This window comes from Periplaneta americana, chromosome 9 (genome assembly GCF_040183065.1).
Source record: "Periplaneta americana isolate PAMFEO1 chromosome 9, P.americana_PAMFEO1_priV1, whole genome shotgun sequence".
NCBI lineage: Eukaryota > Metazoa > Arthropoda > Insecta > Blattodea > Blattidae > Periplaneta > Periplaneta americana.
Genome location: NC_091125.1, coordinates 35,077,375 through 35,149,463, shown reverse-complemented (window position 1 = coordinate 35,149,463; position 72,089 = coordinate 35,077,375). Strand labels below are relative to the sequence as shown.

The window sequence follows — 72,089 nt, the reverse complement described above, 5'->3', positions numbered from 1 at the left end:
AGTATCTCTAGTGTATCTTTTATGGGTATGTTTGTGTGTAGGTTACTTATGTCTAAATTTCCTAATGTTGTGCTGTGTGGGATGTGTTTGTCTTTTATTTTATTCACTGGGTCTATCTCTGTTTTGCTTTCCTTTCCCTCACTTTCCTTCTATTCATTGTTTGCAGTTGTTATTTTCCTTTATTCCTCTTTTAAGTCTCTTTCTTCTTTTATTCTCCTTTCCTTATCTTCACGTTGTTCCCTTTTTCTTCCTTCCTAATTTATGTTCTTCCCAATTTCTCCTTTTAATTTCTGCAGTGTCCTTCTTTCAATTTATTTTTTATATCCTTTCCTTTGCATTCATTTAACCACTTAAATTTCCTTCTTATTTTTTTATTTCCTGGTATTTCTTCCTTTTTCTTTCACTTCTTTTTATTTTCTTTTCTATTATCCTGTTCGTTTCTTCTTATTTAATTTTATATACATTTTCTTTATTTCCATTTATTACTTTCTCTTCCTTGTCATTATTTTTTTATATTATATCTTTCCATCCTTGCCCTTTCTGCTGGCTACAAAACAATCGAAGTGTGTTGCTAGGTATTCCTCTGCATTTCGCTATATTTTAAGACTAGCCATTATTCAGTCCTTGACGTTCAATAACATCCATACCAATAATAAATTTACAGTACTATTATTATTTTTATTATTATTATTATTATTATTATTATTATTATTATTATTAGGCTATTTTTATTATCACGTTATCACCATTACCACATTGAGTTCGAAAATTACAAGATTACTGTTTGACTTGAGGCTTTCCCGGCCTATTTTCATTCCATTATGTCCTACGGAATAATATTTTGAGGAAATTCTGCAGATAGTAAAAATATATTCTTATCACAAAAAAGAGCCATTAGAATAATAGTTGGAGCAAAGGCTAGAGAATCATGTAGATTATTTTCTAAAAAAATTACAGATTGTAACCTTAACAAATCAATACATATACTCTATAATAAATTTCCTCTCATGTAATAAAGAAAATTTTCCAACTAATTCAGCAATACATAGTATAAATACCCGCAGAAAGAATGATTTTCATACGCCATCATCAAATTTATCATGCTATCAAAGGGGAGTACGTTACATGGCGATAAAAATGTTCAATAGTCTTCCTGAAGACATTAAGAATCATAGCCAAAAGCCTGCATTATTTACGGTAAAGCTAAAAAATTACTTAATATCTCACACTTTCTATTCTGTAGATGAATCCTTGACATTTCACAGTACTGTGTAAATATTTTAATACTATTAAATGGTAAACATATTACATCGTATAAAATATAATTTTTATTAGGGTATTAGTTCTGTACATATTTCATATTTGCATTTTATATGTATTGCATTTATATTTAAACGTAAGAATTGGACATGTTCTTTATTCTATGCTATAAAGCAAATGTAAGAATATTATGGAACGAATAAATCCATCCATCCATCCATCCATCCATCCATCTATCTATGATGTAGAATAACTCTTCTCGGGTTCTCAGCCAGGTGAGTTGGAGATTTGCTTCCAAGCTTTCGACGGCTAGCTCTGCCATCTTCATTCCCTGAAGAAGATGGCAGAGCTAGCCGTCGAAAGCTTGGAAGCAAATCTCCAACTCACCTGGCTGAGAACCCGAGAAGAGTTATTCTAAGATTACTGTTGTTTGGAAGTTGCAACAAATACCGAACATTATACGTTCGCATTCTGTGTATTTTATAATTAGGGAACGGATTTCTATCCTGTACCTATTTTGTTTGCTACGTCCAGACGTATGTTATTCAGATATGTCTACATTTCATGTACACAGGTAACCTCTATTAAAATTCTATAGGACCTAAAAGGCTTAAATGAGTCATCAATGCCTAAAAAACTATATTTGTGCCTGGAAATCGTTTTTTTTTTCTCTTTTTGCATTTATTTAACATAAATATATCGGTACTAAAAATGTAAAAATGCCCAAAAAACTACAAAAGTGGTATTTGAAGAGAGAGAGAGAGACAGTGTTTTTTTTTACAAACACTGATCTGGTAAATTCGTTCCATACTGGTCTTAGAAGAGGAGGAAAGAAGATTTTACTTAATTTCCTGGAGCAGAAGTTATTTTGGTAAAATCCATCCTGGCATAAAATGGGTGGTAGGTTGCCGAGGTTAAAAGATAGCTTACAAATTAGTTTACGCGTCAATGCACTCCCATTATCCAAAATGAAACTGACCAATCAGCAATCAGTATTTTTGACTCATAGCATTTGCGTATTCAGTTAGTCCGTTGTTCATAAATTCCACCTGAAGTGGATTATGGTATTTACTAATATCATTATTAAAATTATTAATTATTAAATTTATATAAACTTCTTAAAATTCTAAATTGGATTTTATGAAATCTTAAATCTTTTATTTTTAGCACCTAGAAAGCCATTCCCTTTTTATAATTAAATTGAACACTCGGATTGGCAAACATCCAAAGCCCAAAATTTACTGAATTTGACTTTTTACATGGTATATGTTGTGTTTTGCTCAGGCTACCATCCTGAATATCCCAAGTCCGATTCTAAGGTTGTGTTTTTAATCATACAAATATTTATTTCAATGCTCTTATAGTAGAAGCCTATATAGTTTTCTTAATCTTTGTACAAGTGTACTTCAGTGGACTCGGGATGTTTGTTAATTCAGGTATTCAGTATGTTTAATGTTCTGCTATTTCATTGTTTTTTTTTTTTTTTTCCAAGTTTTCAGAATCACAATATTTTCTTCTCTTCCATTAGGTACAGCAATTTTCTTCCGACCATCACTTCGATAATGGCACAAGAGTTCGAATAATGTAATTTCGTATTGGTCTCGGATTTCTCTCTCTCTCTCTCTCTCTCTCTCTCTCTCTCTCTCTCTCTCTCTCGCTCTGGGTGAAAGCGACGACCATGAAAGTTCATTTTCTCAAATTGACTTGGTACAGTATGGAAAGTTGCGGTTCTGGACTCCGAAGAGGACAATGAATTTTTCTCAACGCCGCAGCTTCCGGAATGAATCTGGAGCTCGGCCAATGCTGTATGAAATGGGCTCCTGGATTCCTTTGAATGTGGGTTACTGCATTCATGAAATGTGTAGGGAAAGTTATGCAACATTCCTACTCTCGACACTGATATAGTTGTTAAATGGCGATGCTAGGCATCTATCTCCCATAGCATTATTCCTGTACCTACTCGATAATTACTTCCTACTACCTTTTAATTTGTATGAAATCTTTGCATGGCGCCTGCAATATCGTCTGTCAGTAGTCTATTGATTTCTAATACGTCCAGATATCTATACTATTGCCTAAAAATCGACCTCTTTCGAAGAACTGGCTTTCAGGTTTGAGAAGAGGATATCTGAAAGGAAGATTTATTATCCGGTAGTGACAAAATAATATGCTCAGATAATGACTAGCAGAGAGTTTCTTTATGTTATTTCTATTTTCGATTATTATTCATTCATTAAAGCGACTGAAGCACTTTCTTCCAGATAAATTAAAATTAATCACTGTACAAACATTCTAGATGCCACACTTCGACTATTGCGAAGTTAAAAACTTAAATTCAAATTTGAGCAGCAGACTAAAACGTTGCATAATACTGCATCCGTTACATTTGCAACATTCGTAAATATGATTATGTTTCCCCGTTTTTCCAAACTCTGTCTTGGTAAAGACTAAGCGATGGACGAGCCCTGCATTCTCTTATTTCAAATTACACTCACCGTTACCCAATCTACTTGGCTTCTATTTTTCAAAATTTATCCGCATATCATCAGCCAAGTACCAAGTCTCATCACAACAATTTCCTCATTATACCTTACCACAAGACATCTTTATATTCTTCATCCTATACAGTTTCAGTTGCTAGAAACTGTAACTCGCTTTCAAGTGATGTAAGAGTTGTTGGATAATAACTTCACTTAGATCAAAATTACATAAATTCTTGCTTAAGATATTAGGGGAGAGTCGGGTAGTATCGGACATCGGGTAATATCGGACAGTGAGTTTCTTTCATCTACCACACGATGATAGTACCTGATTGACATGGTTACGTTTCTGTGATGTCGCATAGAGAAACGTAACCATGTCATTCAGGTACTACCATATGGTTGTAGATGAAAGAAACGCACTGTCCGATATTACCCGATGTCCGATACTACTCGACTCTCCTCTAATTACTGATTAATATTTGTTATTTACAGTATAATGAAACTAATATCTGACCATTCTTATTATTACCATTAATTTCTTTAAATAGAATACAAAACCTCTAATTGCAAGATCTCATTATATTAATATTATTCTCATTATATCAATATATTTTAGATTTATGTTTTGCTCCCTATAACATAGTTCTAATAAACTACTATTAAATTAATTCGCATCGTTTAACTAAGTGATTATCTCAAATTAATTATAATTCTTTACATATTGCAAAAGCTATAGATTAAATTGAATTATATTGGCTCGTAAATTAAGTTATTAATTTTTCGTATAGACCTTATCTCAAATTAAATAAACAGGTACTGTACTAGTCGTTAAAATTTAACTGAAAGATATTGCTGGAGAACTTTTAGTTAAATATTCATAATTTAAATATGTATGTCACTATTATATTGATTAAGGCTGGTTGAGTGGAAGAGAATGCCTTATGGCTTTAGTTCTGCCAATAAAACTTTCTATTCTATTTTCAGGCATTAAATGAGACCATTGAAAATTAGTTGATATAGCCATCTGCACCTGAAATAGGAGCTATGCGGATGATTCAAACACCATTTTGAAAATTTTGTTCAGGTGTTAATAAGTTAAATGCCATAAGGTTTATTTATATGCCAAGAATTTAAGGTTTCCGGCAATATTTATGAACAGATTCTATCCAGTGAAGTCAAGAATTTGTGAAACAGCAGGGGCATGTGACAGTCAAGCAGGAAACATAAGGGGGCAAGCGAAATTTACAGATAGGCCGGAGTGTGTTCGCCACACGATAGTGTAGAGTCCTTAGAGAAATAGAATATTGTATTGGAGGAATGACTTGCGTGAAACTTGTTTGATTTTCATAGAAATAAAGCAATGAAAAGTAAGGACTAAAGTGTATAATTAAATTAGAAACATAAGAAATAGTCTTAACCTAATCTCAACAAACGAATAAAACCTATGATTTCGAAAAATAAAACAGGAATTTAAATTCTGTCATCTCAATAATGCAATTAAAATAACTAAAATATAGGCTACAGTAGAGTACAGCTCATGCATTTTGTCAAGACACTCGCGATGTGTAGTACGGGAACAACGTTTCTGTGGAGGGAGTAGGAGTAGAAAGGAAGGTGGGGCGTGTGTCTACCGAGTTCAAGCCAAAAAATAATCCATTCCCCTATAATTCGTAAGTAGACTCATCCGATCTCGTGCGCAGCTCTGTAGGAAGAGTGGGGGGTGTCTGAACATAATGCATGAGCTGTATAAATAACAAAATGAACCATTTGAATAAAATTATTGGAATTATAAGAAAATACAGTGTGTAAACGATATAAACTGCCAAAACGTACTTGTGATAGAGCATAAATTACTGAACAAAAAAGTCTAATAAATACTTATTATTGGTGTAATAAAATTTTTTCTCTAACTTTTGTGGTTTTCCTAAAAGAAATGTTATCTGTGAGTCTAATTTTTTTTGTAAATGACAGCAGACCGTCATTATTTACTTCAGTCCGTCACGTACATTGTAATTGTGGTGATATCCTTGTTTACAAATCAAGGTAGACTACTCTATATTGCGGTCATGTTAGCGTGTGTTGGGTTGAAGGTCATTGGCAATGACGTTCACATTTACTCGAACAGTAAATATTAGACTACTATCAATTCTAAAAACATGATATTTTAGAAAGTAAAAACAAAAGTAGAAGAAAAAAAAATTACTACACATCATGTTTAGTATACCGAGATGCACAATCTGTATAATAATTTTGGCAGTTTATATAGTTTACATTCTGTATTTTAGGGAAATTATGTCAACAACTGCATTACTGTAACTATCCAGAATTATAGCTGTTAACAACATTACTGTATTCTTCGCTTATACATAAAAAAATTAGCTAATGCGCTGGAAACTCAGTATAAGACAAATACTTTTAGACCATTAGCAGAATTCATATAAATGATTAAAATTACAAATGAAGCTGTTCGGAAAAATTTGCAAGAATATAATATTGTGGTTGAAGTTACAGAATTGCATATAGCCCTACAGAATAAGCGCACATTAAAATAAGTGGTATAAAATTACCAAGATTGTCAGCTTTTATAAGCAAAATGGAGAACAATGCAGTGGAGAACTAGAAGCTCTTATGATGATGTGCACTCTGAATACGACATTGTAGGAATAAAAATGAACTTACTGTACACAGTGAGAATGTCGCTTTCTGCTGTACTGTCCTCGATTTCGTCGTTAGAGGACACTGTGGCCAGAAGGCCGAAGAGAATTATGTGTAACCCGGACATAGTTCGTCAACACTCTGGCACGATCATTACATTACACTTTTATTTTATCGCGCAGCTTGCTGGGGATACGCTAATGACCGAACAGATTTGATGTCAGCAACAAACATATTTTTATATTTGGTACAAAGTCATTTATCTCATGAAAAATATAAGAAGAGAGATTGTCTAGAAGTTGTTAATTTCTCACAATATCGATCAGCATCGAATACAACAACATATCACAGCTATTAAGATCAATAACTTGTTTCGACTCCAATAAAATTACAGTTTTCGTTTCGTCTTGAGGTGTTGAATGGCTCTTTGTCTTTCATGTCTATATAATATGTCTATATTTATAGTCATGTTTATTTTTTTTTCATTTATCTCTTCAACTGGGCGAAAACTTTAAATAATAATAATAATAATAATAATAATAATAATAATAATAATAATAATAATAATAATAATAATAATAATAATAATAATAATAATAATAATAATAATTTTATTAGTATTATTGTAATTTTATTATTACTATTATTATTATTATTATTATTATTAATTTTATTATTATTATTATTATTATTATTATTATTATTACTATTTTTTGGCCATTCTGTCAATTTGAAATATATTATTCCATTCTATTATTCTCTCTATATCTATCTCTATAACATGTTCGTATAAATTTAAGTTTATTTGTTTAAATTTTCTCATACCACTATTAAAATTAGAATTAAAATTAAAATCTAGTTAAGAATGTTTTTACTAACGGTACGCATAATTCGATTAATAAAATTAATTCGCATGCGTTGAGAAAATTACTTTCAGTTCACATCTTTCTATCATGTCCAGAAAAATTTTTTTCAGTGCAAATAATTCCAGCCAGCCAAGTAAAATTAGATCAATAGTCGGACCCAAATCAGTCAGTAAGGCGTGTAGTGCATGGAAATTGTTCTGTATACAAATGTTGCATCGTTCAAGGAGTGACATAAATAGTTCTATTTCAGGCCAGCTTCTGCTATTGTTTTCATTAGAGAACGCGTAATGTAAAGCAGTACATCACGTTGGAATTACAGGCAGTGAGGCTTTGACTTCGCAAGATATCAATACAAGGCACTATAAGCCCTAAACTAGCAGAATAATTAAAACAAATTCCTTTACTTGAAAGAGCTGCTCGTAAATCAGCATTTAGGGCATGAGCGAGGCCATCGATCACAGCTCAACCAATTAAACGATTACCAGAAGCAGTACGCGCTGGTTCTTCCGAGTCCATTAAAAATGGAAAGGGGGAGGCGGACTCTGTATGAAGCGATCCCAGGAAGTGTCTTGATAATTTATCTCGAAATGGATTGAACGCTGCAAATTCATTGATGTCCGTTAGGTTGTTTTTTGTGCTTTTGGTGCTCCTTCATCTGGTTTAATCAATAACAAAACTTTTTTTTTTTTTACTGAAATGAGGAACTGAATTTTGCAGTACGAAGGGAAAGATTTGTTTGCCTTCCTCGTTACATGTACAAAAATTGCCAAATGTGCAATATCTATCCGCTGTATCATTATATCCTATTGTATAAACTTTAAGGATATTTATGCTCGACCATGCCGAAACGTAGTAATTATACACCTGGTAGCAGACCTTTAATGCATGTCATTAAAGTACACCTACTCATTAAAGGTCAGGTCTTTCAGCCAATGACGATTCAGGTTACAACTGTTCAGCCAATGACAGGTCAGCTTTCTACCGTTATAAAACCGTAAGTATAGATTATTCTCGGATATGCACTCGAAAGAGAATTAGCGAAAAGTCACGGAGGCTGGAAATCCAATACTGTCGCAGAAGGTTATGTTTTGTTACTATAACAATTAGCGTTAATTGTAAATAATATTCAAATAAATTCAATTTGTCATCTCGTTTTTCAATGTCTAATTTTATTTCAATGTTATCTCTGTAGGTTCTTATGGCCTAGCAAGGTCAATGTGGATATCTGTTCCTCGGAAAAAATCAATACTTTCGCGTCTGCGCACACCTCACAACATACGGAACATTGCTGAAGGTCAGATACAATTAAAATGAATAATATCAAGTTAGAAATATGGTCGAGCATAAAAAGTCGTATGAAACTCGCCTATAATGGTAATTAAGAAGCTCGTATGAAAATTATGAAATTCGCTTGCGCTCGTTTCATAAATATCCATACTCACTTCTTAATTACCTTCATTATAGGCTCGTTGCATAATGTACTATTAGAGGTTGGTAGGACAAGTTAGGTAATCTTTGTGCTCGCCATTTGTATAAAAGGCTTTGCTAGAATTAATTGAAAAATATATACTTGATTTGGATGTGATTTCATAAACTTATTTTAATTTCTGCTGGTTTATTCTAATTGAATCGGTCATTTGTAATACCACATGAGTCCACATTTTTACAAAAATGAGTTACGGGTATTATAACAATCTTGAGAGGGAGACGCATCATTTCCAGTGAAAAAGCTTGCGTCCAGTCATTACTAAGCATTTTTTTTTCAAATCATAAAATAATGAATTCATTTCAAAACCACATCAGTCCCGGACTCATGTGGTTTTAACGCTGAACAGATGTTATGTTTTTAGCTGCACTAACTGCTACTAAGAGGTTCAATAAAACAGTTAATACTTACCTATACGAGGACACTCGTATCTTCCCTGCGATAGGGATTTCGGTATAGCTAAACAACTGATTCGACATACTGACAGGATCTACGAACCTTCTGAGTATACGGAATTAATAGTAAAATCAAGGAAAAGCAATGCATTCACAGTGACAGAAGTAAAACATGACAAAATAGATTTCAAGCACTGGTGGCATCAATAGTTGAAGAAAAACACATTGTTCATTACTTCTTAGGGTAAAAGTATAGGCTACATAAAGACCAGAAGGTTTCGTTTGGTGTTACAAACTACAGGAAGTTTATATATAATGCTACTAACCCCAGAAGTTGTAGCAACGTCAACCTATAGCTATTAATGGAGTAGAGGCGCATTATTTTGTCTTGGAAAGGCAATCAAGATACCACCACCGCCTATAGAAAAAGCATCCTACATTTCACTTGTTCCCATTCATGAAAAAAGATGCAGGATATAGAGAAGATCATTCAGTGTATCCCACACTAACATGTTGATTTTTATAACATATTGTAATGGCCGACTCACTCTCAAGCCTTTGAGACAGAGACAGATGATTAAGTAAAATAACAATCTGAAAATGAAGATATAAATAGCATTGTGTGTTTTATATGGATTTCTTATTGTCTTTGTGGAGGAAAATATGAAATTTATGTTTATTTACTTATTGTTAACTGAGAATATGTGTGTACTCACACATTTACATTAAACATGTGACACATTGGTTTGTATACTGTAAAATAACTGTTTTTAAGTCGGCTATGATATTTATAATTTTATTTTGTGAATGATACGCACTGATTTGAATCTAAAATAATAACAATATAAATTGATTCAAAACTGTATACTAATGCATTTTATGCTGCAAGTACATAACCAAAGCTCGGAACTTGGGGACTTGTGTCGTGTGCATGAGTAAGGTTACAGGTACAGCGTACACACAGCTCACGCTGCAAGTGCTCAGGGACAGTCGTGTGTACTAAGAAAGTGGCCACAACTAATGACAGGAAGACGGACGAAGAAACTGTTATGTCGAAGCCAATCACATTCAGAGAATTAAAGGTAAACGGTCTGTTTGAGGAAATAGAAAATACGTGTTATTTCGAATGGGTATTATAGAAGTTTGAAAATACATTTTGTTTTAAATTTAAGATACAGAATTTCGTGGAGAATTCGGAGGAGATACATTATTTTTTTCGAATGGAGAGTTGATATTTTGTAAGTTGTGCCACACACAAACTAGAGGCTGGAAACGGGCATTCATTGAAAGGCATTGCAGTCCCTCAAATTGTAGAAAAGTCTGTCCATAGCCATGGATCGAAACGTATAGGGCTTGCCCTATTAGTGACACACTAATTGAAAACTATTTTGGAGAAAAATTTAGGATATACTTATCTTTCTCAGATACAAGATCAGCTAGCAACTGCTGAAAATCGAACAGAAAACAGTAACAGTGAAAACATTCAGTAGTTTAAGTCTGCTACCGAAAAATCTTCGAATGTAGGTAGTCGTACACTGTAATAAAATGTACACAGCAGAACAGTAAATTTGATATATTTCTCATGTTTATTTTTATTATATATATGCTATGAAGTTACGTGTTTCAACCTACCATAATATTATCAATATGTTCTTGCAGCCAGAAACCACTTTTGTAGCAGACCTGACAGTACCTCCGTGCTGGAAGCGGGAGTTTGTTGACATTGAAGTCCGGTCGCTTAGTCACGTGCAAAGACACAAGTCCCCAAGTTCCGAGCTTTGTACATAACATTGTAGAGTCGACGACAATTCGGAAGGCGGTAGTCTCCTAGCGTTTGCGTCGAGAGAGACAGATAGCAAGGCAGTGTACAACATTGCCACATCGTACTTCACGCGCACGTGCAATACAATTAGCGAAGGAGAGACAGTAATGACCTTAGCCGTTGATTACTGTAAGCATGACACCAAACAAACCCTCTTTCCTTCACTAACAATATTCTTTGCACGGTTCTCAATCCCACACCACATGCTTCTGCATTCGTTTCTTGCGCGTTGGCAACGTTGCAGCCAGCATCAAGATGGCCGGCAGCGTTGTGCTTGTCAACGTTTTTAAAATAATTATACGCCTTAAACACTATTTCCCGCTTCTGCCTGTGCAATACTTGTCTTTTACAGTCTCTTCTTCCATTTATTTATCTTACACACACAGTAAATGTTAGTTTTACTTATTCAATGTATTGAAACACTCACACGTGAACAAACGACCTCGGGAAGTACATGTTACAGACTGATTCTGATTGGTGCTACTGTACAAGCTTATGACGTCACATACAGAAATGCTACGGCGCATATAGCAGCTGACCGCCTTCCGAAATGCCGTCTAGTCTAGTAGGATACTAAAGTTTTTTTATACTTGTTAAAACAACATGAGTCCAAGAAATTAAAAAAAAAATTACAATGATGTGAAATGAGGTGACTATAATACCATGCTTCTGCAATAAAACATACTACTTTATGAACCTTCTATAAAAATTTCACAGAGCTAACTTAAAATTCATTAACTGTAGACAGTTTTTTTTCTATTTTTCTCAAAACGTACTTTCTGTGACTCAAGTGGTATTAAAAATGATCGATTAAATTGTAGTTTCATTTTAATTTATCATACTATGAATACTGAATAATTTATATATTTAACCATATCTTCCAACTCGTCAGTTCTTTCTTAATTTGCTATCGAAAATTTTTACCACCAATCTCTTCGATTCATTCTCATTACTTAGCACGCCTTTTTCAAGCGTTCTTCTTTTATCTCTCATTAAGGCAGTCTCCTTAAACTATATAACATGTTCAATAATTCTGGAGTAGACTTTAGGGTAAACCGACTTGCCCTGGAACTTAACATTTCCAATATTTCGGAAGTTTATACAGTATGAAAGTAGCATAACTGTTCACATTTACAGATTTTTAACAGCTTCTTTCTTGGATAGAGTACAACAAAACGTTCTAACACAGTATTAGTCCCAAATTAATATTTTTCTCAAAAAAAAAAAAATATTTTCCCTTAATCGTTAACACTGTTTTACTACATAAATTACGATAACGAAGATACATTCAAGGAGTAAAGTAGATGCAAAATAAACATTCCTTTCCCAGTCGTGTGAACCATGGATTTTGCGGGTGAATTATATAGGCCTGTATGTTCTTTTAATTACTGGTGATATATTATATAGTGCTCGATCATCTTCGTCTTCAGACGGAAAAGAGAGAGACTGTTAAAATGGTTCAACCCAAGACTGGAAAGAGGACATGAGAAATTATAAGCGAAGGAAGACAGCAATGTATATGAGAATGAAATACGAAATAAGAAAATTGAAAAAGCACGTTGTACAACGTACAAGAGATAGCTTAAATGTAAACAATACGACTATGCAGTATAACTCCATTTATCCGGACAAATTGGGGATTGGCATGATCCGGATATGCAGAAATCCGGATAATTGCGTCAGAAATGAAAATCAGTCTAACATCATGTTACTGTATTGTGATACCCCATTATCTTCTTTCCACTGAGTTCATTCCCTCTACTTCTTAAAATCTGAGTTTTCACTGGATTATAAGAATCGGCAATCATTTAGCAAGTCCTTAAAATTTGGAGATTTCTGAAATCCACATGCACAACACAGCAGTAACTGGGCCATAAGTTGTAACTCTCAATGTCCTGTTGTTGGGGTATCGGAGGGGAGCACCAATGCTATGTCTGTGCGCCTAGTAACTGTACAAAACAACTGGACAGTAGTGAATACGTTCTGAAATACATTGTGTAATCTTTTGGAGTAAGAAAAATTATTTTCTGTCGCTGAATAAACAATTTTCTAAGTTTCCTGAACATCGATCCGGATAGTTGGCGATCAGGATATTCGATGTTCGAATAATTTGAATTCTACGTATTTATATGTTAGAAAAAGATAACTGTTTTATTTATATTTCAACGCTTACACTTTCTCATACTTTTGTTCTTAATATAATTAACTTTTTATAGAGTTGTTAAGCTTTAACCCTTACTACCGTATTCTGAATTTACTGTCACTTCTCGTATCCTGCTTTCAGTCGTCAAGTTGAAAACATTTATGAACACAAATTATTATTTCCTCAAACTTAGATAATTTGGAGTTAATTTACTCTCTGCAGAGACTTCAGTTGTTAAGTTGTTGATTAGGTAATTAACACCCCTTGTTCACAAATGTGTAAGCACACAAGTACAGTCTTACTTCCTCGTAATTAAGCCACTATCAATACTTCAAATTATTATCCCTCATTAATCCATAGTTCAGTGTTTGTAGGAAAAGTGATATTGAACGGCCTATGAAATGGAGTATTCTTGGAATATTGGCAGTAGCAGCTGCCTCTTTTTTGTAGTTATTGCAGTGAATATTTCTACAACGCACATCGTAGATAATTTCCATGTTTCTAGGAATTCATTGCGTTTGCAACAAAAATGATAATGGACTATACACTTTCATTTATGTATATATAAGTATATGAACAGTTTACAACCTATTATCAAAATAATACAATTTATTAAATAAAAGTGTATAGAAAGCACTACAGCAAGTATTTAAATTAATCGCATATATAAACAAGAAGTGAGTACTAAACACATGGGATATGCCTTCTGATTATAATTTTCACATAGGAGCAAGTAAAACTGATATTTTACGTGAACTTGTAGAAAACAAATCACTTCCTAAAAGATGTCTTTTCCACCGCTGTGGAGTAACAGGTTAGCATGTCTGACCGTGAAACGAGCGGGTTAAAATCCTTAAGAGCAATTAATGCTGGGTAACTTTTCATGCTGGACCGCGGACTCTTTAGCCGGCATTATCACCTTCATCTCATTCAGACGCTAGAAAGCCATAGCTGTTGATAAAGCGTCAGCAAACAAACAAAAAAAAACAAAAAACAAAAGTCTTTCTCTTAGACAATCCACTAGGTGTATCCCATCATTACAATGAAGGACAAAATAATAATATAATTTATAGAATGGAAAATTTAGGGGAGAGTCAGGTAGTATCGGACATCGGGTAATATCGGACAGTGAGTTTCTTTCATCTACCACACGATGATAGTACCTGATTGACATGGTTACGTTTCTGTGATGTCGCATAGAGAAACGTAACCATGTCATTCAGGTACTACCATATGGTGGTAGATGAAAAAACGCACTGTCCGATACTACCCGATGTCCGATACTATCCGACTCTCCCCTAAGAATTCTGTATTTGTGTAACGTTTCTTTTCTCCCAATTTTGAGCGAGAAAATATCTACTCCAAAAGGGATTGAATTTTAAATGGAAGTCTCTTGCATTCTAAATGACCAACACAACATTTCGACGATTCATTACTTAGTTTTTTCATTTCTGTTTAACTCAGAGAAATAATATAACCCTAACTTTCTTTTCTCTAGTATTCGTCTTAATGTGTACGCGGATAACTCATATCTACACGAAAACATATGCAATTGCAGACGTTAAAATACTAAAATAAATTAACAGTAATCTGTGAAGTTTGCACCTGTAAAAATTATACAGAGTGTCTCCAACTTTTAGGGTCAAAGGTAGATGATAGAGGACTCTAAACTGAGCATTTTGATATATGAAGGTGCACTGCAACAATGATGGATGTCACTTTCTTGTCGAAAATGAACCAAGACTGTCAATGCATAGCTTAAGACATATAGAATGTACATACAGAGTTATATGGCATTAACACTGATAGTCATTGTCCAGTAAAGATCGGAAAATCATAGTTAAGCTTTGAGCTCTAAGCATTTCAAACTTTCAATTGCTTCTCCTGCAAAATGTATTCCAAATGACATCCATCATTCTTGCAGTGGACTCTATATCAGTAGTCGGAAATGGCTATTTCGGTCGCCACGGGATCTTGAAAGTGTATGTGAGGGACGTTTCTGTAAGTTGTTTCAATTTTCATAACAAATAACTGCCTGACCTTTTTATGACGATATATGTTATTGCTCGCAAAAATTCATTGTTGTTGTAATGCATGTATTGAGACAGGTGGTCGCCACTTTCAACAACTGCTCTGAGCTCTAAGTTGTTGCTATAAGGTAGGCCTACATGTCGTTTTGGAAATAAAACATTAAATATCTTGTTGTTTGCAAGAGAATCTTGTTGTAACACTCCCCACTTGATATCCATGATCACCTGGGCAACAAATTCTTACCTGTCTGGTTCAATGTACAGCAGACACCAGGGAAATTTAAGAAAGTGGAGCAAAATGTATGCATTGTTCTGGATGTATCAAGGCTGGTGATCGCCACTTTGAACAGTTGCTATGAGATGTAAGTTGTTTATGTGTAAAAGATTAAAGCAACTTGCAAAAATTTTCTTCAAATTTATTACTTGTTCAAGATCTTATAACTCCTGAAATATGCATTCCCGACCACTGGTCCCTATGTGAAAATGCTGAGTTTAGAGACCTCTACAAGCTGTATAATTTTGACTCTAAAGCAGGGCTGGGCACATTACGTGATTCTGAGAAATGAGCGCTGTGTGCTTTAAAGAGCGGGTCTTGCGAGCGCTATGACGTATGCATACTGTACGTCATTCAGTGTCGGTGCAGTGGAGACTCTGCAGTGTGATGGCGAACTTTGAAGACGGAGCTTCCGCTCATAGACTAAACCGTCCCGCTATTCCCACTGCTTTTAATGTATCATGGGAGGAGGAGTTCTTTTTGGTAGAGAGCAGTGGATTAGCAAAGTGTTTAATTTGTCATAAAACACTCCAATTGATTAAGAAGTTCAATATCCAACGACATAATTCTTTACAACATGCTACTGAATATGACAAATATGTTGGTAATGAACGTCATAAATTAATACAACTTAAAGAAAATGTTTCTCAGGTACATTATATTAGAGTATCTATTTGATATTTACATTGCATTATAGGTTATACATTTAGTAATATCCTATAATTTTAAATTATACAAGTATTATGATATATCATAGTATAGTATATTACAGTTCATGATATATAATATATCATATTATATATCATATATATACTATACTATGATATGTCATAATATTTGTATAATTTAAAATTATATATTACTTAATATACTATAATAACTTATAATGCAATATAAATATCGAATAAATACTCTAATATAATGTACCTGAGAAAAATTTTCTTTAAGTTGTATTAATTTATGGTCATATCATATCACATCATATCATATCATATCATATCATATCATATCATATCATATCATATCATATCATATCATATCATATCATATCATATCATATCATATCATATATCATATCATATCATATCATATCATATCATATATCCTGTCGTGTCGTGTCGTGTCATATCATATATATTATATTATATTATATTATATTATATTATATTATATTATATTATATTATATTATATTATATTATATTATATTATATTATATATTAACAGGATGACAATAATGCACTTAGTGAATCGGCTATGAGAATTAGCTACAAAATTTTCCACGAAATTGCAAAGGAATTGAAAACATTCAACTAAGGTAACTTCATCAAGCGATGTTTAATTATATTGGTAGATGAACTCTGTCCACAGCAAGTGGGGGAAGTGGAAGCCATACGCCTGTCTCGTAGAACCGTGGTGAGTAGATTGCAGTATGTACGTATGGATTATGTAAATAAGCCTAATGATTTGTGTGTCTGCATAGAGCGAAGTTTATTTCATTAAATTAATAAGAGTGTTATAAATTCTGTAATGTACAATGGATTGATGTAATATCCTTATAAACTATTATGTACTAACAGACTGAATGACTAGAACAACCGTGGCTCTTGTTATCTTAATGCGAGTCCGCCACTGCGTGAGCGTTCTGCTCTGGCTTGGAATTGAAGTGCCTTGCGGAGCGAGAGCAGCTCTGGCCGACTAAATGGAGCCGCTCTCATGCCCGGCCCTGCTCTAAAGGTTAGAGACACTGTGTATACCGAGTGATTCACTATGAAAGCTCATAACGTTTGGATATCGTTCATGAAAGAGCTTTAAGTAAAAAGATTATTATGACAATGGGTCCGAATTCGAACGATATAGGAGCTAATGTCTCCCCCTCCGAAGAATATATTCAATTTGGACCCTGTTCTTTATCAACAGAGGTCGAAAACACAAACGGCTTTAATTGCCCCATAGAAGGAAGTGTTTTGGGTTGAGATATGGTGAACATAGGCCAAACATGTTCTGATCTCTATGAGACGACAAGCTGTGGCCAGTATTCGGGTAGAATGGCCATTTATTATGTAAAAATGAACGCATCACTATGAACTTTAAGCTTAGGCCTACATGAGATTTCCTGCGTCATGAACATGTTCAAAGTCATAACTTTGGGGAAGTTCATATTATTTAAAATAAAAGAACAGGAGTTATGTTTGCATTGGATGTCGAGATCAAGGACAAGTTAATGTCAATATCACAGAAGCGATTCTCAAATAATGAAAAATCCTGAAGATCGATATATTTGAAAATCTACTGTAAGAATTGACTCTGACTACATTAACACTAGGTACGTATTTAACTGTGAACATAAAGTGTAAATGTTGCGGCTTTAACTCTCTAATCCTCATTTAAAGCTGTGAAAGAGTAGCTATTTTTGTTGATTTAAATAGCTATAATTCGAAATCGGATCCAAATGAGTTTGATTTCTTTTTACACTAAAATTCTCCAAAAGTCATATTCTGAAATTTTGATCTTTCGCCTAAATCTCGCTCTCTCTCTCTCTCTCTGTTTATATAGGCCTATATATGCATTAAATATTAGACCAATTTAGTAAAAGAAGTAATATATAGGCTATGACAAATAGTCATTGTTAAATTACTTTTCAACGAATATTAGATACGCCTCTGATTGATGCATAATTATTATGCAACAGAATATGTCACTATTGTTTCGCTTTCACAATGTTTTCTTTCTTCAAGAGAAGAGAAATCCTTACGACTGATTGACAGAGGTTGAAATGTTTCCTGCATTAATGATTAAGCCTATATGAACATATTATATTTATATAGGCTTAATCATTAATGCAGACTTTTTTGGTATGTAAAAATTCACCTCACGCTCATTGTCACAAATCGTGTTGTTTATGGTCGTTGTGTTACATTTTCATTAACGTTTGATAAACAAGATCAAAGGATGGTTTTAAAGTTATGTTTTGTTACACGAAATGCAAGTCAATTGTCTGGATTTTAAATTAGGTGCTTCCTTACGGCGACGAAAGGGAAAGAGTCTATCCCAAGACATGGAATTCTACTTAATTTATAAATTCTAAGATTCTTATATGTCATTTAAGTTCAAGTGTTTATATTTTCCCTATGGTTAGAGAAAAGTTAAATTTAAAATTAAAACTTACGTCTTAAGACAGCAAGTCGTGTTTCAAGATACTAATAAATTTCTTAAAGGAAACTGAAACTTAATTTTTGTTCTATATCTGTAATGTTCGGAGTTACTACTTAAAATTTGCAAAGTAATTTAATTACTTATTTTTATAATAATAATAATAATAATAATAATAATAATAATAATAATAATGAAAGTAATAATAATAATAATAATAATAATAATAATAATAATAATAATAATGACGATGATCATGATAATAATAATACTTTATTGCCAGAAAAAGGACACATATTACTTTTTTATATAAAAAGACTCTAGCACCCCCAGAAAGAGTAAGTTACATAATCGTGCTCAGGGGAAATTCCACATAATGTTAAGACATTTATTAAATAACAGAATAAAAATTAAAAAAAAAACAAACAAAACAAAACAAAAGAAGAAGAATAAAAAACAGATATCACAATAATTGAACTTTAAATTTTCTCTCTAAACAGCAATATTTTAATTGACTATTATGTACTGATTATTTATCTGAAGCTTTAAATTAGAGGGATGTTTTCATAAATATAACTTTATTCCTCTATAAAAGAGAAATCTGGGGATGTACTGACTACATGTAGGCCTATGTATGTATGTATGTATGTATGTATGTATGTATGTATGTATGTATGTATGTATGTATGTATGTATGTATGTATGTATGTATGTATGTATGTATGTGTGTATGTGTGTATGTGTGTGTATGTGTGTATGTATGTATGTACGTACGTACGCTTGTGTGGACGAATTTAAGAAAGCAACGAAATTTCGAGATATGTTAACATAAGTTGTTTTCAATGAATTCGCCATCCTTTCATATCAAAGAGTGACTGACGACGGCTGTGTTGCGAAGAAGCCTACTAATCAACTATAGATTCCTTTAGAAGAGAATACGAGACAGTAGAAAGACAAAACTTCAACAATGTTAACTGTGAATGTTTCATGAGACGGGAAAAGGACTAGAAGGTTTACTCTTATGGATGATAATGACGACGACGATGATGATGATGATGATGATGATGATGATGATGATGATGATGATGATGATGATCTTCCTTTAACTGTAGTTACAGGTGACATAAACTCAGCATGTATCCTTTATGGAACTTAGTTTCCGTGCTGAAATGAACGATCGTTTCAGTTTTGTACAAGATAGGCTACAATTAAATTATTAGAAAATCAAATAATTTCAGCTGGAAGTATACTTATATTCAGTTGTAATTATGATTGATTTCCTTGTAATTTGAGCCGTTGCGTTATGTGCCAGTTTCCTCAACGTATAATTATTATGCATCACCGGAGCACAGTAGAGGTAAACCCTAATGCTCACCGGCTATTGAAGCAGTAAAGTTAGTTAGTGACTAAGGAATTATTGATCTAAACCGCGAATTAGAGAATACTGGCATAAATTATTGGATTTGAGAGATAATTAGAGACTGGCTGACTTTGATTAAATTGTGATAACTATATGCTGTATATGTAATATTCATGTCGACTCGAGTAGTAAAACACCTGGAATGTGATAATAATAGATTAGCAGAGTGGGCCACCATGATCTCCATTAATTCACATCATAATGCGACAGATTAGGGAATGTAATGCTAGCGGTACACAATACCATAAACCACAGCTAGTTACAGGCTACGCTAATTGGTGCAACCTGATGTAACAATAGATGACAACAATGGCGCAATCAGCACAATAGAAAGACCGGCAAGACGAGAAGGCACGGTCCTTGATTCTCGTCCATACAAAGACTAGATAAAAGGAGTTAAACTTCATTCCTACAGCAGGGATTGCTAAGAAACGTACAAATCCATGTACTATACGTAATAGTTTCAGAATTCAAAAAGAGTACATAAGCAGTTACAGTAAGTCATAATATTGTGATGAACTAGCGAGTATTTGAGTACTGAAAGCAAATGAAATGTTAATAAACTTAAAATTTGACAGTGTAAGCTATGTGAATAGCGTTCCTGTACTTTAAAGAAGAAAGAAAGAAAGAAAGAAAGAAAGAAAGAAAGAAAGAAAGAAAGAAAGAAAGAAAGAAAGAAAGAAAGAAAGAAAGAATGAAAGAAAGAAAGAAAGAATGAAAGAAAGAAAGAAAGTAAGAAAGAAAGAAACGAACAAAGAAAGAAAGGAAGGAAGGAAGGAAAGAAGAAAGAGACCTGAATTTCGTTGAAGAGGAATTAGCAATAACAATTTCTCACATATATTACTCATTTGTAATAAAATAGTCATAATTTCAGCATGTGACTTTCCAAGGCTTTTGATGTAAAAGAAAGTTCATATGCTTATGGGGCTGATTTGGAGTGGTTACTTTGCTATAGCTGTAAAGAAAGAAAGAAAGGCAGTAAGTGTATAAGGAGGGAAAAACTTAAGACTTAGACAGATTAAAGGATAGATATAAAAGGAAATAATAGGATTAGAAAACAAGGAGAAGAAAGGACGGAAAGAAATGAAGAATTGAAAACCGAAGAATATAATTAAGAGGCACAAATAAAGTAGAAATACAAAAAAGAAAGAAAATAATGTAGGAATGTTGGAAGAAAAAGAAAAGAAATAAAGAAAAGAGTAAAGGGTAGAAAAAAGAAAGCTAATATACAGAAAGCAATTATTTTGTAAGAAATTAAAAAGGACTGGTATACATGAAACGGCAAACAAAAAATGAAAAAAGAATACGGAAGAAGGAATTAAAAGAGGAAAGGAAATAGAGAATAAATAAGAGAAATAGAGAGAACTGAAAATAATAGGTAAAATATAAAAAGAAGTGCAGAAAGGAAAAGAAAGAAGCGAAGCTAAGGAAAAATAAGAAAGATGTATGTTCTGAGGTCTGTTACACGTTTTCTTTATAAGGAAGGTATGGAGATCTCTTCTAATCTGGATGACTGCAGGTTTATGGATTGGCTGGATGAGATTTCTTAGAGAGCAGTCTGTGAATCCACGTCGATTGCACAGTTATTATGTGTTATATTTTTATTAATTTCACAGCTAACTGTAAGCCTTGTACATCGGCTCGAAGACGTTCGGGGATTCTCAGACCTCCACGCGACTACTGACGTAACAATACTATATAACACACACTTCTTGTTTTCGATTAGATTTTTACAGTTATTCGTCTAGTTGAGTAGATCACGCAGTACCATAGTAGTCCACTTCGTAAATACAGTGGTGCACGGCGGAAATATGGTAGTTCAAGGCGTAGTACAATAGTGCACGGCGTAAATACCGTTGTGCAAGGCGTAGTACAGTAGTGAACGGCGTAAATACAGTACTCCAAGCCGTAGTACAGCAGTGCACCGCGTAAATACAGTAGTGCAAGGCGTAGTACAGCAGTGAACGGCGTAAATACAGTAATGCAAATAGTAGTACAGTAGTGCACGACGTAGTACAGTAGTGCTAGGCGTATATATAGTAGTGCACGGAGTAAGTAGAGCACTGCACGGCGTACGTAGAGCTTTGGACGGCATAATACAGTAGTCCACGGTGTAAGTACAGCAGTCCACCGCTTAAGTGCATTAGTGCACGGCGTAGTACAATAGCCCACGGCTTAAGTATAGTAGTGCACGGCGTAGGACAGTAGTCCACGGCGTAACTACAGTAGTGCATGACGTAACTACAGTAGTCCACGGCGTAACTACAGTAGTGCATGACGTAACTACAGTAGTGCACTGCGTAGTACAATACTCCGCGGCGTAAGTGCAATAGTGTATGGCGTAAGTACAGCAGACCAGGGCGTAAGTACAGTAGTGCATGGTGTAATTACAGTAGTGCACGGAGTAATACAGTAGTCCACGACGTAAGTACAATAGTACACGGCGTAAGTGCAGTAGTACACTATGTAGTACGGTAGTTCACGGCGTAAGTACAGTAGTGCACGGCGTAAGTTCAGCAGTCCACGGCACCAAAACATTATTGCACGGCATAAGTACACTAATGCACGGCGTGGTACACTAGTCCACGGCGTAAGTACATTAGTGTTCGGCGTAATTACAGTACTGCACGGCGCAGTACTATAGTGCACGGCGTAGTACAGTAGTGCACAGCGCATTAGAGTAGTGCACAGCGCATTACAGTAGTGCACGACGTAAGTACAGTAGTGCAAAAGGTAGTAGAGTCGTGGATGGCGTAGTACAGTATTGGGCGGAGTAAGCACAATAGTGCACGGCGTAGTACGGTAGTGCACGGCTTAAATACGATAGTACAAGGCATAATACCGTTGTGCACGATGTACTACATTAGTGTGCGGCGTAGTAGAGTACTGCATAACGTATTACAGTTGTGCACGGTATAAGTACATTAATGCACGGCGTAAGTACAGTGGTGAACGGCGTGGTACAATAGTGCAATGCAAAAGTACAGTAGTGGACAGCGTAGTACAGTAGTGAACGGCTAACAACTGTATTGCACGGCGTAGGACAGTAGTACAGGGGTTGGTACAGTAGTCCATGTCGTAGTACAGTAGTGCACGGTATAGTACAGTAGTGTATGGGGCGGTACAGTAGTTCGCGGACTAAGCACAGTAATATAAGGCGTAAATGCAGAAGTGTACGGCGTTAGTGCAGTATTGCATGGCGTAATGTGGTAGTGCAGGGCGTAGTACAGTAATTCACGGTGTAGTTCAGTAGCGCACGGTGTAAGTAGAATAGTGCACGATGTAAGTGCAGTAATGCAAGGTGTAGTATTCAGTAGTACAGTACTGCACGACATAGTACACCAGTGCACTTTTTAAATGCAGTAGTGCACGTTGTAAGTTCGGTATTGCACGATGTAAGTACGATAATAAACTGCGCAGTACAGTAGAGCGCGGTGTAAGTAAAGTAGTGTACGGCGTAATACAGTACTGCACGGCGTAGTAGAGTAGTGCACTGTGTAGTATAGTAGTGCACGACGTAGTACAGTACTGCAAGACGAAGAACAGTATTGCACGGCGTGGTATAGTAGTCCAAGTCGTAAGTAGAGTAGTGCACGTCGCAGTACAATAATGCATAGTGTAAGTACAGTTGTGCACGAAGTAGTACAGTACTGCAAGGCGTAAGCACAGTAGTGCACGAATCAAGTGCAGTCGTGCAGTCTGTAAGTACAGTACTGCACGGTATCAGTACGGCGTAAGTACAGAGTAGTGCACGGCGTAGTACTCTACTCCACGGTGTAGTACAGTAGTGCACGGCGTAGTACAGCAAAGCACAGTGTAGTACAGTAGTTTACGGCGTAAACAGAGTAGTGCACGTCGTATTACAGCTTTCCACGCCGTAATACATTACTGCATGGCGTAATACTGTACTGCACGACGTAGAACAGTAGTGAACGGGGTAGTACAGTTGTGCACGGCATAAGAACAGTATTGAACAACGTAAGTTCAGTAGTGCACGACGTAAGTGCAGTAGTGCAAGGTGTAGTACAATAGTTTACTATGTAGTACGGTAGTCCGCGGCGTAATTATAGTACTGCACAGCGTAGTACAGTGGTGCACGAAGCAAGTGAAGTAGTGCAGTCTGTAAGTACAGTACTGCACGGTATCAGTACAGTAGTGCATGGCGTAGTACTCTACTCCACGGTGTAGTACAGTATTGCACGGCGTAAGTACAGCAGTGCACCGCGTAGTACAGTAGTACACGGCGTAGTGCAACAATGCACAGCGTAGTACAGTAGTTTACGGCGTAAATGCATGGCGTAATACTGTACTGCACGACGTAGAACAGTAGTGAACGGGATAGTACAGTTGTGCACGGCATAAGAACAGTATTGAACAACGTAAGTGCAGTAGTGCAAGGTGTAGTACAATAGTTTACGGTGTAGTACGGTAGTCCGCGGCGTAATTATAGTACTGCAAAGCGTAGTACAGTAGTGCAAGGTGGAGAACAGTAGTGCGCGCCATAGTACAATAGTACATGGAATAATTACAATAGTGCACGCCGTATTACAGAAGTCCAAGGGGTAGTATAGTAATGCACGGCTAGTACATTAGTGCACGGTGTAGCTACAGTAGTGCACGGCGTAGTACAGTAGTGCACGACGAAGTACAGTAGTGCAATTCCTAGAATAGTACTGCACGCCGTAGTACAGTACTGCACGGCGTCGTACAGTAGTGAACGGTGCAGTTAAATTATTGCACAGCATAGTACATTAGTGCAAGGCGTAATACAGTATTGCACGGCGTAGTACTCTAGTGCACGGTGTATTACATTTGTGCACGACGTAGTACAGTAGTGCGCGGCGTAGTACAGTAGTGCACGTGAAGAGTACAGTATTGCACGGCGTAGCAAAGTAGTGCACGGCGTAAGTTCAGTAGTTCACGGCGTAAGTGCAGCAGTGCATGGCGTAGCATAGTAGTGACGACGTAAGTACAGTAGTGCACGGCCTAAGTACACCCGTGCACGGCGCAGTACAGTAGTGCATGGCATATTAGAGTATTCCAAATCGTAACTGCAGTAGTACACGGTTGAATTGCAGTAGTGCACGGTATAAATACAGCAGTGCGCGGCATAATACTGTAGTGCAAGTCGTAGTACAATAGTGCACGGCGTAGTACAGTACTGCACGGCGCAGTACAGTAGTGCACGGCGTAGTACAGTACTGTACCTTATTAGTACAGTAGTGCACGGCGTAGCACACAAGAGCACGGTGTATCATTACACTGCACGGGGTAGTACAGTAGGGTACGTCGTAGTACTGTAGTGCACGGCTTAAGCATAGTAGTGCACGGCATAGTACAGTACTGCACTGCGTAGTGTAGTAGTGCACGGTGTAAGTACTAAAGTGCAGGGCGTGGTAGAGTAGTGCACGGTGTTGTACAGTAGTACACGGCGTTGTACAGTAGTACACGGCGTACTGCTGTAAGGCCAGGCGTAGGATTTTAGTGCACTGCGTAGTGCACTAATGCAAGCCGTAGTACAGTAGTGCAGGGCGTAGTACAGTATTCCAAGGTGTAGTAGATTAGTGCACGGTGTAAGTACAGTAGTGCACTGTATATGTACAGTAGTGCACGGCGTACTGCTGTAAGGCCAGGCGTAGGATTTTAGTGCACGGCGTAGTGCACTAATGCAAGCCGTAGTACAGTAGTGCAGGGCGTAGTACAGTATTCCAAGGTGTAGTAGATTAGTGCACGGTGTAAGTACAGTAGTGCACTGTATATGTACAGTAGTGCACGGCGTATTACGGTAGTGCACGGCGTAGTATCATTGTGCACGACGTAGTACAGTACTGCACGGCGTAGTATAGCATTGCACGGCGTAAGTACACTAGTTCATGTCGTAGTACAGTGGTGCAAGTTGTTACCACAGTAGTGCACGGTGCAAGTACTGTAGAACAGTACTTCACGACAAAAAAAAATATTGATGTCCCCAAACCATGTTGATTTTAATATGATTTATATTTATCATGTATATTGTATTTTTGATCATAGAGGCACGTGTACTTATTTAGGAATGATATTGCAGCATGAAGAGTTGTATCTGATGATGTCGGCATGACCGAAGAAAACGTTAATACAGTATTAAATTATGTAATATCAGGTCTCACACACACACACACACACACACACACACACACACACACACACACACACACACACACACACACACACACACACACACACACACACACACACACACACACACACACACACACACACACACACACACACACACACACACACACACACACACACACACACACACACACACACACACACACACACACACACACACACACACACACACACACACACACACACACACACACACACACACACACACACACACACACACACACACACACACACACACACACACACACACACACACACACACACACACACACACACACACACACACACACACACACACACACACACACACACACACACACACACACACACACACACACACACACACACACACACACACACACACACACACACACACACACACACACACACACACACACACACACACACACACACACACACACACACACACACACACACACACACACACACACACACACACACACACACACACACACACACACACACACACACACACACACACACACACACACACACACACACACACACACACACACACACACACACACACACACACACACACACACACACACACACACACACACACACACACACACACACACACACACACACACACACACACACACACACACACACACACACACACACACACACACACACACACACACACACACACACACACACACACACACACACACACACACACACACACACACACACACACACACACACACACACACACACACACACACACACACACACACACACACACACACACACACACACACACACACACACACACACACACACACACACACACACACACACACACACACACACACACACACACACACACACACACACACACACACACACACACACACACACACACACACACACACACACACACACACACACACACACACACACACACACACACACACACACACACACACACACACACACACACACACACACACACACACACACACACACACACACACACACACACACACACACACACACACACACACACACACACACACACACACACACACACACACACACACACACACACACACACACACACACACACACACACACACACACACACACACACACACACACACACACACACACACACACACACACACACACACACACACACACACACACACACACACACACACACACACACACACACACACACACACACACACACACACACACACACACACACACACACACACACACACACACACACACACACACACACACACACACACACACACACACACACACACACACACACACACACACACACACACACACACACACACACACACACACACACACACACACACACACACACACACACACACACACACACACACACACACACACACACACACACACACACACACACACACACACACACACACACACACACACACACACACACACACACACACACACACACACACACACACACACACACACACACACACACACACACACACACACACACACACACACACACACACACACACACACACACACACACACACACACACACACACACACACACACACACACACACACACACACACACACACACACACACACACACACACACACACACACACACACACACACACACACACACACACACACACACACACACACACACACACACACACACACACACACACACACACACACACACACACACACACACACACACACACACACACACACACACACACACACACACACACACACACACACACACACACACACACACACACACACACACACACACACACACACACACACACACACACACACACACACACACACACACACACACACACACACACACACACACACACACACACACACACACACACACACACACACACACACACACACACACACACACACACACACACACACACACACACACACACACACACACACACACACACACACACACACACACACACACACACACACACACACACACACACACACACACACACACACACACACACACACACACACACACACACACACACACACACACACACACACACACACACACACACACACACACACACACACACACACACACACACACACACACACACACACACACACACACACACACACACACACACACACACACACACACACACACACACACACACACACACACACACACACACACACACACACACACACACACACACACACACACACACACACACACACACACACACACACACACACACACACACACACACACACACACACACACACACACACACACACACACACACACACACACACACACACACACACACACACACACACACACACACACACACACACACACACACACACACACACACACACACACACACACACACACACACACACACACACACACACACACACACACACACACACACACACACACACACACACACACACACACACACACACACACACACACACACACACACACACACACACACACACACACACACACACACACACACACACAGAGTAAATTCATTGACTGAAAATAAATCTTTGTATTGTCGATGTAAAGTGACTTACATTCGCTGGATGGCAAGTGACCTAATTTGTTGGATGGCAAGTGACCTAATTTGTCTGGATGGCAAGTGACCTAATTACACTCGATGGCAAGTGGCCTACATTCGTTCAATAGCATTTTACCTACATTCGCTCGATGACAAGGGACCTACATTCGCTCGATTGCAAGTAACAAAATTTCGCTCGATGGCAAGTGACCTACTTTCGCTGGAAGGCAAAATACCTCCTTCTCTCGTTGGTAAATGACTTAAGTAGATTAGTTGCCATCGAGCGATATTAGGTAATTTACCAACGAGAGAAAGTAGGTAATTTGCCATCCAGCGAAAGTAGGTAATTTGCAATCGAGCGAAAGTACGTCACTTGCCAGCCTTCTAGCTAAAGTAGGTCACTTGTCATCGAACGAAAGTACATAAATTGTCATGGAGCGAAAGTAGGCCACTTGCGATCCACGAAAATATATCACTTGCCATCCAGCGAAAGTAGGTCGAATGTTATCCAGCGAAAGTAGCTTAGTTGGCATCGAGCGAAATTAGGTAATTTACCAACGAGAGAAAGTAGGTATCTTGCCATCCAGCTAACGTTGGTCACTAGCCGTCGAGCGAAATTAGGTCATTTGCCATCCATTGTAATTAGGTCGCTTGAACCCAGCGAAAGTAAACCACTCGCCATCGAGAGAAATTAGTTCAGTTGCCATCAAGCGAAAGTAGTTAATTGTCTTCGAGGGAAAGTAAGTCGCTTGCCATAGGCGAAATTAGGTCACATGCCATGGAGCGAGATTAAGTCACTTGCAATCGAGCGAAAGTTGGTCACTTGTTATCGAGCGAAATTATGTTACCTGCCACCCATCGAAATTAGGTCACTTACAATCGAGCAAGTGTGCATCACTTTTCTATATCATTCTCCTCTCTCTGTTCGTCATTAATCTTCCCTCCCTCCTCCTCTGAACTTCTTCCTTCTTGCATTCTATGTCTCCCTCTCATCTTTTGTTCTTTACATTTCTCCATCCTTTTAAATTTTTCTGATGTCTCCCTCACTCCACTTCCCTTTTTCGTCCTTATTTTACTCTCCTCCTATTCTACCATTGAATCTTTACTTCATTTTCATACCTACTATTTTTCTCATTTCATATAATAATTACTATCATCTACAATTTTCGAATAAAAATATTTCACCATTATGTTCGAAAATCATGTGAACAAAGTAAGTCAAGTGAGCTATCTCGTGAAGTGTAAAATAATTTTACTTATCTGAAGGTAATTTTCAACTTTGTTAGTATTCAGATGATCTCAATATTACGCAAATGTCCCTTACTTTTTATTCTATAGGCTATATTACAAATATGTCCAAAATAATGCAGTTTTCCACTAGCAATATTATCCAAAAAAGGGTAATGTCAATTTTGTAATTTTAGTATGTTATTTTCCTACTAAACACAGTTTTAGTAGAGAAGTTTGATAACCAACAGAATTGATTTAATATATTATGGTAGTAGAGATGGATTTTTAGACGTTCTACCATACTGTCCAAAGACATCATATTCTTATAATAAAAATAAATAGGGCAAATTCAATAGCCATGACATCCCCATACAACTAGAATGGTTCGGTCATGTCCAAAGGGTATTCATCCACACGCTTCTAGAAACATTTTGCATTTGTTTCACTCAGCAAAATGTAACAGACAAATAAAGTGACAAGTGGAAGAAACATTTCTAGAGTATGATAACGGTTGATTAAGGAAGACTAGCTTCGGAGTATCGAGACGTTGGCAAAAAATTATACAACCAAACACGAATATAATTTTTAATGATCACTGATGTACATAGATTAATTTTAACATAACAAATTTCGCCAAAAATTTAGCAGTCAACATAAAACTGACGAAAGGTGTTTAATATTCGGTCATTACAGGATAACTTAATTAATTTGAAAACTGAGAGTAGATAAACTCAACAGCAAGAAGAGCAGTGGATATTGTCTTCGGCGATGTCCAGACCTCCAATCCTTACGAGACCATCGTAGTTGAGGCTGCTGGCTTCCGATTCGTCAATGTAGAGTAGTGGAAGTTCTCCGTCGATCAAATTCATGAGTTTGGTGAACTTCATTCCTCCAGGAGCATTCATCTTGTTGATTGGCATCTTAAGAACCTCGTTGAGTGGATTGTTGTATGACGCGGAGGGGTGAATGTAGACTGCAGTCTTTCCGGCTTCGGCGTTGTTCTTCAGCTGATTGAAGACACTCTTTGTATGAGGGTTTTCTGCCAACGAGGAAAGACCATTTTCCAATAGATAGGCGTCCAGAGCGTCAGCGTTTTCCTCACTCTTCGTAACCAATAACAAAGATTTGTAGAATAGGTCAGGAAGACTAGGTTCGTTGTAAGATATCGCGTTGCGAAGGGAATCCAGGATTCCATAAGAGTTAACATGATTAGGAATGTTGTAAAAATAAGCAGGTAGTGGATTATTTTGAATATATGGCAACGTAGCTCGAATATCCAGAAATGGATTGTAGGAGCCTGAAGTAGGTTTACAACACGAGGAACCTGTAAGAGAGGGACAATCATTAGTAACTGCTCTGGTATAGTTTTCCGTTATATTGCTAGCAAGCACTAGTCAACTCCACTTACGACTGTCAGAAACATTTATGTATGAAGAACCTATTACAACATCCAGACTGTACTATATGCAAAATTAGCAGTATACATCTTGATTATACACTTTTAATTCATTTACCATTTAAGATTTGTTATAGAAATAACGTTCTTGTGTTAAATTGAAACTAAGTAGCAAATTCACCTTATTGATTAGTTTTGGCTTCACTGTTAGCCATCTTAAAAAATAGTGAGATCCTTACTAGTTTCCGGTTTCTTCTGAAGTTACTTTTGTGGTGGTTGTGTTAATGTGAAGGAAAAAGGGTGTGTGTGTTCTGAAATTTAATTCTGTATTGATTATATATGTTGTTCTAGTATATTTCTGTGTTTTCGGTTGAAAATGTAGGATTTCCATATCTGTTTCTATATCGCTGTAGTTGGGGATAGTAGTTGTGATTTGGTTATAGCTGTGATGTGTTCCTTGCATCGCGTTCGAAATTATTCCTATAACAAATCTTAAATTAGCTGTAATTATTTTTTTTAAATTCTTTAGGCACAAAAATATGTCACAAACTTGTTTCATATCTCAGCGAGTTTGCTAAGCATATGTTACTGTGTATTGTCAAGATAACAGTAACAAAATCCTGTAAGAGTGTGAGCATGTGAATTTCAGAAAAATTTTCTTTCTTATCCTCACAAGAACTCTGAGATGGGTTCTTTTAGTAACCGTAATATAGCCGGTCGTTGAAACGTGTGACAAAGACCCAGTTATGACTTTTGCATAGTTAATGGTCGTGAATTCAAGCCTCGCCTCGATATTAATATTTGTTATAAAATATTATTTATTTTATTATCTTAGGCATAGAATTGGCGTTGTTTTAAATGCTCACTGTAAGAGTTCCCTTAAGCCTGTGGAGAATGGAATATTGTGAAAGGGCTAAATGCGTAAGGAAAATTAATGATAATGAATGGTGATGCCGTTAATTAATAATAGTTACTGATAATCACGCGTAATTATATTGGTAATAAATTATTTTTGTCTGCCGAGTTTTGAAACCTACTGCAGGACAGTGACAAAGAGATGTTAATGAAAGAATAATCTAGGTACATCTGTTCCTAAGATTTAAAGTCGTTTAATAATGTGAAAAGACGAAACTCTGAAGATAATATTGTGGTTTATTGATATATTTTATTTGAAACTTGGAAAGGCTGGAGTACTTAACTCAGAGAGTACAGTCACACAATTTAGAGCAATGGATGATTACGATGTAACTGATGTCCCTGTAGGTTCATAATCCTTCATTTATTTAAAATTAAAAGATAAAGAATATACATTTCACAGACACAATGAACTGTAGGCGTACAGTGGTGGGAATTATGCAGGTTTGTTTGTATGAAAATCTCGAAATTCAATTATGTGCAGTGAAGTAGGCCCCAATATTTGTTTCATACAGTTTTAATGATAAAATTAAAATATCTAAAACCGTTTAAACATTTTGAATTGCTTCATGTTTAGATATGAAAGTAGGTACAACATTAATAAAACTGAAACAAGGACGAGAATAGAAAATGAACATATCAATAATCATCCTAGTATTGAATTTGTTACAATTTTACCCAGCAAACATGCTGTACAATTTAGAACTGTTATATTTCCAGATAAATTATTTATATTGTTCACCATAATTCTGACACTCTGTTTTCCTTTCTCCCTCTAAGAAAGGTCCAGTGTTAGGTTCTTAGCAATAATGATATTTGTTAGAAGAATACAACATTTGCATTATGTGGATTTAAAGTAGTTCTTGCAACAAAAACAAGATAAATCTTTAATGGCTGTTATTTCAACGGAAATTAGAGTTTAGTAAAGAGCCATTTCTATTTATATTATACTGTGTATTATATTTACACATTTATTTAAGGAGTTCTCAGGTGTTTTTCAAACCGTATCGTTTCTATACAGCGGAATAGGTTTCATTCCCAGTAGAGATTTAAATGTTCTTCTCCGTTCCTTTGGGAATTGATATATGCCCTTTGTCTTTGTTTGTCCTGTGATGTCTTAAACGGTTGTCTTACTTTATGCCAACCACACTACCACAGAGTCCCGCTAATTCTGAATATCACATAACATAAGTGAGAACGGACCAGAACAAACACTCTAGTCCTGTAAGCTAAATGAAAACATATTTGGGAAAATACATGCGAAAGCAATATTCTACTATATAACTACAAGACTACAGTTACTTTAACGCAGATGACACGGATTACAAAAGATTCAAGTTCACCACCCATTCAGCAGATTTAACCCCTTAGATTTTTGGAAATAAATTTTCCATTTTAGAGTGAATTTTCGAGAACCAAAAGACTGTTTTCTATTCCAGAGGTCCAAAGTCCAATCGGAAAATTTAATGTCTTGATCGTAAGGCTGTTCTTTGGAAAATTCTTTCCCAGTCACTCCTATTTCTTAGGTTAGACCTATGTTTAAAAAAATTATATTCGTTATCGTTCATATCAAAATCGTATGAACGCCTGGTATTGTAGAAATTACCTGCCCAAGAGAACTACCTTTTGGTGGCAAATCACGATAATACAATCCACAACTTTCGCTGATAATGACCTTTACATGTATAGACATATTTTTTCTCACTTTTTTTGTCATAGTAAAGAAATACATGATCGAACTTCTACAGTATATGGTCAGCATGACTTCCACCTACATAACCATGATATACTCTAATTACTTCACAGATAACCACAGTGTAAGTACAAAATGTAAGACCACAATGAAATATGTTGTAATTACACTTAGAACTTGAACGTTTTCCGCAAGAGCGCTATGACCTTTATCTACAGGAATAGGAATCACATACATTTTTGGAATTTACAACGAAGAATAGAGAAATATAGAAATTAATGGTGGAACCATGTATAACGAATAGAACAAGTTGATTCACAAATAAATACAGGCCTGTATCTATAGGAACAGGAATCACGTACATTTTTGTAATTTACAACGAAGAATAGAGAAATATAGAAATTGATTGTGGAACCATATACAACGAATAGAAAAAGTTGATTCACAAATAAATATAGGTCTGTATCTACAGGAACAGGACTCACATGCATTTTTGGAATTTACAACGAAGAATAGAGAAATATAGAAATTGATGGTGGAACCATGTACAACGAATATAAAAAGTTGATTATCAAGAAGAGCATTACCGGTAAAGTATTATCCCATAACACTACTGGAATCTACTTCTGAATGAGCTTAAAAATCGACTTCCGTTCTCGTGATTTCAGATTGATAGAGTGACTGACTGACTGATTCATTCATTCATTCATTCATTCATTCATTCATTCATTCATTCATTCATTCATTCATTCATTCATTCATTCATTCATTCATTCATTCATTTCTTGACTGAATGATTGGTCTATTGGACAAGAAATGAAGGTAGGCTTATGTAATGAATAATAACTATTGTAATGAACGTAAGAATCGGTGTAGAATGGGATGTCTGACAGCTGGAGGAAGAAGATTAAAAGGTAGATTTGATTGCAAAATTAATGTAATACTGCTGTTATTATGTAACCCTTACAGCCCGTCAAGCGTTATGTCTTAAATATATACGTAACTGCACCTTTTAATATATATTACTACAGCTAAGCGTAGAATATTACATAACATGAAGTCGATAAGAGAGCGAGATTCTATTTAACAAGGGAATCTTCCGCAGTTCGGTATTAGGTAGACATTTCCTTGGAAATTTGTACTTTTGTACATGTTGTAATAGAAAATTGACATACAAAAATACTATTAATAAAACCTAAAATACACGGAAAAGAGCTTTACATATAAAATGAAATATTTTGTTCTACTAGTAATTTGAAAGTTTTTCTCCTAACCGTTAACAAAACAATCCAAATGCGTCACATTTCACACTACAGTAGAGGCAGCTTGTAGTGTTAGCCAGAATGTAACTAAGCTTAAGTGTTTATTCATTTATTCTTTGTTAAAATAAATCAGTGTTTATTATGGTTTTCGTTTGTACTATTAATTGAATACTTGTGAGAAATTCTCTACCTTCTTCGCCAATGCTAAATTCAGTACGGTACAGTAAATAAGGTCAAAAACAGGAAGATTATATTATTTGATATTTAGACCTCCCAGATGAGGAAAAAGGAACTATCACAATGACCAGTTTCAAGTACTATTTTTAATAGTGCAAGGAATGCAAATCCATGGTTTAAGCAATTATTAGAAAAAGTTATTTCCTCTTAGTAGCTTGTATTGATAGATACTATGCTATGGATCTATCCCTTTGTCATATGTAACTGACAAGGAGTTCGACTTAATTTTTGGAAAGTCTCTTTCGAAGACAACAAAGGAATTCGTATTGGCAACAAATAAATATCGATGACCTGAAGGAGATCAGAACTCACGACCATTACTTTCGCTTACAATTGAGAGCTGTATCTGAGCCATAAAAGTGAACTGACATTACTTACCAAAAACTGTGAGTCTATTCTTATGTATATTCCCTGCAGCAAGAGCAAGTGCTGCGAGGAGAACAAAACAGGTCTTCATGATTTTGTTACAGTTGGAGATGAGAAGCTGGAATGATATTCATATCTCCTCTCCGAGGCTCTTATATACTCCACAAATATGTTATAGACCGCTCAGAGTTATTTTCCTTTCAACGTGGAGAAAAACGAGAACAACATTACATGAGCAGCTAATATCACGGCTATTTAAGAAACATAATTTTCCACAGTACAGTTATGTACATATTTAAATACAATGGAAAATTTTAAGCCTTTGTGGTTTTGATAAGAGGCGCTAGACTGTTGCTATAGATGAGGTTTCGGAGCGGAAATATAGGGAGTATCAGAGGTTCTGATCTTAAAACTAACGTATCTTTGCTGAGAGAATATTTATGTTATTGAAATAACATTGACTGAATATTTTAAAACCTAACTGAAGATATGCTAGGCCTATATAGATCAGACTTGATAACATTTCAATAACAGAAAAGTTTGTAATAGCAAACATAACAATTTCTCAGAAAATAATAATAATAATAATAATAATAATAATAATAATAATAATAATAATAATAATAATAATAATCCGTGGCGCCACAAGCCCTGAAGGGCCCAGACCTACTAGCCGGCTGTTGGTCTCACGTTCAAATACCGAAGTAAACATGGACGATCATCCAACCAGAATGGAGGTAACGTGTGGTTAGCAAGATGATCTCCCCCCTTCCCCCAGCCGTTACAGCTGGCTTTCGCAACCGGATTTCGCTACCTAGTAACTCCCCAAGTGCATAACGATGCTGATTGGGCACTGGTCCCATACACTGGCCGAAATTTCATGAGAAAGATTCTTCCTCCATGAGGACTCGAACCAGCATCCAGACAGACAGACACACAGACATACAAACAAAAGTTTCAAAAAAGCGATTTTCGGTTTCAGGATGGTTAATTATACATGTTAACACCAATTATTTTTGTAAAAGCGAAAATTACCAGAAAAATTTCGGTTACAGATTTATTATTAGTATAGATTAAGATTACTTTTTGACTCAGCCTGGTACATTTTTGTAATAAATTATATCAACTGATTGAAAAAAATGATTTAACACAAGAATTAACAGAAGTAATCATTTAGAAGATACGAGAAGAAGTCATATGAGGGGGTGAGAAACAAAGAGGTACAAGTGCACTTCAGGTACTTTAGAGAAAATGTGATTGAAAATGATTAAGGTTTCGTAAATTCCGTGCAGTTTGGATTTTAAATTTTATTGTGTGATGTCGTTAAAATATATATCCCTTTGCCACAAAATTTGTTTAAGCTTTAGCTTACCCTGGACGCATTTAACTCATTTTTTTAAAAAATGTCACTTGTACCCCTTTGTTTCTGACCTCTTTATATGTATGCCAAGGATTGTCGTGTTCATAACGAAAGACGAAATTATGTTAAGCCACTTCGACGACCAAGGCTCACGGCTGCAAGTCCATTCGTTTATGAAAACCTCACATACTCTCAAAATAAGATAAATGGCCTACATCAGGTATGCTCATTCTCTGACTCCCGATTACGTTCTGTAATCACAACCTTCCAATGTAGAGCGTGCTATTCTTCGTTCGAAGCTCGACGGATGACTGCGGAAGGCAGTTCAAGTACTTAGTAAACGCACGAATAGTGCGGGACAATGACACAGTCAAAACCTTCTGTAAGCAAACGATCATTCCGTACAGTGTGGGAGGAAGACTATTTTTGTTGTACGTTCGGTGAAAATGGAAAGTGATTACTATATTGTAAGATACTGTCAGAATACTACTGACCAACATAAAACGACATTATAGGCTCTGCTACCCAGAACATGCTGAAGTGACAGAGAAGCTGTTTTCTGTAATATAGCCTATTTTCATATACCAAGCTTATTATTATTATTATTATTATTATTATTATTATTATTATTACTATTATTATTGTCAGTGTGGTGATTTTATTCCAGCAGAAATAGATATTTTGATAAAATAATTTTTCAGGGTTGCAACGTGCACTACAACTTCAAGAATTGAAAGCACAAACATTGAAGAGAGTCGAACAAGTCAGAATCTATGTTTTGGAGCAAGTTAGCCTATGTAGTATGTTGAGAATTAGCTAAGGCACTACAACCCTTCACGAATGGTGAACTTGTAAAGAGATGTATGGTGCCTGAACAAAATATAGTTAATTATGTCTCTGTACTGCAACAGTTCAAATGTGAATTCACAGAACATAGATTTAGTGATTTTAGACGTATGGAGAGTGATATTAGTATTTTTGTTAAACTTTTCATAAATTTAGTACAATCCGTGAGAGTGCAGTTTCAGGATGAGTTAATTGATATATTAAGTAACGTGGAATTCAGAACTAAATGCAAAGAATATGACTTGACAAGCATAGAATTATTTAAAAAATGAACAAAACTAAATATTACAATATGAGCTTATTCGTTGCCACTATGTTAGCTATCTTCGCCTCGACATATGTGTGCGAACAATAATTATTTTCGAGAATGAAGGTTACTAAATCCAAACATAGGTCCAGATTAACAGATGAGCATGTTTAGTGCATTGCAGTAAATTCGTAGGAAATAGATTCCCGATTACTTGCAGAAAAGAATTCACATGTTGAATAGACCGCAAAGTAGATTATATGGTGGAATATGAAAATGATATCATATATGATATTATTATATCATAACTATATTAAATATAATAAATAATGTAATAACTGAATATTACAGTGTATACTCTTTCCTTTTTCAAATTCAGTTTATTATCCGTATTTGTAAGAGTGTGAGAACTATGCTACGGGCGGTGCTGCAATGTAGTTGCGGAGCCCAGTCCGTACATAGTGTGTGTTATGCAGTGCAGCATCTTCAGTGTAATCGGCGCTTTTACAATTTTGAGCATAACTGGCCTACATAAACATTCACTTAATAACTAGGTTTTGTCTGAAATTGTGTGGGTGAAAATTAGAATTAGGTTTATAATATAACGTGTGGATCTGAAGGAAAGGAATATGTGCGACCCGTACCAGATGGAAAGAAAACTTTCTCTGATGTCGGAACAGGCCGAAGGCCTAATCCTCGTAGTTCAAGAGGAAGTTATATAAAACGTTGATCATAGTTACAGCGAAATATATGAATAAATGTGTCTTTATCAATAAAACCATTCTTTTATAAGCATTTTAACGCTCTTAGCGTTTGATCTTTCGATCAACTTAAACCTAGCGCGCTACACAGACACATGGAACGTTTCACCCAAGAGAATATAGGACGTAACACTTCACATGGACATACGTTGTTTTTTAGTTCGATTAGAACCTACATAAGGGCTTAATTATTATTACTTGCCTTCTTCCTTCTTACAATATTTTTTGTAGTTACATTTTAGAGAAATCTCGCCTCAGCTGCTTTAATGAGACTCTCATGCCTTCTTCTCATCACCCATGTTCTTTTTTACTATAGTGATGAGCTGTTATTGATATTGTTTTTCAACTTTGTGTAAATTATTGTGTACCTTTGCGATTTTCTTGCAACTCCGTCTATGTAGGCCTATCTATTTTAACATGCTAACTTCACTTCTCTGAGTTAAGGACTATTTTTTTTCTCAGAATGTTGAATGTATTAAATTTTTAGTAATCTTATTTTATAGCCTATTAACCTTTTTTTTATTACAGTAGAACTCCAATTATCCGTACCCCAATCCCGGATCCCCAATTATTCGCATCGGGGGGGGGGGGGAAACAACAATTATGCGGAGCTGTACAACTGCTTGCCGTCAAGCGCCTGTGTGATCTTGAGGCACGGAAACGAATGACTTCTTCAAAGCAACGTACTCTATTGGAGATGTTCCAAGTACAATAAAGTACAGGTACTATACAGAATTATGTACTGTACCAAAATAAATTTGTAGACATTATTGTATCTTAATTTTTAGTTTTTATTTACTTTAACGTACAAATTTAATAGTACAATACAGTACCTGTCAGTTTTTACCGATAAAAATTGAGTTTTTACTTTGTCAGACATCGTTTTATTTTATCATTCCTGAGTTATATCCAATTATCCGGGTTTCTGTATATTCGGATCGGTCCGAAACCCAATTAGTCCGGTTAATTAGAGTTCTACTATACCAGTTTCTGCAATTAAAATATCTGCTTTCATTCTGTGGTTTTAAATGGCATGTCTCTAGTACTGCAATAGGAGATGCACTATAACCTTTACTTTTTAACTTCGCTCTAGAATTTGTCATTAGGAAAGTTCAGGATAACATAGAGAGTTTGGAATTGAACGGGTTACATCAGCTCCTTGTCTATGTGGATGACGTTAATATGTTAGGAGAAAATCCACAAACGATTAGGGAAGACACGGGAATTTTACTTGAAACAAGTAAAGCGATAGGTTTGGAAATAAATCCCTATAAGACAAAGTATATGATTATGTCTCGTCACCAGAATATTGTACAAAATGGAAATATAAAAATTGGAAGTTTATCCTTCGAAAAGGTGGAAAAATCAAAATATCATGCAGCAACAGTAACAAATATAAATGACACTCGAAAGGAAATTAAACGCAAAATAAATATGGAAAATGCCTGTTATTTTTCGGTAGAGAAGCTTTTGTCATCTAGTGTACTGTCAAAAAATCTGAAAGTTAGAATTTACAAAAGAGTTATATTACCGGTTGTTCTGTATGGTTGTGAAACTTGGACTCTCACTTTGAGAGAGGAACAGAGATTAAGGGTGTTTGAGAATAAGATTCTTAGGAAAATATTTGGGGCTAAGAGGGATGAAGTTAGAGGAGAATGGAGAAAGTTACACAACGCAGAACTGCGCGCATTGTATTCTTCACCTGACAAAATTAGGAACATTAAATCCAAATGTTTGAGATGGGCAGGGCATGTAGCACGTATGGGCGAATATAGAAATGCATATAGAGTGTTAGTTGGGAGACCGGAGGGAGGAGGCCGAGACGTAGATGGGAGGATAATATTAAAATGGATTTGAGAGAGGTGGGATGTGTTGATTGAGAGTGGATGGCGGGCTTATGTGAGGGCGGCAATGAACCTGGGTGTTCCTTGAAAGCCATTTGTAAGTAGGTAAGTGACTTTACTTTATTAGTTCCATACGATAATTTTTATGTGTCATAGCATTAGTCTGATGATTGGCACACCGCCTTTATACTTCCAAGTTCCCGGTTTATATATTATGTCATCATATTAGAATGCTTACGATTATCAACATATCAACATTAACGTAAATAAATTTGAAAAAAAACTGGAGTAAATCGTACAGTACAGGTTCTAACGTGGATACTTACTTTATAAGTGTTATTATTAAGAATTGTTTATCTTCGTCATAGACTAAATGCACATTTCATCTCGAACCATCTCAAATAGCAATGACAGAAATCTACATGGAAATATTCACGTTTTATGCAGCTTTCATACTTCAAATGTAGGTCAAGTTAAACTCATTTGCCATTTCTTGAACTCCAACTTCTAGTCTAGAAATGCTAACTTCAGTCTGATGACGTACTATGAAGTGTGAGCGTCTTGTTGCTGACAAGTGAAAGAGACATGTCTAGATGTTGTCGTTGAAGTTAAGATATTGAAGTCAAGACCCTTCCAAACGATTTCTTACGTACGATAAAACCACATTTTTGTATTACAGTACAACATAAAAGAAAATGTATAGACACATTTACTATTCCCGGCTTCGCTCCAAGCCATGAATACATGAGACTTTTTATAACTGATGTTTTCATAAAACCGCGTAAGATTTAGACTAGGGTATATCTATTATTTAAAGCAGTGAATACTCTCATGATTTTGCTTGTCCTTTGTTATTATATGTTTAACATGATTTTCATTAAAGAGGGTCTCCAGAGAGTGTGTTTAAGGATTCGTAGTGAAATGAGAACAACTAGTGGGATAAATCGAAAGACACAAGAAAATCTCATAACCTATCCACTTTTCCGTAAATATACAACTAAATGCCTGATGCAGGAATTAAGATAATTAGACCTAATTAGAATCATTCTTCACTTCCCTAAGCGATAGATCCCTTAAGAAGAAAGGACAGTTGGAAGAACAGTTTGGCCTCAGGAAGGGAAAAGGTACCCGGCACGCAATTGGACTACTACGAACAATGGCGAAAGATATCTGGAGAGGAATAAAGAAGTGTATATAGTATTTGTGGACTTAGAAAAGGCGTTTCACAGAGTGAATTGGAACAAACTGATGGATATCCTGAAGAAAATAGGTAGCCTATGGATTGGAAAAACAAGGGGATGTTCAGTAATCTTTATATGAAACGATCAAAGTCAGTGTAGGAAGAGGAAGTGAAATAGGGAGAGGAGTACGTCAAGGATGCTCTTTATCACCTACCCTGTTCAACATCTACTTGTAGGATTTGGTAAGAATTGTTTTTCACAATATGACAGAGGTGATAGTAGGAGGAAGAATAATAAAGTACATAAGATTTACTGATGATATAGTGTTCTTATCACAAGAGAAGACGATACTAAGGTATATGCGACTGGTGCTAAATGACAGCTGTGAGTAGTATGGGATGAAGATAAATGCAAACAAGACGAAGACCATGGTTGTCGGAAGAAAAATAAAGAGGTAAACTTGAGAATACTAAATGAGGCAGTAGAGCAAGAGAACATCTTCAAATAGTTGGAGTTTACTATAGGAAGTAACATGAGCTGCTGCCAGGAAGTCAAAAAGAGGATAGCAATGGCAAAGAAAACTTTTAATAGGAAAAGGAGCATCTTCTGCGGACCTCTGGAAAAAAGAACTAAGGAAAGACTTCTGAAGTGCTTTGTGTGGAGTCTAGCATTGTATGAGGCAGAAACAAAGACATTACGACGAAATGAAGAGAAGCGACTAGAAGGATTTGAAATGTGGATATGGGAAGAATGGAGCGTGTAAAATTGACAGAAAGAATAAGAAATGAATCTGTGCTAGAAAGAGTCAGTGAAGAAAGAATAGTGCTGAAGCTGATCAATAGGTCTAGGATTCTTAAGTACAGTAAATATATATTTCATTTGCACTGTAATAAAAACTCGTAGTTTCGGACAAGGCTACTTAAGCATATATTTTAAATTTTATTTCACATGAAAACACATATTTTGACTTTCCGTTGCCAACCAGGCCACACCACCCCTGGCCGCTGACCGTGTGGTGGTCAACCTGGAACTAAAACATTGGTAAAGATACTGAGACATATTGCTACGTATTAAGGTGTATAGCAAACCTGAAAATTTCGTCAATAAATTTATGGCCATAAAAATCTCATCCAGTAGACTGTACATAATTGATCCCACTGTTCGTTTCGAAACGGATGAGGAACAGCCAGCAGAAGTGGATAATGAAAAAAAGAATATCTACAATCCTACCATTCCCTATTACCTCAAAAAAAATACCAGCTAAAAGAGCTTGAAGTAATCGGACTTCTGGTTGGAGCAAGAGGTACCGCTACTCTCTTCATGAAAGATGTGTTTAAGAGAGTTGGAATACCTACGTCTATTATTCCGATTGTAACCTTAGCTGCATTGAAAGGATCAATTGCTCTCCTGAAGAATCACCTATATTGGAAATCAAACTAAGTTCAGTAGCATTCTTTACTTTTTTGTAACACTTACCTTTCTAAAAATAGGTATATTTTCACTAATCTCAAAAAAAAAAAAAAAAAAAAATTATTTGCAGTTATGTACTTGTACGAATTTCACTGTTAAAACAAAATCAATGGTTTTTTATTAACTTGTAAAAATTTCTATGGTTAAGTACTCTTTGTCCCTTGTGGCAGCTCACGAATGGTGAGAAGATATATAAATTTACTATTCTATAAAAATGAAAACAATATGATCTATAATAATAATAATAATAATAATAATAATAATAATAATAATAATAATAATAATAATAATAATAATAATAGTAATAATGTGCCGTTTTAGTTTCGGCACTCCGTGTTTCTTTCATTCTTTTTCTTTTTCTTCCTTATTCATGTCATTTTTCTGTTGTTAGTTACTCTTACTTCTCATAGATGGCGTCCTATCCGCCATTTTATGTCTCTTACTTCTCACGTATAAGGAGTGAATTTAAGTTATAACGTGATATGGGTTTTTGAATTTCATTGGCTCTGTTCTCATTATTAATTTATTAGCGTCTTTTTCCGGTGAAGAGCGGTGGACGCGGAGAGTCTTGGGTCGACGCTTGAAGAGAATAAGAGCTGGGGTTTTTGTTTGGCGGTGATCTGTGATGAAAGATCTGCTGTAGTCGGGACTCGATCTGGGATAGTCTCTAACTACGTGTGGAAGCGTGGCCGAGCTGGATTGTTAGAGTTGTGTGATGATGGTGGCATGATGTTGGAGAGAGACCATTGTTGGTTGGTTTCGAGGCTGGTCTGCCTACGATCATAACAGGTTTTTCAACATCAGTAATTGTACGTTTCTTTTAAGTAATATAAGTATATTTGATCTCATTCAGGGGATTATGTAATTCACTTTTGTTTAAAGTATCCGCTGGCATTTCGTCAATGGTATATTTTATATTAGTTGTGTTTACCTTCATATTGGTACTTCCTGCCGCATTCAAGAAGTATAGTACTGTCAACAAATTAACTTATACTTATAATCTGTTATTACAGATTGTGTCGCTATTATGTGTAATGGGGAATGCCAGTTGAGTGACGAGTAACTGGCAAGCCAGACCCGAAGGATTAGTAGAGTTATAGTTGACTTTATTCCCCCTGCATCCATTTTGTTTAGTTTCTTATTACCGGAAGTGTTATCTAATAAATGTAAACAGATAGTTTAATACTTATGCTCAGTGTTTCATTTGTTCCACCTCACCCATGAGACTATCGACCCTATCGTACGTTTGACGGGAGGGTAAAAATATGTTATTTATAATTATTTATACTAATTATTCTAATTAAACAAGAGGCAAGCCGTGTCAATAATAAAACTGTTTCCCACACTTATAAAACCAACTGATATCGGTAGATGAGTTTCAGACTTTACTGCTTAGGATAATGCTACATATCATCAGAGCAAATGAATTGAAAAGTAGGTCACATAAAATCAGTATTCGGAATTTTAAAAATAAGACCCAGGAATATACAGAGCCAAAAGATTTTTGAGAGATGTATTATATATATATATATATATATATATATATATATATATATACAAATGAAAAACTAAATACTGGTAGACGACATAATTCATAAAAATAACATCGTAATATGCAATCGTGAACATCATCATCATTGCCATTTTCATTCCTCGTAGCTTTTCTTTATGGTTATAGTCAAAATTTTATTTATTTTCGCTATCTGATGTGGCTTAATCATGAATCTGGTTCCTTTGAGGGGAGTATTTATTGATTTTATTTGAAGTTATTCTATAGTAGTTTATTTTTTCCCATTAAGAAATTTTACGTATCTATCCATGGGCTAGTACTTTCTAATGTCAAGCCTCATTATTATATTGTATGGTTGATTTTCCTACCCTCATTCACGATTCATCCAGTGTTACTTATGTTTTGAACACTGAATTAGTTTGAAACAATTAACTGGTGTACTTTAACCTTTTTCGCCTTTATATGAGTTTTTATGCACAATTTATTTTAATCCATTATCTTGTTTCAAGGTCACACTGTAAGTACAAATTTGGCTCACAAAAAACATCATTTTCTGTAGAAGCAATAATGTAATATTTCCTTAAATAAGATGAGCCATTGGAGTGCAAATCAGCTCATGGTGTTTGTTATCGACAGGCACACATTTGTGGACATCCAATCAAGGTCGCGTCAGTAAGCAGTGACTACTTAGTGAGACGTTTCATTTAGGCCTACTAGAAATAAAATTGAATGTTTATTGTTTATGTAACCGCAGTGTTTTATGGGTCTGAATAAGTTTTCTACTGAACAACACGTATTTATTTATTACGCTTATGTGTAAACAGAGTTGGTTCGTTAAATTCAAAGTCGATTTGAAGAAAGATTCTCGAGTGTAAATGGTCAGGTCCTTCAACTATCTCTTTATAACAAATTTCAGGCAACGAATGTCTTCAGATTAAGAAACCAAATACACAGCGTTCACACCGAAGAAAGAGACAATATTTGGTCATAGCTTGGAAAGTTGTTCTGAAAATCTATTCAGCGCCTTTCACAACAAAAGAGGTTTTCTTGTGTCTCTCTGCAAGAGTGTAATTGCTAAAATCAAAACCGTATAAAATAACTGTGGCACATAAGCTTCAACTGATTGATGCTGTACGTATGACATTTTCTGAGTGAATTCTGAATGATGCCGAAGAAATAGACCAATAATGTTCCTCTGACAAGGCTTGGTTCCACCTCTATGAATATATTATGCACTGAAAAAATAATTATTATTAGTGACCTGAAAAGCCTAATATAGACCTATTTCATAAACTGTCCTTCCACGTTGAGAAAATTGGTGTATGATGTGCGAATACATTTTATTGCATCACGACATGTTCTCATGTTCTCTTTGTACTTTGTATACCTACTGGGAAATTGAAAGGTAGTTGAAATAAAAAGATATATATTGTCGTCTTATATTTATTCACAAATTGTTAATTATAATACATTTGATTTATTCACTGAGTGGTGCGGAGATTCTACTTTCTGAAACTTCCAGACTTCCTATTCTGATGAGATTCTCTGCACCAATATTGGTGGCGTCCTCTTTCTCGTGGATGAGGACAAGAGGCACGTGGGAGTTGATGATGCGGATCAATTTGCTGCCCCTGATACCAGCGGGAATGGCTACCTTCTCTACTGGCAGATCATTCAGGATGTTGATGGCCTGGATGTTGCGGAGCGCAGAGGGAGGGATGACCATGGCTGACTTCTCTGAACCGGCTCGCAGAAGCTCGTGCAGCTCCTGGGTGTGAGGGTTCTCAGCCAGGGAGGACAGACCGTGTTCTACCACGTAAGCGCTCAGGGCATCGCTATCTGCCCTTGCCTTCGCTACTACAATAACTGGCGTGTTGTATATGTCGCGGAGGTTTAAGGGAGCCGGATGCATGTGAGGTGCAAGGGAAAGGGCACTAAGAGGATTTGGGTGGTTTAGTGAGGGTGGAGGGCTGTAAAGGGAAGGGGCTCTCAGTCCCAGTCCCAATCCCAATCCCAAATGTGGGAGAAGTGCGTCAATTGATAAGGAATCCATACCTAAGGCAGGAGCACCTGGAACAAAATGTATTATTATTAGGATATTAGTTTTTTTTACAATTTCAAATTTTAACTATTTCTTACTATTAATGTATTTACATATACACAACTATTAAATTGCATATATTTGAAGAAACACATACATAAATATACAAGGTGTGTAAGAGGATGTTAATTACTAAAAAATTATATTATAACAAATCAAGAAGTAAAAAACCTAGTTAAAAATATACGAGTTCATAGAGGAAGTCACAACTTAAAATTAAAAAATGATTTTAAATTTTGAACTAAATAGCTTTAAATATTCATTAAATCCAGACGTTTCAGATGGGCAGGGCATGTAACACGTATGGGCGAATACAGAAATGCATACTGAGTGTTAGTTGGGAGGCCGGAAGGAAAAAGACCTTTCGGGAGGCCGAGTTGTAGATGGGAGGATAATATAAAAATGGATTTGAGGGAGGTGGGATATGATTGTAGAGACTGGATTAATCTTGCTCAGGATAGGGACCGATGGCGGGCTTATGTGAAGGGGGCAATGAACCCCCGGGTTCCTTAAAAGCCATGAGTAAGTATAGTTATAAATATATTTAAATATCCTACATTTTCCAACAGATCAGATAATCATGCAACAAAACAAGGATGGGTTTAAACAGATATTAAATATACAGGGTATATTAAACAAAAAAGAATAGTAATATTGTGAGAAAGAATAACAAATTATATTAACATGAGATTACATTACTGGAAAGAAAGATTCCATTAGAAGTGTGATACTGATATAAACGTGTTTTACAACAAAAAAAATAGTTAAATTTAAAATTGGAGTTGCGCATCAAGTAATATTCTCTTATAAGTTTCTGAAATTAATTATCTGGAAAATTTCTTATCGTTGAACAGAAATAGAAGAGTACAACTAAATCAGTGAAGTACAGTAATTAAATGTATCTGGAGATTGAAAAATATATCACAATATAGACGAGGTTAAGATTACATAATATCATTAGAAACAAAGACAAAAGTTCTTAATATATGTAAATGAGTTGTGTGCGCATAAACTAGATGCATTACAGATAAGGTTCCTAGTACCATTATTATACTTCACAAGATTGGATCGACAAATAAATAATATCATATACTAAAATTAAGACAAAACTCTAACACAAGAAATGGAAACAACACCTAAAGCAAACGAACATAATTTACTAAGAAAATCTGGCTTTGCAATATTGCACTAAAGAGAGAATAAAGACGGGATATAGAAGTCATGACAAAAATCTTGAGTTTTCACGACAGATATTATAAGATATATTCCATAGCTTGTTCACAACGATGAACGTGATTGGCACGACTACGACAACGATATAAATGTAGAACCACGTGTAAATATATAGACATTATAATACTGTACTGCAAAAACGCTAAGGAAGAGACTAGTGAAGTGCTTCGCGTGGAGTGTAGAATTGGGGCAGAAACATGGACATTACAATGAAGTGAAGAGAAACGACAGCCAGAATAATAAATGAAGCTGTGTCAATAGAAAAAATGGACAAAGAAACAATAATGTTGAAACTGATCATGAAGAGAAGAATAAATTTGCGGGGTCAATAGCTAAGAAGAAATTGCCCAGTGAAGGATGCCCAAGAAGAAATAGTGAACGGGAGAAAAGTTCGGGTAGAAAAAAAATCAGATGATAAGAGAATATAAAGGTATACGGATTGTATGTGAATACTAAGAGTATAGCCTAAGAGTAATGCAGAAAATAGGGAAGGTTGGAGATTGCAGGGAAAGACCTGCTCTTGGATAGAAAACTTTGAATGGAAATGAATGATATAGATTTAATAATGAATGTTACATAAAATATCATGTACATCAGTAATATTTTATTGAAGTGAAATATGGAAGTTAAATTCATGATATTGTACTGTAGAAAAACAACCAGTTTCGTGAGATTTACTGTTCTTGAATATGAAAAAGCCAAAGGGCATAGTGGAAATTTCCATATAGACTATAGAAAAAAAGAATAAAAAAGCAAATTTTAATTTATTATTCTTATATCTAAATCATAATTGTCTTTCGGTTAATTTTATTATCATTCTTTGTTGATTTTCTCACTTGCTAGTGTGAGCTGGCACTACGGATAATTCTAATATTCAACCGCGATTTTCATTAATTATTTTGTTAATTTTCTTCTAAGCTCTATGGATTTTGCCACAGTATACAATTCCTTTACTGCATAATACATTCAATATTCCATTTGGCCTTACTATACAATGTTCAATATAGTAAAGAACTGATATCAATAATAAATTTCGATAAAATTACATTACATTTAATGTAGTCTATTCTGTTGAGTTTACTTCCCAGCACAATTTAATTGGTGATAAAAGGCAATATATATTAAATTTATAAACAGAATAAAAGTTTCTGGAAGTTGATAAAGTAAAAAAAAAAAACGAAGTAGGAATGAAATTAAAAATAAATTTGAAAAAAAAATTATGAAAGTGAATAACGGAAAAATACAGGAAAAAGTATTCTCTCATAAAAAGAAGGAAGGCAACAATGGTTGCTGAGTCTGATATATGCAAGATGAAATACAAGTCGGAGATATTTCTATTCTCTAAGGGAAGAGGAAGAAAAAATCATTTTGACATCGTCGACATCGATGGCAACGCTGTGTTGGTGGTGGAGATGTAAAATATGATGATAATGAAATATTATATGGGCGATAATAACTGTGTTATACTTTAAACCATGTTCAGACAGTGTAATTCAGAGTGTATTCTATACTTTTAACAGAAAAGTCCATGCTATAATACTGAACGTAATGAAGGGTATTTATTAACTTACCATATACCATGAGTTTCCTGATATTGGCGTCTGAACTGGCCGAAACCAGACCCAAAGCCAAGAGGAATACTACGAAACTGTGCATGTTGATGCGTTTCCTCGAGAACACTGTCAATGAACAGAGAGTGTGGAGGCGTCCTTTTATACTAGCATGTTGTCCCCACTATCTTCTCCACAGATGTTTTTCATCATTGTAAGAATAGCTGCAGCAGTCCATACGTCAACAGAAAACATGTCAGTACTGTAACATTTAAGTTATATAGTAACGTACTGTTCTAATAATAATAATAATAATAATAATAATAATAATAATAATAATAATAATGATAATAATAATAATTTTTCTCTTTTAGGATTTTTCTACAATACAGTAAATATCTTTCACGAAAGAAATTTTGCTCCTCCACAAATGTCTAACCACAGCATCTACTTCAGTACGATCTCTTCTAGTCACACTTCTCCTATTGTCATTGTTCTCTTGGTTTATCTCTTTTCTTCATCTCCTCCGCAATCCACTCCAGCGTCATATTCAGTATCCTTCCATTGTTTATCCTTTTCACGTGTTCAAGTTTTAATCTTCTTCTTCAATTACTTCAATAACATTCTTTTCTATAGCCATAATTTCTCTAATTCTTAACTGAAGAGTGATTTTCCAAACGGTGCTAAGCAATTTATAAACGATTTTTTATTTTATAGGTTAACGTTATTATTTTCCATACATATATACAGGAATACACTTGGAACTTTCCAAACGGTGTTATGTTACGTGTTATTCCCATCATAATCTCACAGTTTTTTTTTTTCCGAAGTGTGCTGAGTCAGTAGTATAAATGTTCCAAACAGTGCTAAGTCATTGTGCATGTGATATTAAAATTATTATTATTAAGACATTACCTACTTTCAGTTTTACATGTAATGCAAAATGTTCAAATAAACAAAGATAATTACTAACAGTTCAAAATATTTTTTTCTAAGGTGTGTTAAGTTAAATGAATTAGCACATTTTGGAAAATATTAAAATGTTTAACAGCATTGTTACCTAGCACGATATCAATGTCCAAAAACTAAATTCTATCAAAAACTCACTTTTCATAATGTCTTAACTGCAAAACTCTCCTTTAAGTACCTTCAAGATATTTCCATTTATAAAAAATCATGTTTTTGACTTAGCACCATTTGGAAAGTCACTCTTCAATGTTTTCCCTTTTTGATTTTCTCGCTGCTATCCGCCAAACGTCCATTTCAGAACCCAATAATATGTTTCCGTATATTATATCTGTCTAAGATTCCGCTTCGTATAACATAGCCTAACACCTTTTATCTTAGAGTTTTGTTTTATTTAAAATGTTCCTACTTCAAATAACTAAGCAGAACATGACAATTATACTCCTTTCTTCACTTATCTTCGTAGTTGCTTGTACGCTACAACAACCTATATTGATCATTTTCCGTTGCATTTGTCGTTGTAAAGTATCCTGCCTTCTTCTCATTACTTGGTTTTTTTTTAACATTGTACACTTGTTTCGTAGGACTGCGGTTGCGGCCGCCAAAATTAGTATCGCAAGAACGCAATTAAACTACAACATACTTAGCTTATAACTTAGGTTATAGTATAGGCCTATACTAGAAATATCAACGCTCTTGTTCCGCTGGGGAATAGTGATAAGGTTTTAAAAATTTAATAAACATGTTGCATTTTTGCAGACATACAGCAACGCCAGTTTGTTGAGCTAATTTCCTTATAGATTTTCGTGGTGAACGTTCGAGAATAGCGCCAATATAATCATGTAGTCTTTGTTAAAACTGATCTGTTTCTAGGGAGTTTTTTTGTTTGTTTAATACCGCCCGCGTGTTCGCAATTTTATCCACTATTGTGTACTTATGTACTGCCTGCCTCGTCGACGGTCGAATATTCGGAAATTTTTGCAATAAACCATGTATACACCAGGTAAGAAGATTCATACTTATTATAATACTATGTTCTTCACACAAACACTCTTTCTTCTAGTGTCAAATAACGAGGCAATCTATGCAGTAAAATTGTACAACACGATGGGCGCGTGGAACTTGAAGGGAAATCGGAGAGCAGTGTGCTGAAGACGGTATATTAGCGTCGGCCTATCCACATACATTAGGTCGGTAAATCAAAACAATAACAACTCTGGATTTGAAAAATTGATTATACTGCTAGTCAAACATGATCGAGCTTCCTTATTCAAAATGAATTTAAAGCCATTCAGTTGATTCAGCATTTATTACTGCTCCCTGTACGAGTAAGTCGGAGTAGTCGGAGTCTAAAGAACTTTAAGTCTGTTTTACTTAGAAATATATCCTTATTGCGGAAATTTGTAAATAATTTGTTTTATATTACACATATTTTACTCTTTTTGATATTTCACTTAATTTTTCATATCTATTAACACAGTACGTTCTCGCCATGTAATACATATTGTAATATAATATAATCTTATAACCTACTTATATTCTTCATTAAGTAATTTATATATTATTTACTAGCTTGTTTATATTGTCAATGCATATTATTTATATGTCCAATATTCGTAGATCTCTCCCTGTATCTAGTCTAGTTGAAGCAATTTCTATATAATTCAATTTGTTTATACTCTCATTATGAATTCTATGCATCTGTTATTGGTATACTGTCTTTGTAAATGTTATATTATTGGCTAAGACCACGCCGTATAAGAGCCCGGTTCTTACGGTAGTGGCTAGAAATTAATATTTTTTGTTGTTTACTTTTGAATTTGTACTCACTTTGCTTATTAGCTAAATAAATAAATAAATAAATAAACAAACAAATAAATAAATACATACATACATAAGTAAATAAGTAAATAAATAAATAAGTAAATAAGTAAATAAATAAATAAATAAATAAATAAATAAAACATAATCGTCGAGTTTATCTCAAGCAATTTCCAAGATCTGTAAGCTATATATGTGTGTTTCCCTTTATACCATCTTATGTAACTAATTTTAATAATACTTACTTACTTTTCTACTTACTTACTTACAAATTACTTTTAAGGAACCCACAGGTTCATTGTCGTCCTCACATAAGCCCGCCATCGGTCCCTTTCCCGTATAAGATTAATCCAGTCTCTGTCATCATATCCCACCTCCCTCAAATCCATTTTAATATTATCCTTAAGTTGAGGAGGAGTTAGATGTAATAGCGTGTGGAAAAATATCAGAGATAATATGAAAATTGCAGCTGAGCAGAGCATAGGTTATTATGAAACTAAAAAACAAAACATGGTTTGATGAAGATTGTTGCATGGTAGTAGAAAGAAGGAAAGAGGCAAAATTGAAATTCTTACAGGATCCAGTTGCGACGAATAAAGATATTTATTTCAATGAAAGACGGGAAGCAAGTTAGGAATTAAAGAAAAACGAGATTACTTGAAGGAAAAACTGAATGAGATAGAAACAAATAGTAAGAATAAAAACATTAGAGATTTATATAAGGGCATACAGGAATTTAATAACGGATATCAGGCAGAGGTAAAGGCTTGCTTGCGGATACTCATTCAATTCTGAACAGATGGAAAAACTATTTTGGGCAACTACTAAATGTAGGCCTACATAGGTCAAATAGAAATGATCTGGACGAAATTCAAATACAAACTTCTGAGTCATTTATATCTGAGCCTACACTTTCTGAAGTCGAAATTGCGATGGAAAATCTGAAAAAGTACAAGTCTCAAGGTATCGATCAAATTCCAGCAGAATTAATACAAGAAGGTGGAAACGCATAATCTAGCGAAATTTATAAGCAATTTTCATAGGAAAAAAGGAGAAAAGCTTCTAAAATATGGAAAAAAGGGACAAAAATTTGCTGTTTCACTCAACTATTTCGGAAAATCCTCCTTCTGTTACTTTAACTAAATGAAATTAACTCATTCTTAATTAACGTCTCTATAATTATTGTAGACTGTATTCAGTATTCGGTAGGTTACATATCATTCATCTGTGAAAACAGTGCATCCAACAACAGTTCCATCAGTTTCGATTAAATTCTACTTCAATCAGGATTTGGACACCTTCGACATGAAATTTGTATTAAACTTGTTAAGCAACGCAATTAGATTCACTAACAGGAGACCACAGATTCAAACAAAATTAAAAGGAATGTTCGTTATAACACTCAGATTGATCAGCTTAATGGATTTTCAAGACAACCACTTTTATCAATTTCACTATGCTGCCATCTAGCGACTGCGAAATGAATCACGTTATAACCCTTATGGGATCGCATAGAGAAACTGTTTCCATCTAGCGGTCGTTACCAAAAATAACTTTTCTATAGTGGAGACCTGGTGGTTGCTCACTTTCTACGTTGCCATTTCATAAAATGGGAATGGCCAATCTAATAATTATACAGGGTGGACGTGAAATAGCCTTGTAGATTTCCAGAGCGAATAGCTCACGTCATATGTAACAAAACCTATAATATATGTACTGATGGTAAAAAGTTCACAGGTTTTTTAAAGAATGCTTTTTTTTACCAAATGTTTAACAATCTCTTATTCGGTAAGTATTGCGAGTAGGATCGTGATTTTTGTCCATATTGATAGGAAATCTAATAAAGAATAATTTATCCGTCTGGCGTATTTCAATAGAGTGCACAGTTTTTGTGTAAAGTTAATTTTAATTTTAAAAACTTCTAAATTTAAGCCATTGCAAGATGCGAAGTGGCAACGTCTCGGCAGAGAGCAGCTCACCTACCGAGACACACCGAGTTCGTTGACCTCTTACATCTGTATCACGAGTAGAGTGCTTTAGCGGCGATGTTGCCGGACTGCTGAAACTTCAAACTTAATTTTCTAATTAACCGTACATTTAATCACAAAAGGTAATATAGTTTTTTCATTAATTTACGTGTACCCTAGCCCTTTCCAGGCTATATTACTTCCACTCTGTATGTGTCCAGTGGTTACAAAACATAGTAGCTCCAGACAGACAGATCTAGTGGAGGCAACTCAAGCCAATAAATTTTCCATTGTTGCAGGTGTGATTTGCCTTCAAACCCGCGTTCACTGCTATGAAACGTATAGCAAAATACAATGCAGTGAAATTCAAGAAAAAATTAAATTATGAAATGTAATGTGTAAAATATTAGCTGTAAAAGTGTAGAAAAGGGGATTATGGACAGAGTAAAGCGAAAAAGGGATAGAGAACACAAAAGGGAGGGGGGGAGAGAAAGTGCTGAAAAAAATCTCATTTCTCATCTTTAGGCAACATTTCACACACGATGTCTGATTTACCCTACAAAAAATATGTGTACCTAAAAATCGTGACCTTTGTCATAAAGTTCACTTCGGTTTGTAGTAGTAGTAGTAGTAGTAGTAGTAGTAGTAGTAGTAGTAGTAGTAGTAGTAGTAGTAGTAGTAGTAGTTTTATTTTGCCTGGCAGAGTTAAGGCCATCTCTTCCACTCAACCAGGTTTCAATAATGTACATGAAATACAAAATTATGTGATAGATTACAAAACAACACAAAAGAAGATGCCTTAGAAATTACATAAAATATAGTAGAAAATTACAGATAGTCAAGATCAGTTACATAATATAAGGAGAATATAAAATAAAATAGAAAATTACATATAATCAAAATCAGTTATATAACATAAGGGGAAATATATATATATATATATATATATATATATATATATATACACATACATGTGGATTACAAGACATAAAAAGTTGAAAGGCAAAATTGTACTATATGGCATAACAGACACAAATGATTAAGTAATAGATCTATATCAAGATAATAAAAAAGGAGAGGGAGAGAGAGGGAAAAAAACAACAACTTGGTAATTTATGACTATTTAGAGACTTTCGCAAGAATCTAGTTGTGTTCAATAAAAACATATCTAAGTAGAGTGTACTTAAAAGATTTTAGACTCCGACTGCTCCTGATTTCCTGTGACAAGGAATTCCAGGAACGGGCTGTGTCTGTTGTGAAGGAAGCAGAATAGAGAGATGTTTGAAGATATGGAATTGATAGAACAAGGTTATGCTGTGAACGTGTATCACGGTTGTGGTGGGATGCTAAAAGTGTGAAGCGAGGAACTAATAAATAGGTGTAAAATTTGTCGGAGTTACACAATATGTCATCTGAACAGAAGGCCATAGTCGTTCGGATATCCAAGCATATCAAAATATACCTACTAATTATGTGTCTTGTACATAAATTGTCTGTAGTCAAGATATGACTTAAGAAGTTGTTGATCCCTATTAATAATATACCTGGTGTTTTCTACAGATTAGTTTCCGAAGCTCGTCCGGTAACCTTGACTTGAAAGTCAATAACACTATTGTTTGCACAGGGTACAAAGTCAAACATTAGGGCAGACTATTTTTAGTCATAATTGTACACAGTGCTAAGTGGAAGAACAGTAAGGGAGGATAAAATCACGAGTGTGGAGATAACATGAAACCAGAACACGGTAATGGCATAAAAATTTTCCCATTAATCATTCTAATACTTTTACCCATCCTTACGAACTCTCAGCTGCCACGAGCCCAAGTAACTTTAAAGTGATTGCATGGGCAGAGTCAAGTTACGACTGTCGGCAAACTGATTAAATGAATGTAGTTCACGTGGCAGTAGGAAGTGCCGAACTGCTTGACAGTTTCAATAATCCTGTGATGGATCAGCATTAGAAATTAATTAACAAACTCGTTTGATTAGCTAACGTTAAAACTATTCCTCTCCCTATCGCAAAACTTTTCCCGCGTCTGAGTCAACTTGCAGTTTCTTAACAAAGGGAACAGATTTAATACTATACGTAAACAACAGTTACTACTACTACTACTACTACTACTACTACTACTACTACTACTACTACTACTATGCTGCTCCTGATACTACACCATATCACCACTGCCATCATCATCAATATGCGTCTTAGGTCCAATGATCTTTCCATCTGTATCGAGTTTACTTTAAATGAAGTCTGATTTCCCTATAGTTTCATCGATTACACAAACATTTTGTTTATTTAATTTATTTTTTGTTTTAGTTATATATTTGAAATGGAATTAAAGGCGCATTCATTCGCAACAAATACTTAGGCAATTTTAATATGTATTGTATAAATCTATACTTTTTGTTATTTATTTCTTTATTTTAAGTTTATTTCATTCACTCATTCATTTAGTGTTATGCTGAAGAGCAGGTCTTTCACTGCAAAACCCAGCTTTCTCCAATCTTTCCTATTTTCTACCTTCCTCTTCATTTCCTCATATTATGATCCATCTATCTTAATGCCGTCTATCACCTGATATCTTTTTCTACTCTGAACTCTTCTACCGTTCACCATTCCTTCCAGTGCATCTTTCAGTAGGAGTTTCTTCTCAGCCATTTACCCAACCAATTTCTTTTCCTCTTCCTCATCAGTTTCAGTATAGGCCTAATTCTTTCTTCACCCACTCTTTCCAATACAGCTTCATTTCTTATTCTGTCTGTCCACTTCACTGTTCCATTCTTCTCTATATCCACATTTCAAATGCTTCTATTCGCTTCTCTTTACTTCGTTGTAACGTCCTTGTTTCTGCCCCCATACAATGCCACACTCCATTCAAAGCACTTCACTAGTCTCTTCCTTAGTTCTTTTTTTCAGAGATCCGCAGAAAATACTCCTTCTTCTATTAAAAGCTTTCTTGGCCATTGCTATCCTCCTTTTGACTTTCTGGCAGCAGCTCATGTTACTGTTTATAGTATACCCCAAGTATTTAAAGCTGTCCACTTGCTGTACTGCCTCATTTATGAAAGATAGGAAACATCGCTTAGAAAAGACCAGCGTCCTCAGTACAGAAAATCAAATGGTGCAGTTCGTGCAAGGCTCCATCACTTATTTTAGGCAAGGAGGAGACGATACTAAGGGATGGCAAAGGAAGCTTTTAATAGAAGAAGGACCATATACTGCAGACCTCTAAAAAAATTAGGACTAGACTAGTGAAGTGCTTTATGTGGAGTTTGGCATTGTGTGGGGCAGAAACTTTGACATTACGAAGAAGTGAACAGAAGCGACTAGAAGTATTTTAAATGTGCATACGGAGAACAATGAAGCTTGTGAATTGGACAGGCAGAATAAGAAATGAAGCTGTGCTGGAAAGAGTGGGTGAAGAAAGAAAGATGCTGAAACTGTTCAGGAATGGAAAAAGGAAATGGTTGGCCTACTGTATGAGAAGGAACTGTCTACTGAAGGATGCACTGGAAGGAATGGTGAATGGAATAACAATTCGGAGTTGGAGACGATATCAGATGATAGACAACATTAAGATTTATGAATCAAATTATGCGGAGAATAAGGAGAAGGAAGAAAATAGGAAAAATTCGAGAATGCTGGGTTTGCAGTGAAAGACTTGTCTTTGGGCAGAAACCTGTGAGTGAATGAGAAATTTACTCATACATTTAATTTTCGTACACTTTATTCCGTGTAATTCAATACAGAAGAAAAATATTTACGGTAATAGTAAGCAATATTTTTATACTCATCATCATCATCTTCTACACCATGTCTCTTCAGACTTCTTCGAATTATGCAGCCGTAATTTATTTGGTTATCTCAAACATATTTTTCTTTGTAAATTGTATTATACAATCAGTTCGAAACTGTAGTTAATTCCCATGTGCTTAACATTCAGTTTGTAATATTAACATGCAATTTTATATCTTCATTAGTACTCGTGAAATTGAGCTATTACTCCTTTATTTAGTTAATTCTCTGAGAAAATATATCACGGAACTCCAAGTAATAAATCCAAATTAAGTAGATCTTAATTTTTAACTGATCTTGACAATGCCAATGTTTCCAAACAACATATATCAAAAGCATAATTTTATCCCGCTGAAGAGGTAGATAGAGGCGGAAGAATCGATGCAGTTGTGATTGATTTTTCGAAAGCATTTGATTTGGTGCCACATGACATATTAATAGATAAGTTAAGTAGGCTAGGAATAGATAAAAGAGTGGTGCTATGGATCCAAGAATTCTTAAAAGGTAGAACCCAGAGAGTTAGAGTAGGTCATGAAATATCGGAAATTGGAAATATAAGTTCAGGGGTGCCACAGGGCAGCGTTCTGGGTCCATTACTCTTTATAATATACGTAAATGACCTATGCCAGAATATTACATCAAATGTGAGGCTATTTGCAGATGACTGCATTATCTATAGAAAGATTAGAAATAATTCAGATGTAGATGCTATTCAAACAGACTTGAATAAAATTTATAACTGGGCGTTAATGCATAGGATGAAAGTAAATGGTTCTAAAAGTAAATCTATAACATTATTTAAAACCCGAGAGGAAACTAGTCTTAATTACGAATTCAGTGGTGTTGTAATTCCGCAAGAACAATGTTGTAAATATCTAGGAGTGTATTTAAACTCCAAACTTTCTTGGGGAGAGCATGTTGATAATGTTACTGGTAAAGCATGGAGGGCACTTCACTTTATTATGAGAATCTTGAGAAAGGCTAGCCCCAAATCGAGGGAAATAGCATATCTCACGTTAGTGCGACCGTTAATGGAATACGGAACTACATGTTGGGATCCCTATAGAATATATCAGATAAATTCCTTAGAAAGAATCCAGTATAGGGCAGCTAAATTTGTTACAGGTAAAAGAGAAGATGGAAACGTAACGATAAAAGAACTTAAATGGGAAACTTTGGAAAACAGACGTAGAAAAACTAGAATAACATCATTGTATAGAGCACATCTAGGTCAGAAAGCATGGGTAGACATAACGGCTCGGTTAGAAAAGCCAACGTACTATGGTAGGAACAATCATGATTTTAAAATCAAATGTAGGAAACAGAAAACGGATGTAGGTAAATTCTCATCTTTAAATAGAACTGTAAATGATTGGAATGACCTACCTGCAGCGGTCTTTGAGGGCTGTCCTTCCTTAAGGAGATTGAAGAATAAGTTAAAAAGTTGTGTATAAAGTGCAAATTAAAATTAAGGCGACATTTAACATTTAATTTTTTAAGGTGACATGTATTTATTTAGCCTGACGAGTTACTTCCTTGGTTTGAATTGTAAATTATTTAAAAATAGCGTGTAGAAATGTTTAGTTTAAATGTAGTTCTGTTTATAAGTACAGTATGCGTAAGGGTGTAATTATTTGACTTATTTGAACTGTTGTATCAATGAAGCGAGGTGAGTCAGTGAATTTATGGTTTTACAGTGCAGTGAACAGTTCCGATCAGTGATAATTTATAGCGTCAATGAAATGTGTTCTATAGTGTCAGTGAAATGTGTCCTAAAGTGTCAGTGAAATGCCTCATAGTGCCACTACAGTGACTGAGATGAGAGTAAAGTGAAAGACTATTGAAACTTATGTAGGGCCTATACATAATAATGTAGGTTGTAATGTAAAATTAGGTATTTTATTTATGTTTTATTATTATTGTGTTAAATTATATTGTGTATTATTATTGTATTGTGTATAAAATTGTAGGCCTATTGTGTATTGTATAATTGTATTGTGTATTGTAAATATTGCTTATCATATCTTTATTGTGTATTGTTTATACTGTGTATACCACTGCCACCGGGTGCATGCCCACTTGCAGTGTAAATAAATACATACAATACATACATATTGTAATATACAAAGTGAACCGTAATAACTTCAAGAATTTCAGAAGGTTATTCTGTGAGATACCAGTATTTCAAACTAAAACGTTTAATGCAATTTTGCTGGTTTTAACTTTCTTTCCGAGATAAAAATTGTTTTATATAAAACATTTCATAGAGTGTTTGGGGAAAGCCATTGATTTAATTCCCAATATGCTCAGTCAGTTTAAGAGGGTACAGTAGTTTATTATGACTACTATTACACTTTTACTACGTCATACTACTTTTGACCAATAAAACGGTGCGAATGGACGTGTTTCATCCAATCATGGCTGCTTATGGCTATAATTTTGTCACTTCCCTAGCATTTGTTTAATTTGATCATTTACCTAGCATTTGTTTGTTTTTATCAGCCCCCTATCATTTGTTTCTTTGTTTGACCACATTTCAAACTGCAATTCTTTACGGCATTATAAAACATGCTTTGCGATCGTAATTTGTTTTCCTCATAGATAGTCGACTGAAAATGGCGGCTCCGTTCAAACGTTTTGGTGAAGCTAACATTAGTGAAATAGAATTCTAGTAAGTCAACTAATATCTATTTTATTGTACTAAAATCCTTTATTTCTTCTAATCTTTATATACTTTCTTCTAATCGCATAATAGTCAATTAAATCCCACTCTTGTTTTGATTTTCTCCAGATAAATCAAAATCTCTAGTGAGATTACTGTTGATAATAAATTATTGAAAGCATTTTAGTTTAATCATTTAAATGTGCAGAAATTTGCGTTTGCAAATAACAGACATCTCTAAATAAATAATAAAAACTCATTCACAGTATTATATATATACTAGTGGCTTGTGCAGCAAATGCTGCTGCAAACTAAGTTTGTTAGACGTTCAAATAAAAATTTTTCAGATTTATTTTCAATGAAGAATACTTGTCTATTTGATAGTTATTTGCTTCCATAATAATGAAACATACTCCCTCTGAATGGATTTTTTTAGGCCAAATACTTTTTCTTGAACCTATCCAACTTCAGTTTTTGAGTTTCAACGCGAAAAAGCAAGTATCAATGTCAGGACGATAGCAGTAGCTATTTCAGGTCATTGTGGTTTGTAGGCAAAAGTTAATAAAATGTCGGGTTTGCTAAGAATTCGAACAACAGCATTTTCGTATAGCTGCTGCATGTAGAACTTGAAATGTATCATTTTATTCTACTAAGAGATCTAACTGAAATGATCTGGAGACTACACAATTTTCTAGGCCTCTTATTTTATCAGTAAGTAATACCTTTTGATCTTTCCTTAGGAACTGTAATTTTTGCGCTCTCTCGAGCCAGTACTGAAGACAATGACACATATCAATATCTACACTACACCGCCATTAAGTATATGAAAAAACCCAACCCCACTGGTTAATACAAGTATAAAAATATTTGATTTTTAATAACAATATTATTATCTTACTTAAGATTTGTAGTTATATATAGCAGCCACTCAGTAAATTATAGAAATGAAGATCTAAATTAAGATATTCTCTACATTTACTTACATAACCTCAAAACGCTTCACTTTCATGTCATCAATATAGCATCAATATTGAATACAATTAATGAAAAATATATGCATCATGATATTAACTATAATAATATTTAATTTGTAATGGTAATAATGTCATCAAACCACCTCAAGTTTCGTAGATTTGAATATCCAATACACAGCTGTACTCAGAAAATTATACACTGCAGAATCAATTTTTAATAACAAATTGAATTGAGCTCTAAGTATGTCGGCAATCCTGCCATGGCCTTCGTGTAATAGCCTATTGTTTATTGTAGTGTGTGTTTTGTTTTGAAATTCAATGAAGTCGGCCGTGATTCAATAAAATTAGTTCTCAAAACTGACAACAGATGGATTTTGGAAAATTGGAAAATTATGTTTAAAAATTGACATTTCACTGAAAACTACTACTTTTCCGAAAAACTTTGAGTTCCAAGCTTCAAATTGAGGGGTCATTTATTGAAATTCGTCCAGCCGTTTTCCCGTAATTTCCATTACCAGTTCAAATTATATATATATATATATATATATATATATATATATATATATATATATATATATATATATATATATATATATAATTTATCATACGAAAACTAGTCGCAGACGCTATATTACCTTTAAGCCTACTTGTCCTTGGTAGGAAAACAGGCTCATAATAAAGTCATTGGCAGTAATTTACAAAATATAGTGATAATGTTCATAATAGCTGCTATAGGTTTTCCCATTCATAACGCGTTGGCACTTAGCCTACGAAAGTTTGTATAGCGAAAAACAGAAGAGCTTGTGGTTACAATTGTTGTAGCTGGAGATAGTATATAAAGAAGATGAGTGCTATGACTGGCATCATTTCTTTCAGTGCAGACACACGGACAACATGAGGTGCGCGATCCTTCTATTGGCTCTGGGAATGGCAGCAGCCTCCCAAATTCCAGCTCGCCATAAGTTGCCTATTTACGGTAAGTGATAGGCATATCTTCATGTAAGCAATACTTTCAAATTGAGGAGTTCATTCATGTAGGCTATGTAGAAATGGTGAAATAATGATAATGTGGTAATGGAGGATGATTGTAAAAACCGAAATATCCTGGTAAAATCTGATCATGTATACATTTTATTTATTGGAAATTTTATAGAATATGGCAGATATTGACCTTTAATTCTGTGAGTAGAATTAAAACTAGTTGAAGACTGTGATTTGAAAGAATTTAAAATTTAAATAACCTGATTCTATACGAAAAGATTTTTGGAATGTAGAATATTTGTAACCTAAATTAGACCTCACTTCTTTAAACTGCATAAGCGTGAAATATTTCCCAGGTTAAAGCGAGGCACTTTCGATTGTAAAATAGAAACACTAAAAAATTTACAAGATATATTTAGTCGTACCAGTAATACTTAGCTTATGTGGGAATATAAGCTTCCTGAAGATAATTTCTGAATGTTTAAGAGTGATCATGGGTGAAATCTCCATAATATACAATTTATTTTAGGTAGAGTCTTCATACTTTGTATATACTTTGTCCTTGCTATAAGTGCCTTGCAAGTAAGTTTTATTATAATCATATGAATGGTTGAGTTATTCAAAGTCAAGAAATAATTGCATATTTTCAAAATCTGTCTCCTCTTACAAACTGTAGCCTAAGTCCCTTACATGACACTTATTTATAGCATCTGTGATATGATTGGAAAGGAACTAGGTCTAAGTATCCAGAATTTTAAATTTGCATATATAAATAGAGAAAATTGTTTTATAAATATGCAACGTTAAAATTTAAATTTTTACTATCGACGAGACATGTTTATTTTTTAATTTCGAATGTATTTAGTTTATGAAAAAATCTCGCTGTACTCGTATAAAAACACGCAATAGAACATATAACTGTCCACTGCTGTGTAGTAACAGTTAGAATGTCTGACCGTGAAAAAAGTGGGCCTGGATTCAAATCCTGGTTGGGACAAGTTACCTCGTTGAGATTTTTCCGGAATTTTCCCTCAACCCATTAAGAGCAAATGCTGGGTAACTTTCGGTGCTGGATCCTGGACTCATTTCGCTGGTATTATCGCCTTCATATCATTCAGACACTAGATAACCACAGTAGCTGATAAAGCGTCGCAAAATAACCCACTAGAAAAAGATATACAATTAATTACATGTTTCTACCATCAAAATTGTACTAGCCTTTGCACTTTACTTTAACATGAAGAAATATGCTGAAAAAGTGTGAGAAAACACCTTGTAAGGTCTGCATGGAATTCAAGTTCAAGGGTGCAGCCATTTAAATATGGCGTAATTCTTAAGCTGCCAAGCGACGCAGAGTACTGAAACTTGCTCAACATATAAATTAGAGATTGGTCATTCATTTTCACAGAAACAAAGTGTGATTTTTGACTGAAAATGAACAAAGTTTCCCCCTTAAATAGGCAGACTTATATACTATTATCATTTATAAGAAGTGAATAACAGGATAAAATTTCCAGGCTTTTCTTTTATCTATAAATAAATTGTCAATATTTTAGTAAAACCTAAACCTTATAACAGGGAAATTAAATATACTGTGAGTTCACAGAGCTAACGGCTTCAAAGCTGGGTACAGGTTCAAATAAAGTGCACTGGTACAATAATTAACATGGAGGGATGAGATAATTATTCTGCCTGCCATTATAATTTCACTTTAATTCAAATGTACTGAATAAAAAAAAATATAAAAAAATAGTACAAATGACGATGATCTCATGAGATGAGTTAGAGTATGAGAAGAAAGTCATCAATAACTGCAGAATGAAAAAAGAAATAGGCAACAGTGGTATTAAGAGTGAAGGATTTTGGAAAGCTTGGAGGGAAAAGGAAGCAAAAAAGAAAATAAATGAGAGAAAAAGAGAGGGGAAGGAGAGATAATACTTGAAAAGACAAGAAAAGAGGACGATCACCTCAATTACTACAACCATCACTACTATAACAACTGTCAATACCACCATTACCTTCATTACTGTTCTCAGTCCGGGGAATTATTTATAATTAGCAGCTTAGAGTATATCGCAAGTTAAATGCTCAATAATTTGGTAGATTGCTCTATATCCCAGGAGGAATGACATGTTGAGTTAAAAATCATTACTCAGAACTCAAAATTCAATTTGTGTTTCTCCTGATCAATTTTATTAGTGAAGTGAACTTTGTTGCAGGTTTCGCAGAGCAATATGCTCCTTGGTCGGATATCCGCAACGTGCTGGGTGAATCCCCACTGTATCACCTCCTCCTTGACAACATGTTCGGCGCCCATATCAGCCCACTTAACATCGAAGCTCTGCGAGCTGGTTCTCAGTGGGGAATGGCGTCCAGCCCAGAGAACAACCTTCGAGAAATTTCCAACAAGGCAATAGTTGTGTTGACGAAGGCCAATCCCGAGGGCAAGGAAGGCGTCGTGGTTCACTTCCTGGAGCGCGGACTCTCGTCCCTCGCAGAGAACCCCAGCACGCGCGCCATCCACGAGCAGTTGAAGGCAGGAGCTGAGAAGATCGCCCTCATCCTCCACGCCCCATCCTTGAACAGCAACCCGGCTCTCAAGCGCCTCCGAGAACAGCCGGTGACCAGGGTGGAGATCCCGGAGGGAATGAAGTTGAACAACATGATCAGGGCTACCAGCAACCGCCACGTGCCCTATGTAGCTATCCAGGACAAAGAGGAATTCGACGCCCTGGACATAGATGGGATTTTGAGACTGGGCAGTCTGGAAGTTACCGAGAAGTCTCTGATCAACAACAACTAGATACAAAAGCTTCAACAGATGTATTGAAATGATCATAAACAAATAAAGAGTTGATGCAATTTTTGTCTATTATTTCCAAAATCTGATTGATGCCCATGTCAAAAGCTACGAAACAAAGTCATTAGATAGCGGCTTAATTGATATTAAATTAAAATTATGTTGCACTTGCTTTAATGTGACAGGCTCATGTCAGTACATTTACTGGCACGTAAAATAATTTCTGCGGGACAAAATTCCGGCACACCGGCGACGTTGATATAACCTCGGCAGTTGCGAGCGTCGTTAAATAAACCATAATTTGATTTTATCTCTACCCTTCACATAAAATACTTTGGATCAGTGGTTTATCTTACTTAAATGCCACTCGATACTTTTCAATTGAAGGGCTCAAATTCATAGTGGGCCAAGCGCCATTTATTAAAAACGGAGAAAGCAAGAGTTAAAGTTAAGTGAATACCATAGTTTAATGAAGATTGACGTATCATTTGGTTTTAATGTGTATACTTTATATTACTTGCTATATGTTTTCATTGAGTTATGGTAATAACTTCACTTTAACCCTCGTTTTCTACGGTTTTAGTAAATGGCGCTTGGCCCACTATGGTTCTGAACCCTTCAATTATAATTGAGGGAATATGGGATGGGAATAACGAAAATAACATAATTACTCCGAAAAACCTGTTCCTACGTAGCTTTGCTCATCTTAAATTTCAAACAGTTTGGTTATCTCAGTGCGCTACTCAAACCAGGTACTGTATATCATTTCAAGGGGGGCACAGAATTGCCTATATCTTGACAATGTTAAATTATGTCTTACTTGAGGAACTTTTTCTAAAAAAACTGATGAAGCTAGACAGCTGATTTTTACAGGTCATGAACATATAACTTGACTTCATACTGAAGTCTTCAATTTATTTTCTTACTAAGAAATGTTTTTTCCCCATTCATATATTCTTTTCTTCAATTCTCAGTAGCTACATTATCCCCTGTAACAACACCAAAATTAAACAAATTTCAAAAACATTGTTCCAGCACATACAAATAAATAACTGGTGAAATTTTCAGCTACCTAGACCAAATAGAAGCTGAGAAAAGGTTAATTCTTTATGGAAAAACTAAACTTACAGTAAATAAGCAATAAATCAGACTTGCATACATATACTACCCACCATCCCCAGAAAAACGAAAAATTAACATGGACATAAATTTTGGAATGATCACATATGGTATATATCATTTTAAAGAGAAAGAATCAAAGAAAAAATTGGGTAAACAAAAAATATTTAATTATCCGTACAAAATCTGTAAATTTGTGAAGAATGAGAGTTAAAATTAAAAGTTGTATACCCCTTCTCACGAAACGGACAATTAAAATGGATATAATTTGAGTATACTCATAATATGTGAGATACAATTTTAAAGAGGGGAAACCAAATAATACATTGGAAAAATAATAACTGAATCAAAATGTTCACTTAAAATCCAATTCCATTTCTCCTTAATGCAGCAATCGGTATATTTGTACTCACGATGACATCACTGGATGCAAGTCGCAATACATATGACGTAATATAAATCGAGGAGTATAGACAGGGCCGGGTATTTATGGGATCACGAAAATCACGATATAATAAACATGCAATAGATTTTTTACTAATCTTTACATATTAAGTGATTCTGATTAATAATATTCGGATAAACCAATCGCGACAAATTGGAAAATAGAGTTCTAATATCAAAGTATGAACACATTCACGAATTATTACTATTACGTCGTTTCATAGGGAATTTCATATTCTGAGTTTTTCTCGGATTTTTTTTCTTTCCACTTCAATTTCTTATACATCCAAGTAGGCTACATTACATGGTATTCCAAATGTTCTGATTACATTAGTGAATTCAAAAGACGGAGAATTCAACATTTCACTAATAATTTGAAAGTGTTAATTTGAGGGCTACAAGTTTTTTTTTTTCTTTTTCGTTTTTAATGAATGTGTGTTAAATAGTCTCAATCCAACAAATATTGTCTATTAGCCATATCGCACCTTTACCAGAATCCAACGAACCTTTAATGTTAATTATTTGGAAAGTTAAGAATGTTAAGCAAGTTATGTTTTATTTAACGACACTCGCAACTGCAGAGGTTATATCAGCGTCGCCGGATGTGGCGGAATTTCGTCCCGCAGGAGTTCTTTTACATGCTAGTAAATCTACTGACATGAGCCTGTCGCATTTGAGCACACTTAAATGCCATCGACCTGGCCCGGGATCGAACCCGCAACCTTGGGCATAGAAGGCCAACGCTTTACCAACTCGCCAACTAGGCCGACATTTGCAAAGTAATATTCATACTGAGTTAATACTCCAGTTCTAAAATAATTATGTTTTCCTAAGTTTTCATTAATCTCCGCCGTCAAGAGTACAAATCAATCTCCAATAATCTCTGCCGACACCAATATTAAAAAACACAAATGATAAAATTAATCTCCATAAATACCTGCCCTGAATATATAGCACTCCGTTTGGGTCCCAGTGGCGGAATCGCAACACAAGAATCTGACGTAGACTGCACATTTATGATTTATAGATGGACAAGTCATATTTTTCATTTCATCTTAATTTTTACTGTCACTACAAGCTAGGAAAATGCGTCACAATTTCCACTCTCATTAAAACGCGTAATTTTTCGTCTGTTAATCACGATCTTTATTTAGAATTTACAAGTGCTCATTCAGAAAACAATTATTCAGAAATAAATTGAATAGAGGGTCAAACATAGCAGCTATATAGGGTAGCGCCAGATGGCCTAAACTAGGCCTAGGGGAGAGTCGGATAGTATCGGACATCGGGTAGTATCGGACAGTGCGTTTCTTTCATCTACCACCATGTAGTAGTACCTGAATGACATGGTTACGTTTCTCTATGCGACATCACAGAAACGTAACCATGTCAATCAGGTACTATCATCGTGTGGTAGATGAAAGAAACTCACTGTCCGATATTACCCGATGTCCGATACTACCCGACTCTCCCCTATAGATGTTTTTCTAAGGAGAAAATTTTAAATAAAACTAAGCTAGTCTGGTGTGTTATGGTACAATGGAAACATCTCATATCCTCATTTATTTCGAGTTCTCTAAAATAACATGTTAGTGAACCAACTAGACTTTTTTTTAAACAGTCGCATTTCGAACCCCTTCTCTTACTACAGATAAAAGTTACTTTAGGCCTATATTTAGATTCTGTTCTTTATGTTTGGAATAACTCTTCTGTTATATTTCCTTTAAGTGGAATAACACCCAGCAAAATTCTTGTAAGGAGAGATCCTTCGTAATTTCGCAGATTAAAATAAAATTATCAATTCTACTGTACCAATATCTGAGTTTTCACCTAAAGCGAGAAGAGAGATCATAAATTGAAAAACCTTTGATTTTGTTTCCCGTTCAGCTAGTGTTTCAATGTTCATTACCCTCCTTTGTATTGTCCGTGGGAATAATTTCATATGTTAAACACGTCAGATTATTCGAGACAAATTAATGAATTCTCCTTCATTATAGCACTCCACTATTTTTGCGATTTCCAAAGCAATAACATAAATGTCATGGAGTTTTCTTTCAATCATATCTTATTTCATAAATTTTAGTACTGGAACTGTTATTTTACTTTAATTTTTTTTTAATATTGTAATTGCTTAGTCTCGATCAGCCCTAAGAAATGAAAATTATTTTTGTCCATATTTTCTACTATATACATTTCTGTTTACAATTAGATTGGATATGTTCATGCTTGGAGGATAATATTAAAATGGATTTGAGGGAGGTGAGATATGATGGTAGGGACTGGATTAATCTTGCTCAGGATAGGGACCGATGGCGGGCTTATGTGAGGGCGGCAATGAACCTCCGGGTTCCTTAAAAGCCATAAGTAAGTAAGTATCTTCATGCTTACCTATTATTTCGTGATAATCATTATAGCATGTGTTATAACGTCGTCCGACGTTTGATTAATAAGTGCCTATTAGAATTTTAGAATGCACGAGGCATTTATATTGTCACTATCTGCACAACAAATACTTCTGTGCGAGATCGTGCGTATTTGCTTGCTTTCCGCACAAAACCAATACGCGGTAAGTGTGAAATACCACATTCAGTATTCCCAACCTAACACGCATAACAATTTCCCTCTTCTTACCGCTTAAGAGCCATATTCATTTTACTGCTTTAGGCTTTTAACATATTATTTTTAGAGACGTTTGACATAGTAATAATTATAAATTGGAAACTTACCACTGCAATTTCACCTAAATTGCAATGTTAATTATTGTTTTTAAATATTTGAAAAAATTAAGTAAACTCTACAACACCACAAAAGTTACTGCATTTGTAATGCAAGTAACATTAAGGAAGCCGTGAAAATATTAACAAGATTCCAGATGCCGATGTTATTACTGCAATATGTTATATAAGTAATATTGTTAAAATATTAAAATGAAAAATAAATCATTACATAACCTTACCGTTTGTTTTAAGTTGGCATTTACAGACTGGGGGGAAAAAAAGACAGACGTATATCACGGCCTGCTGGAATATAGTAAACACAGAAAACATTTTATAGCAACAATGTTGAAGATAGATATTTTAGTTTTTAAAAGTTGCCGTCATTGAACAGAAACCAAGATGGAGATTTCATTGCAACTAATTATAAATTCCTCTTTCAGGTATGTAATAAACGATCTTCGCACAAAATAATGTACGATACACGAGCAGTATGTTTGTTTTCATGTTCTCGGAAATTAAAAAAGCTCAACTACGTTTCGCTTTTCAATCTTTTCCTCTAACATGAAAACATCAACATACCGCTCTTGTAACGCATATTACTATTCTTCCCAATCTTCCTTAAACACACGTATTCGTATAGGCGTTGTAGGTTTTCAGAAAATCTATATCAAAGCAGGTAATCCGCCACTGATAGATGCTTGTGTACTGGAGTTGTAGGGAAGGGTGAAGCAAAGACAGTTTACTTCGCTACCTCTGCGACGTCACAATTGCTAGTCCTCACGATTACATTTTTGCCGATACCTGCCTTAATGTATTGAGATTGAACCGATTTATGTCAACAGTTTAAATCAATTACGTGGATTAAAATAATTGACTTCTGTAATATTTGTGAGAAATATAGTCTTCAGCTTTTTTCACAAGATATCTCATATGTGTTTCTAGCATCTGGATTCAGTTATTTTGATCAGTTTCAGTCGTTTTTCTGTGTTACGTTTACACCGATTTATCTCAGTAGATAGAGTGTAATCGGATGAACTGTAATTTATAATTACCGTAATGTTTTAGAGAAACTTTCTAACTTTCTTCTCACTGAGTATGACAATAATTTAGCTTTCAACTTTTGTATGGCGCTAGTAGTTACAACTCCCAGAGACTATCTCAATCACCATGGTTACACACAAAGAGCTTTATTTTTATTACATTACACATATGGATATGTATAAGAATAATGGAAGCCATTCGTATGCTCAGACGATAGGTACATGTTTCTTCTCAAGAGTGGGTTCTATTCCCACTTGGTATGCTTTCTGATAGCTTTTTTTTTTCTGAAGTTTACCATAACTGTAAAGCGAATATCAGGAGACGTCATGGCGAATCCTCGGGCTCATCTTGCCAAATATAATCGATCTATTATCAATGTCATAGACGCTAAATAACCTAGTAGTCGATATAGCGCCATTAAATACTCGTGACGACCAAAAAAACACAATAAATGAAACGTGGAAATGTTTAAAAAATGACATGTGGATTCTTGCTGACAATGGAAATGGTAATGAAAGTAATTTTGAAGCACAAAGAAAACCGAAACAGAACTCTAGGCGCAATCTGTGACAACTATGACGACGACAACGACGACGGCGACGATGATGATAATGATTATGATGATGGTGGTGATGATGATGGCAAAAACGATAAAAATCTTGAATTTTAAAATAAAGTACAAGTATGAAAACATTTAAAATCTTTTGACACTCGTCAGATTTAGGCAATTTTTAAGTTATATAATTACGAGGAAATAATTAAACGTTAAATTATTTTTTATGTTTCTATTCTACTTGACATGTATTCAATTAGTCTTACTAATATTC

At 35.3% G+C, this 72,089-nt stretch overlaps 4 protein-coding genes across 4 annotated transcripts in view; 1 reads left to right on the top strand and 3 right to left on the bottom strand.

The window, feature by feature from the left end:
• Positions 1-6,567, bottom strand: part of LOC138705642 (uncharacterized) — a 9,772-nt gene extending 3,205 nt beyond the window's left edge. Inside the window, exon 1 of the mRNA XM_069834232.1 lies at positions 6,423-6,567. Within this exon, the coding sequence (XP_069690333.1) occupies positions 6,423-6,525 (103 nt within the window). The 5' untranslated portion in view covers positions 6,526-6,567. The remainder of the gene's footprint in view (positions 1-6,422) is intronic.
• Positions 6,568-30,570: 24,003 nt separating this feature from the next.
• LOC138705833 (uncharacterized) lies at positions 30,571-36,011 on the bottom strand. Its single transcript, XM_069834499.1, has 2 exons — positions 35,881-36,011; positions 30,571-31,323 (listed from the first exon to the last, which is right to left on the bottom strand). Exons 1-2 carry the CDS (start codon positions 35,957-35,959, stop codon positions 30,731-30,733), a joined length of 672 nt encoding a protein of 223 aa, XP_069690600.1. The 5' UTR covers positions 35,960-36,011; the 3' UTR covers positions 30,571-30,730.
• Positions 36,012-46,516: 10,505 nt separating this feature from the next.
• LOC138705641 (uncharacterized) lies at positions 46,517-50,121 on the bottom strand. Its single transcript, XM_069834231.1, has 2 exons — positions 49,993-50,121; positions 46,517-47,157 (listed from the first exon to the last, which is right to left on the bottom strand). The coding sequence occupies exons 1-2, from the start codon at positions 50,075-50,077 to the stop codon at positions 46,565-46,567; spliced, it is 678 nt and encodes a 225-aa protein (XP_069690332.1). The 5' UTR covers positions 50,078-50,121; the 3' UTR covers positions 46,517-46,564.
• Positions 50,122-63,018: 12,897 nt separating this feature from the next.
• Positions 63,019-66,003, top strand: LOC138705640 (uncharacterized). Its single transcript, XM_069834230.1, has 2 exons — positions 63,019-63,136; positions 65,361-66,003. Exons 1-2 carry the CDS (start codon positions 63,055-63,057, stop codon positions 65,942-65,944), a joined length of 666 nt encoding a protein of 221 aa, XP_069690331.1. The 5' UTR covers positions 63,019-63,054; the 3' UTR covers positions 65,945-66,003.
• The last annotated feature ends 6,086 nt before the right edge of the window (positions 66,004-72,089 follow it).

Excerpts from the sequence above, each read along its gene's own strand:
- LOC138705833 (XM_069834499.1), bottom strand. The coding sequence starts at position 35,959 with ATGAAGACCTGTTTTGTTCTCCTCGCAGCACTTGCTCTTGCTGCAGGG. Across the intron at positions 31,324-35,880 it reads GAATAGACTCACAGTTTTTG|GTTCCTCGTGTTGTAAACCT; the intron begins GTAAGTAATGTC and ends CCTCTCTTACAG.
- LOC138705640 (XM_069834230.1), top strand. The coding sequence starts at position 63,055 with ATGAGGTGCGCGATCCTTCTATTGGCTCTGGGAATGGCAGCAGCCTCC. Across the intron at positions 63,137-65,360 it reads CCATAAGTTGCCTATTTACG|GTTTCGCAGAGCAATATGCT; the intron begins GTAAGTGATAGG and ends ACTTTGTTGCAG.
- LOC138705641 (XM_069834231.1), bottom strand. The coding sequence starts at position 50,077 with ATGCACAGTTTCGTAGTATTCCTCTTGGCTTTGGGTCTGGTTTCGGCC. Across the intron at positions 47,158-49,992 it reads CAGGAAACTCATGGTATATG|GTGCTCCTGCCTTAGGTATG; the intron begins GTAAGTTAATAA and ends ATTTTGTTCCAG.